Source organism: Cupressus sempervirens, chromosome 3 (assembly GCF_028749045.1).
Source record: "Cupressus sempervirens isolate cs-2001-9-10 chromosome 3, ASM2874904v1, whole genome shotgun sequence".
Taxonomy (NCBI): domain Eukaryota; kingdom Viridiplantae; phylum Streptophyta; class Pinopsida; order Cupressales; family Cupressaceae; genus Cupressus; species Cupressus sempervirens.
In genome coordinates this window covers 534,598,055-534,670,143 of record NC_143120.1, presented here as the reverse complement: position 1 = coordinate 534,670,143, position 72,089 = coordinate 534,598,055, and the positions used below count along the sequence as shown (strand labels likewise).

At 35.8% G+C, this 72,089-nt stretch overlaps 1 protein-coding gene across 1 annotated transcript; it reads right to left on the bottom strand.

The window, feature by feature from the left end:
• Positions 1-13,261: 13,261 nt before the first annotated feature.
• LOC149567522 (uncharacterized) lies at positions 13,262-49,838 on the bottom strand. Its single transcript, XM_089820743.1, has 5 exons — positions 49,765-49,838; positions 49,566-49,627; positions 48,385-48,560; positions 48,116-48,227; positions 13,262-13,647 (listed from the first exon to the last, which is right to left on the bottom strand). The coding sequence occupies exons 2-5, from the start codon at positions 49,609-49,611 to the stop codon at positions 13,466-13,468; spliced, it is 516 nt and encodes a 171-aa protein (XP_089676869.1). The 5' UTR covers positions 49,612-49,627; positions 49,765-49,838; the 3' UTR covers positions 13,262-13,465.
• Between the last annotated feature and the right edge of the window lie 22,251 nt (positions 49,839-72,089).

Sequence of the window (72,089 nt, the reverse complement as noted above, 5' to 3'; positions counted from 1 at the left end):
ATAGGTTTTCACCACTTGGCCATTTTTTTCAGAACTTTTATGATTTTTTGTATTTTTCAGATTTATTTATTTTTTGTGATTTGTTTGTGTGATTGCTAGGTTTTCATTCGGATGATCATTTTTTCAAAACATTTTCTACCTTTTTGGATTTTTTCAACATCATAGAATATGTACAAGTGATTGAGTAATAAGAGCCTTAAGCATAGAAATTTTTTAGATGGAGAATATTGATAGGCTCAAGGAGTTGTTTTGCCTTAGGTGTAGACAGTTGATATGCATCGAACCTAAATGCAGTAGTGACGATGTAGGGAACCAACCAATTAGGCTTGAACCTACCTTTTTGCTCCATATTTTGTTGATTCTACAGGATTTCTCTAAGAATGAGATCACCCACTTGCAATTTGCAAGGATGAACTTTCTTGTTGTAACTAGTAGAAATCCTCTTTTGGTAAGCTCGCATGTGATCAAAAGCAACCTTTCGGTGTTCATCTAGAGTCTCAAGCACGTGAATCTGCATATCCCTATGGTCCTCATTAGTGATCAATCCTTACAAAGAGATTCGTAAAGATGGAATCTCAACTTCTAATGGGAGGATAGCCTCAAAACCATAGACTAGTGCAAAGGTCGTAGCCCTAGTGGGAGTGTGTAAGGTGGTCCTATAGGCCCATAATGCTAGATTAATCTATTGGTGTTAATCACTTCCTGATTTGTGAATTGGCCTATACAAAATTTTCAGCAATATTTTATTTGAGGCCTTAGCTTGGTCATTCCCTTAGGGATAGTAGATGGAGGACCAGTGTTGCTTGATTTTAAACTTCCTGCAAAGTTTCCTAAGGTCCTTGTTCTTAAATTACCCCCTATTATCAATGACTATGGAGGAAGGAATGCCATAATGAAAGATAATTTGATTCAGTATAAACAAGGCAACATGTTTGCGCATAGTAGCAAAAAGCGATGCAACTTTGACCTATTTAGTGAAATATTCAATTGTTGTGATAATATACTTGTGTCTTCTAGATGAACTTGGGTGAATCTTTCCAACCAAGTGAAAGGCCCATTGCTGGAAAGTCCAGTGTGTAATAGAAGGGATCAGCTCATGCCTAAGAGCATGAATCAAGTTGTCATGTAGTTGGCACTTCTTATAGGATTTTTCATATGGGATGGCATCAACTTGCATAGTTGGCCAACGGTATCATGCCCTAAGTAATTTCTAAGCAAGTGAAAGGTCATTAGAATGTGACCCACACATATTATCGTGAACTTCAGCTAATGCCTTCTTAGACTCATCTATCTCTAAACACCTAAGAAGTGTTTTGTCTGAGCTCTTTCTATACAGGTCACTAGACACGAGGGTGTAATCAGAATCATTACAAATAATTTGATGTTGTTCATTGCATATAAGATTCTTGAGAATGATTTGGTCTTGTAGATAGAAGAAGATAATGGAGTAATGGCAGGAATCATGACCAAAAATGGTGCAAATGACTTGGTTCTCAAGTGAATTGTAGGCAGGGAGAATTGTAGGTGGGATGGTGTAGTTCTTCCATTAGGAACTCAAAGAAAGACTCATGCTCTTGTAATTACAAGATTAATGCCAAAGTTTCCATAGTATCTACAACCTTGTTTTCAACTCTAAGGATTTGCTAGAATGTGACAAAAGTAAAATATCAACTTATCATCTTTGGTTTGATGCTCATTGTCAACTTGATTGATGATAAGTTGGGAAACTCCATAAATGTATAGCTCTGTTATTCTCCATTCAAGGGCTAGCTTGATTCTAATAGTAAGATCTTCGTATTCAGCTATATTTTTGTTGCATGGGAATAGTAGCTTGTAAGATTTTGGAATAGTATAGCCATGAAGCGTAACAAACAGGATTCTAGCACCAACTCCATTTTGAGTATACAACCCATCAAAGAACATCTTCCAAGTCCTTTTTGTACATACATGATGGATGCACTGAGAAAACCAATTTGCATAGGAGTGTTATCCAAGATTGGGAATTCAACAAGTTGATCAATGATAGCTTGCACTTTGATAGCCTTATGTTCAACATCTTGAATGTAAAATTTTGAAAGAATGATCATCCACTTTGCTAATCTTCCTGTAAGCACAAACTTACTTAAGAGATATTTAAAAGGATCAATTTCAGCAACAAGTTTTGTGGTATGTGTGAGCGTGTAGTGGTAAATGTTTTGGGATGCAAACGTTGTGGCAAGGCAAGATTTCTCAATATTGTTGTGATTAATCTCATAGGCAACCAATGTGTGGTTGATGTAATATATAGCTCATTCTTTCCCATTCTCATCATGTTGTGCTAATAAAGCTCCTAGAAAATTTGCAATAGTTGAGATGTAAAGAATCAAAGGCTTCCCCTAAATTGAAGGCATGACGATAGGTGGCTTTGCTAGATATTCTTTGATTTGGGCCAAGCTCTTCTAACACTCCTCATTCCATATGCATGCAGACCCTTTATGCAGATTTTTATTGAATGATTGGGATCCATCAACTAATTGAGATATGAACCTCTTGATAGACTGAAGATGTCCTTGCAGACTCCTTAGTTAACTAATGTTTTTGGGAGGTGGAATTTCCATAATAGCTTGTACTTTTTTTTGGATTGACCTCTATGCCTTTAGCTAATATTATGTACCAAACAATTTTCCAAAAGTAACACTAAAAGCACACTTTTTTGGATTTAGCTCGAGCTAAAATTGTTCCATATGGTCTAATATCATACTTAGGTCAGCTAGATGGGTGTTTCAATGTTTAGACTTTGCAAGGGTATCATCAACATAATCCTCCATATTTTTATGCATCATGTCATGAAAGATTGTAGTCATAGCTCTCTGGTATGTAGCACCTATGCTTTTTAGCTCAAAGGGCATGACATTCCAACAGAATGTACCCCATGCACAAGTGAAAGTTGTTTTCTCTTGATCTTCAGGAGCTATCTTAATCTGTTTGCACCCTGAGAAGTTATCCATTAGGGAATACACTTCATAGCTCGCGATCATGTCTACTATCATATTGATGTTTGGTAGCGAAAAATCATCCTTTGGGCATGCCTTATTCAGATCCCTAAAATCTATACAAATGTGGATGGACTTGTCATGTTTAGAAATGAGCATTATATTAGATATCTATTCTACATAGTTGATAGCTCTAATGAATTTAGCACTTAGCAACTTCTGTAGCTCAGCTTTAACTAGCAAAATGATATGCAGGTGCATTTTTCTTAATTTTTTCTTGACAAGTTTTGCAACCAAGAGCAATGGAGAGGTGATGCATAACAGTTATGTATCCAAGCCAGGCATATTAGTAAAGGTACATGCAAAGTTGATCTTTTTTTCCTTAAAGATCTATGAGAGTTGTTCTCTTTCTTCTGCTAATAAAAACTGAGCCAAGTGTATAATCTTGGGAGATTCCTTAGTACCCAAGATAATAGATTGTGTTGGTTCTATCAAAACCGATGATCTATCCTTAAAATAGCTTGGAAAACTACCCAGTACCTCATCCTTGAGCTACTCAAAGAGGTTTTCACCCTTGGATATGCCTTCATTTTTACTCTTTTTTGGTTCAGACACCACCACAAAGTGGTTTTTGTCATCTGAAATCTTGTTTTTCATTTTTGTTTTCAATCTATGACTAAGGTAATTGATGTTTGTCTCGATCATATTAATTGTCAATTCATTGGTGAAGATACCACGGGTTTGATGGCATTTATGTAGCATGTGATCTCGTCATCATTTTGAAACAAGGGTAGCTTGAGTGTTTAGTTTTGAATAGACTAGTCTATGAGATCAGGGTACATAAGTGAGAGTGGAGTGGTGGTTTGGAGATTATTGATGCGAAAGGGATCATCTCTAGTGACAAGAGGGGAAAGCCCACAGGAAATGCTCCAAAGGAATCTAGATCAAGATAAGTCCTAAAGGAAACAAGGTAATCCACTAATGCAAGTTGTGAATCCAACTCATTGTTATGATGTGGAGCCTAATTAGACTCGAAGGTTTATTCGGCGTGGTTTCTCTCTAGATTATTTCTATGAGGATTTGGGGGTAGCAACCCCAAAATGGGATCAAGGGGCAGTGCCCCTGCGAGGTCCTGGGGCAATGCCCCAAGTGCACTCCCTATTGTAGTACAGTGTGCGGTCAAGGGGCAATGCCCCCATAGGGGTTTTTGGAAGTAGCACCCTCGAAGCCAAAAGTGACCTTATATTGTAAAAGGCGTTGACTATTTTTTTTTCTATTGGATGACTTATTCTAGCCCTAATTTTGAAAGTGGAAAAAGCTTGTATAAAAAAGCTTAGGCTAAGAATGTATGGTGATATTGTAGCTTATTGCGGCAGTATTGAGTTGTAAGGGATTGTGGATTGTAATCATTGAATAATAATAATATTGGACTTGTTGTTGGTGGACGTAGCCCAGGGATTGGGTTAACCACATTAAATCTTTGTGTCTTGTGTTCTTTTATGTGCAATCTATTTTTTTCTAATATTGGTTATATTTGCATGTAACTATTATTTCTATCTGAGGTTAATCTTAAAAAGTAGTATTAGAGCTAGACTTTTTTTTAAGCAGACTATCATCAATTTTTTAGCCAGACCGTCATCGTTTTTATTTTTTAGAGATCCTCTATAGGAAAGTCTCGTGGTTGAGTGGAAGTGATGGCAGATGAGGGTAAGCTAAAGGTTGTGAAGTTTAATGGGCAGAACTTTTAGTTATGGAAGATGCAAATGCAAAACTATCTTTATCAGAAAGATTTATGGAAGCCACTAGAAGGAAAAGCCAAAAAACAGGAAACTATGACAGATGAGGACTAAGATATTTTAGACACAAAGGCACTTGGAAGTATTCGATTATGCTTGGCACCATCAGTGACATTTAACATTACAAAAGAAAAGACAGTGGAAGAGTTGATGCAAACCCTAGTGAAACTATATGAAAAGTCCTTCACTTTAAACAAGGTATTTATCATGAAGCGTTTATTTAATATGAAGATGGCAAAAAATGGATCTGTTGCAAATCATTTAAATGAGTTTAATACTATTACTAGTCAGTTATCTTCTGTGAATGTCAATTTTGATGAAGAAATTAGAGCTCTCTTGATTCTATATTCTTTACTTTAAAGCTAGAATAGCTTGGTAATGGTTGTGAGTAATTATGTTTCTAGATCTAATACCCTAAAATTTGATGATGTGATTGATGTTAACTTGAGTGAGGAAACTCGTAGGAATACCTCAGGTGGATCTACATCAGGAAGTGTTTTGAACACACAAAGCACAGGTAGAATGATTGAGAGAGGAAATAATTTTGGAAATCATGGGAAATCAAGAAGAAAGTCAAATGGGAAGAGGTCTCAATCCAGAGGACCAAAAGATTGATGGTACCGTGGTAGATCGAGGCATAAGAAGAAAGATTGTCAGATTCAAAAGAATAATGAAGGACATAAACCATAAGGGAACGAGGAGGCAAATGTAGTAAGTAACAAATCCAAAGAGGATGCTTTGTTACTTTATTTAGAAAGTGTTAATGATTCATGGGTTTTAGATTATGGGGCTCCATTTCTTGTTACACCTCATAGAGGTTATCTTATTGATTATGTCCAAGGGGATTTTAGGCTTGTTTATTTGGGGGAACCATGTCATTTTGTTGGAAAGGGAAAAGTTAATATTAAGTTGCAAAATGAGAATCATTGGATACCACATTAGGTAAGACATGTTTTAAGATTGAGTAAGGATTTAATTTCAGCAGGGCAACTTGGTGATGAGGGTTGTGTAGTTACTTTTAATGATAAAAATTGGAAGGTTTCAAAAGATTCTCGTGTAGTAGTAGAAGGTGTGAAAGTAGGCACCTTATATCTTTGTACAAGCCATATTGTTCCTTCTATTTTGATTTTTTCAAAGAAAAATGAATGTTTAAGAACAATTGCTACAGTTGAGCAAGGAGAACAAACAAATGTTGTAGGTTCTAATATGGTGCTATGGCATCATAGGCTTGAGCACATGAGTGAGAAAGGTATGAAATTACTTCAGTCAAAAAAAAATTTACCAAGTTTGAAATGTGTGAATGTTTAAGAACAATTGCTACAGTTGAGCAAGGAGAACAAACAAATGTTGTAGGTTCTAATATGGTGCTATGACATCATAGGCTTGAGCACATGAGTGAGAAAGGTATGAAATTACTTCATTCAAAAAAAAATTTACCAAGTCTGAAATGTGTTAATATAGATTTCTGTGAAAGTTGAGTATGAAAAAAAAAAAGAGTGAGTTTTGTGAAGAGTGTGAAGGAAAAGAAAAATGATAAATTAGTGCTTGTGCATATAGATGTATGGAGGCCAACTCAGGTATCTTCTCTTCGTAGGTGGTATTATTATGTTACATTTATTGAAGATGCAACTAGAAAAGTAAGGATTTATTTTCTTAGACAGAAATCTGATGTATTTCAAACTTTTAAAAAATGGAAATGCTTAGTTGAAAACGAGACTGGTAAGCAATTAAAATGTCTCAGATATGATAATGGTGGTAAGTATTGCAGTCATGAATTTGAAGATTATTACTCCACTAATGATATTCATAGACAGAAAATTGTTCCAATGACTCCATAGGAAAATGGAATGACTGAAAGCATAAACAGCACAATAATGGAGCATGCCAAAAGCATGAGGTTGCATGTTGGGTTGCCCTTAAACATGTGGGCGGAGTTTGTTGATAATATTGTATATTTGATTAATAAAGATCCCTCTACTCCTTTGGGCTATGGTATTCTAGAGGAAGCATGGACTTGTAAGAAGGAGAGTTATTCTTTTCTCAAGACCTTTGGTTACGAAGCATTTGCACATATAGATTCTGAAAATAGAACCAAGTTAGAAGCCAAGTCAAAGAAATGTGTATTTGTTGGATATGACATTGATGAATTTGGTTATAGGCTTTGGAATTTTGAAATTTGTAAAATTATAAAAGCAGAGTGTCATATTCAATGAAAAGTGTTGTACAAAGATTTGTTGCAGCAACATGGGAAGAAAAAAAATGATTATGCAGTGTTGGATGATACTCCAAAAAATGATGTTCCAACAGTTCCTAATGATCTGCAACAACAAATATCACACACTCCAGTGAATGTTAGATGGTCAACAAGGCTAAACAAACCTCCAAAATGATTTTCTCCTTCTTTATATTCTATTTTACTTACTGATGTTGGTGAACCTGAATGTTATAATGAAGTTGTGCAGGTAGATACAAAAATTCAATGGGAGTTTGCAATGAAAGAAGAAATAGACTGTATGCTTAAAATAAGATATAGAATTTATGCAAGTTTCCTGCAGGTAAAAGGACTTTATAAAATAAATGGATTTACAAGTTGAAAAAAGAGGATGGAGATGAGAAAAGATTTAAAGTCGAGTTAGTTATAAAAGGATTTTCACAAAAAAATGATATTAATTTTGATGAGATATTTTCTCCTATTGTTCAAATGACTTATATTCGTATTGTTTTAAGTATTGTGACTACTGAAGATTTGCATTTGGAGCAACTTGATGTTAAAACAGTCATTCTTCATGGTGATTTGGATGAAGCAATATATATCGCACAACCACAAATATTTGAGGTCCAAGGTAAGGAGAATCTAGTGTGCAAATTGAAGAAAATTTTATATGGCTTGAAGCAAGCACCTCGGCAATGGTATTTAAAAGTTGATAGTTTTATGCATGAGCATGGATACAATAGGTGTCATTTAGATCATTGTTTTTATTTTAAGAGGTTAGATGATGATAGCTACATTATTTTGTGTTTATATGTTGACGATATGCTTGTAGTTGGGTCTAGCATGGATCACATTATGGGGTTAAAAGAATAGTTAGCCCATTCATTTGCTATGAAGGATTTGAGAGCAGCAAAGAAAGTTCTTGGTATAAAAATTTGGAGAGGAAAAATAAAAAATTGACATTATCTCAGGCTTATTATATTGCGAAGGTGTTGCAATGTTTCTCTATGGAGAATGTTGAAGTTGTTAGCACACCTTTACCTAGTCATTTCAAATTGACTAAGGAGATATGTCCAAAGAGACAAGAAGAGGAGGCTAACATGTCCAAGGTACCTTATGCTTCAATTGTAGGAAGCTTGATGTATGCTATAGTATGTATTAGGCCAGATATTGCACATGCAGTGGGAGTTGTTAGCAAGTATATGAGTCATCCCAGAATTGAGCATTGGAATGCAGTTAAATGAATTCTCAAATATTTGAAAGGAACATCCAATAAGTGTTTACATTTTGGGGCTCTACTACTGATTTATAGGCCTATATTGACTCAGATTTAGCAGGGGATATTGAAACCAAGCAAATTACTATAGGTTATGTATTTATTGTTGGTGGGGCAGCAATGAATTAAGTTTCTCGATTACAGAAGATTAATGCTTTATCCACTACAGAGGCGGAGTATGTTGTTGCTATAGAGGCAGTCAAGGAGATGATATGGCTCTAGTTCTTCCTAAAAGAATTGGGACACCCACAATGGGATAATTATTTGTTTACATATAGCTAGAGTGTCATTCATCTTGCAAAAAAATTTGCTCTACATTCAAAGACAAAACACATACAGTTGTGGTACCATTTCATTCGGTCAATTTTGGATTATGGATAGTTAGAGTTAGAGAAGATACATGCAGATGATAATGCAACAAATATGTTTACCAAGGCAGTAACAAGGGAGAAGCTAAACTCATCTTCAGCTTTGGTTGGTCTTCTAGACTAAACAGAATAAAAGAACAACAAAGTCCAGTGTGGTTTGATATTCCAATGGGAGCTACAAGTTATAGTAGTGTTATGATCAATCTCCAAGTGGGAGGTTATTGATGTGGAGTCTGATCAATCTCCAAGTGAGAGATTGTTGTGATGTGGAGCCTAATCAGACTCGAAGGTTTAATCGGCATAGTTTATCCCCAAGTTATTTCTACGAGAGTTTGGGGGCAACGCCCCTAAGGGGCAGTACCCCAATTAGACTCCCTTCCACAATATAGGGTGGGGTCAAGGGGCAATACCCCTGCGGGGGTTTTCAAAGGTAGCGCCTCTAAAGCTAAAAATGATCTTATATTGTAAAAGGCATCGGTTGTGTTTTTCTATTGGATGACTTATTCTAGCCCTAATTTTGTAGGTGGCAAAAGTTTTGTATAAAAAGGTTTAAGGTTAGGGATTTCATAATGTATGGTGATATTGTAGCTTCTTGCAACGATATTGAGCTGTAAGGGATTGCGGATTATAATCACTAGATAATAATAATATTTCATTTGTTGTTGGTGGACATAGCTTAGGGATTGGAGAGCCACATTAAATCTGTGTGCCTTGTGCTCTCTTTATGCAATCTATTATTTTCTAATATTGGTTATGTTTGCATATAACTGTTATTTATGTCTAAGGTTACTCCTAACACTCATCTGACTCTACACAAGACTCATCCACTATATTAGGTTGGGTAACACAGGCATGTACCATATCTACACCCAATTCACAAGAGGCATCAAAAAGGGATTCCCACTCAATCTTGAGAATCAATGCTTTAATCTCAAGCCACAAGTTGGGTGAGGTTTCTCCTAATTATTTTTGTATTAGCATTCTCCATATTGGATTTCATCGAATTCAAGTTTTCTAGAAGTAGCTTCAATTGTGTAATCATTGAATAATGTCTCTTTCCCCCAAAAAAGGGAAGTGAAGGGGACAAAATCAACTTCTAGAGTAGTGGTAGCTACAAATTGAGCCTCATCCTCTGAATCACTTGTAACAAGTGGAGGCTCTCTATCATAAATGGGAAGATTACCCTCGGCCCCAAAGCCTAAGCCAATTTTATTTCATTCTTACGACCTTTAGTGTAACTCATAGGTTTAATAAGAGCATGTTTGTTGCTACTCAAACATCTCTGACCTAGGTAACCCATCTTCTTGAGAAATTGATAACATTTTATGTATTTCTTAGTAGGTATTTGCATGGTGAGAAATATGGTGGGGGACTTGAGGCTAGTGGGTCTATTCTTGATGTCTACCCGATTTTTTTTGTGGGGGGGTGAGGGATATGGCTCAAGCTTCTACTCCTGGTTATAGTGTTATGGTTGTCCATTTTGATGATATTACATTACTTGTAGGGAGGATTTCAATGCCTAAGGATGGCATTATCCTCTATATTGATTCTTTGCTCTAGGATGGTGGTGATCCATTGTTTCACTTGATGGCTTAGCATGATGAAGCAACAAAGTTGGAGGAGAAATTGAAAATTGTTAAGAAAGAAATCTAAGAACCCACACCCCTTTTGCCATGACTCTTTAGTCCAAGAAAATTTTGATGGCTCTTGGTTTGGAGAACTTGGGCAAGAGATCCTTTGGTCTTTTGTTGGTTTTTGGCTTCTTGATGGTTATCTTCTTGTAGATATTGTTTAGGTTTGTGGGAGCATATTAGTTTATCTCATGTTGCTTAGGTGGGCTTTATTGACATTGCTTATGTAATCTTATTATATAGGATTTTGGGTCCCATTAAAATATGTTTTTACCTTAATCGAAAACATATAAATGTATGAATACCTTAACGTCACACTACAAAACAATATTCACACAAAGGGTTTGAAAAAATCTTTACCTCCACCCATACAGTGGACAAGCTTCTTCAAATCTTCCTTCTTCAAAACCACAAGATTTTCCCAATGATCTAAAATCCACTATGAAATCAAGCAACCACTCAAACAAGGAGGAGAATTGCAAGCAAGAGAATGTGAATTTCAAATTCTCTTTATTTTCCTTTCTACATTTGAAAATTCCATGTGACCCCTATTAAAAGATCCTCTCTCACAAACCAAATGAATCACGAGTAAACATTTAAATAAGATATTTTCATATTGAACATTTTAAACTCAAAAAATATTCCCAAGTTCAGAATTCAACATGACTAATATATTACTAACATTCTCAATTAATTGAAACAAAAATAACTATTTTCTTTAAAAATTTAAGATAAATAATTAATCAACTTTGACTAAAATATAGGTCTAAACAATCTTTTAATTTTTAAAATATATTTTAATTTCTACAATAGTTAATGCATTACAATTAGTTAATGCATGCGACAATCCCAAAATAACAATTAATAACTTTTACATGCAAGAGCCTACAACAACCAACAGTAACTTGTGAGTCTTTCGTATGGGAGGTCTTGAGTTTGAATTCGAGTCTACTTGAACTTAACACAATAATTACTAATTACAACAAATAATAATAATTAATCTAGACTTCATCTTTACTGATAAAATAATAATAGCTTTCACATTTACACATATGGGTAGATAGTAAACACTCAAAAAAACACCAATTAAAAATAACCATAAATATGAGATAAAATAAGCACATGATAAGAACCCACATTACTGGTTTATTCACAAAATATAAGGTCTAAAATCAACTTTTGATTCATATTTGGTTTGATAAAAATCGCGAGAAACACCCACAGCGCATTTTCTCAAACTGAACCATCTTCGATAGCTATCAGGGCTGAACATATGATTGCAGAATCAATAAAACATGAAGCGTACGTACCCAATAAAAGATAGCTAAACCGCCAATATGATATAAAATAGATGAAACAATAAACTCTTGACAATCATTCCAAGCTCGTGATCCAAAACATCAATCAAAAAATCGATAATCAACTGCACATATCGTGTTGAACTAGATAATTAAACACCAAATACCAACATAAAATTGAATCTCTATAAAAGAAAAATAGGTGAAATCATGAGGGATACGATCAATAGATGCTAGTATCTAGAGAAAGTAACAAACATAAATCCAGAAAGATAAACTGCATCAAAAATTAGAGCCAAAAGGAGAACATATGGATCAACGACGTAAAAAATGCACATGAAAAAGGGTGGTACAAAAAACAAAGGTAGATAAACTAGTGTAAAATCTCAGTATGCTCGTGGCTTCTTAAGGATTCTTGTTATGTGTTAAGACTATTCTGGACAAATATTGTTTGTAAGCTATGTGACCGTTTTCTGGGTCGGGTGCAGCAAGGATACCAATGATCCCTGTTGATATAAACACGTCAATAACTTTGTAATTGCAGTAACCGGAACTCTTTTATGAAGTAATTTTACTTAAGACTAAACTCAATATTCCAGTTGAATCATAAAAATGCCCCCCTCTGTTTTCATATGTTTCATTCATACAAATTAAAATACCATCTTAAACACATAGTAGATACATAGAAACATTCACAGAAAACCTCATAGTAGATACACAGAAACATTCACAGTAAACCTCATAGAAGGCGAAAGGCAAGCTTGATCTTTCATATGACTGTAGAGAATTATGAGATTCTCGATAATTACCAAAGATTAGCTTGATGTGTATGAGTAACCTTGTCTATAGGTGTCTTTAAATTTTCAAGTTAAGCCTTTAACGGAATGGATAATAATTAATAATATATCATTATATTTTTTTATTGATTAGATTGTATTATTAGTTATTTAATTGATTTGATTATACTATTAGGCTTTTGTAATCAAGGTTTATGCTATATTGTAGAAAAAACAACATATGACGAATAAATGAATTAATAAGTTATTTAATTGTCAATATTTACAAATTTAATACTGTAAAAAAAAATTTAAGAATCATGCACATGAAATATGAAATATTTTATTTACAATTTTTCAATTGGTAATTGAAGTATCGCCTACTTTTAATATTTAAATATGTGTCTGTAAATTTGTAAATTATAATATATCAATGCATAGAGACAAACACATATAGCGTCTATATACACGAACCTGGCCCCAAATCCAAGGGATAAAAATTACCGTGTGCACATACTCAAACCCTGTACCCATGCTCAAATCAGCAAATTAGCTTCTAATTGAAACTTAGTTCCTAAATGAATAAGATATGATATGATCTATATATTATGTTTACCTTTATTTGAAAAAATATTGACAAAAGTATGCCACGGGCTTTTAGCTGGAGTCTAGGTACTGCTAAAGAGGAGCAATGTGAAAGAGCCAGATCAACATGGCCTTGCATCTAGTATATAGGCACTTGCTAGCCCATAAATTCTAGTATCAGCTAGTTTTGAAAGTTCATGTTTTTTATGGCCAACATATCCTCAGTTTTTTTATTTTCTGTGAGCCCCATGCAGGAGGATTGTACTTTTATACTACCCGCACTTTTATTGCAGAATGCTTAGTACAACTAATTAATGAAAATCTAAAAGCTATTTGATGTTTTCCAATTAAAGAGCAAAAATAAACATCTATATTCCTACATAAAAAATATGAAGCCAATACAAGATGATGTTCCAAAAGCTATTTAGTATTTTCCAAATAGAAAAGGAAAATAAAAAAAAATAAAAAGAACTCTAAATCCTACATAAACAATTATAAATCTAATACAAGATCATGATGTACTGCCCTATCTCAACAATGCATACTGCTGTTTATTCATAGGCACTCCGCTTTTCACTTTCTTTCTCTTTCAAAAGGCCGAGAAATGCCAGAAAACCAAAAAAGAAGAAACCCCCAAACCATCCACCACCTCCTCCACCCCCTCCACCTCCACCATCATCACCAGGCCCACCTCCATTCCCTCCATCATCCAGTTCAGGTGTCTTCTCTTTTTCTACCAAATCAAAATACATGAATGTGTTAGTCCATCATATACATCAAGGAAACTTCAGAAGTAATTAATTACAGGAGCCTCAAACCAGTGATAAAGGAAGCCATTTCAGCATCAAACAATTCATGTTCCTTAACCTGACTACTTCAAGGTAATGTCATAAAAAGTTGGAAATACTAAAGTCACAACGAACTCATGATGGAGAAAAAGTAAAATGTAAAAAGTGAACAAATGCATCGATATCTTGATTAATTAAAAATATTATCACATTGAAAGAACCAGCATAATTCTTAGCATAAATTGCAGACCTTGTTTGGTATCTTCTTCTGACACAACATACATGAATATACATGGGATGCATATTAATATCCACCCACAAGATAGACACAAAAGATACGTTGAAAATTTTGTGCAGTATACATGATAATAATCTGACACTAACAAAATATATTACTAACAGAACATTTGACAACAAAATTTACTAAGATACCATCATTGCGTAACAACCAACACTGTGATTCCCTTAGGATGTAAATATAGTTGTACCTCAAACTTCTCAAGCCCTCCCATTGCACCAAAATGTACATGTATTTTGATGTAATTCTTTTTCCCCCTCCAAGAACTATAAGACAGCAACTAAAAGCTCCCAGGCAGTTATGAGTTGCAGGATGTCAATGATGCAAGCTTGAAATTATATAAACAATGTTAAGGCTCTATTCATAGCAACAGCTTGTGTTCTATCTCTAGTAACTTAGTCATTGAGATCTCATCTGGTGACATGGTCGTTGACTGCTCTGCCTAAAAATAAATGGCAGAGTTCCCAGCTGCTCCATGCTACCTTTTCTGTTGATTCGCTATGCTATATACTTACACGTTCAAATGGGGATGGCAGCTGAAAAGAGCCTTTTAAAATTTACTCAGTTCGACTCTCTATCATCAATTTCCGGAAATTTCATTAGTGATCTGAATGGCAACATTTGCCATGTATTAAATGGTTTGTTTTCAGTCAAACTGTGGAGCATGCAAAGGCCTTATCTTTTCAACCAACATCACTGTTCTTCATTACATTGCTGAATAAGTCTTAAATTCTATTTCCAGCAAGCAGCCAACTACAGATTACTCTCCCAAACAAAGGCAAGAACACTCATGGAAACACCAGACATTTAAAACAAATCATATAGTGAAGAAATATATTATGAACCTTACCACTGCATATGTCTAAAAAATAGATCCTAATTGTGAAGACAAAGAAAAGAGAGGTGTGAATGCCCCTAATAAAGTAACGATTTAGAAATAGACTGTGTATTAAATTGAACTTTTGCATCCAGGTGCTTTTGCAGACTTTTTGGGAGAATGAAAAGGATGTCTATTAGAAAAGGGTAATATAGAAATTCAAATTATCTGATGCAAGAAAAACAATCCTCCAAAAGCATTTTCAAGATAAATTCTTCAGGCTCATTAATGTAGATTCACATATTAAAAAGTCCCCTGACTTGTCCAAGGGGTTTAGCTTGGTTGAAGCAATGAGTTCTCATTGTGGACACCCTGGTTGACTGGTTCAAATCCCAAGAGGGACATCTTTGTGGAATTCTAGGTTGTGACTCATGGTCTTCTATTGGTTGTATCCGTCTGTTTGTAAGAAGTGGATTCTAAGTTGTGACTCTTAGTCATCCAATTGTTGTTTCTAGTGTGATTGCTCGAAAGGAGCTTGAATAAGTTGTAATTGTTGCTCTTAAGGAGCACCCGATATGTAAACAATCTTAATCTAAAAAAAGGTCCCCTGACTTGCAAGTGTCACCAAGTGAAAAACATCAGTTGTCGCAAAAAAGGCCAAAAATGGATCCATTTTCACATTTTTGTTTTCTAGCTCACTCAATGTATTGACAACATCCCTTGCAATTTCTAATGATGAGAAAGAATTTTTAATGACATTGAACTGACTCGAGATGTTTTTTGACATCAATTGAAAGGCATGACTATGAACTAACTTATTTTTTCCTTCAGAGTTTTGTTTTGGTTTTCCTTCCCTCACGATTTTATTGTTCAATTCTACTTTTATTTTATGTTTTGGCTGGCTTAGCTGCAAAGGCCAGCATTTGATTATCTTTAGTTTTTTATTTTATTCTTTTTATGATTGGCTTTGACCATTGAAATTCATTTTTAGTTTGAGACATGGTATCAACAAGCAGAGTTTATGGCAAGACTGTCAGCTCTACTTGAAAACATCAAATCCAAAGGGAGCAAGTTGAACTGATAATCTGTAATTATTGTGGACAGAATGTAAAAATCACCCTTCATTTTTTAATTTTTTTTGGACAATAGAAAATCACAACATAAAACAGACATGCTAAAGGCACTTTACTGTTATACAACTTCAATCACCCAGCTGAAGGATATCCTTGCAGACAAGATGGAATTTGTAATGTCCCCATCTTCCGGTTCTCTTGTACTGGAGCTATTACTAGTTTTTTAGTTCGGTGCTAGTAGGATCAAAGGACTATTTTGATGTCGAGTTTGTTCAAATAGGCATAATGGGCATAACACCCTTTTTTAAGCCTTTTCGGACACTCTCTCCTATACTTGCTACTTTTAGTAAGACAATGATGACCACCGTCAGAGCCAGTTATTATCAGCAATATAAGTGGAGTTTGTATCGATGTTTATGCGAAAATTTGCTAATTTGCTATAGTTTGGAGTTACTAAATTAAATAATGATAATTTTAATTTACTTTATAGGAGACTATGGAAAGACCAAAAATTTTTAAATAAAGTGTTAAGTTCAAAGTAATCTTTCTATTTAAAAGTGGTTTTATATAGTCCCACGGGCCACATGCATTGGAGAAGAGAGTCGAACTTCTTGGGAATGATATAATAGCAAATTTGTGGAGCTCATTTCTTATGTTAAGTTTGGAAATTGATATTGCTTCTGTATGGAGAGAATTGCTTGTTCATCTTTGGTTTGTGAGGACAAAAATACCCGTGCAGGCAACATTCTCCACATTGTTAAAAGATATAACTTTTTCATGTTTGGTTTGTGAGGACGAAAACTCTTGCAGGAGAATTATCCACGTTGTTGAGAGATACAATCTGGAAAATACTTCATGATTTCATTCAGTGATTATAGTTGGGCATGTTGGAGGTTATATATCAATCTTTTCAGATCTTATCAAATATCAGATTTGCAAAAAGCAATTTTAGAGAAGATTGTGGAGGGTGTATTTTCTATTTTGTTAATTGTATCTTCTCTCTTGCTAGCCATACAATCTTTGTGAGCGCCTAGGGTTTTGAGAAAGTTACATTTGTGTTCAGAGGTATTTTAGATCTGCATATCTCCAGCTTAGCTGTTAAGAGTAGATTGTGGGAGTTGACCACTCATTTTGGAGTGGTATTTTGGTGATTTCTGTGAGTAGCTCCAGCAAAACCATTGCTGCATTTTCTGGGTTTCTTGGATCTAGATATATAGCTTATTTTATGAACAGGGTGCTTTTATTTGTGAGAAAAAAATGTATTTCCAGATAAAAAATTATATATGAAGTTTTGAGCTGTGTTATTTCTATATATTAGTCGTTGTCTTAACTGAAAGAGTGCTGCACTATTATTACCATTGATTATATTGCAAAACAAATTAAAATCACATTCAAAAAGAATTTTAAAAACAAAGCATTAACAGAGGTGGTTATTGTACAATTAGTTGTAGACCCTTTTACAACCATTACCCAGCATATCGAAGTTGTATGGCCTCCCCTAGGCAGACTGTACGAGACCAACTTAAATCCCTTCTGAAGCTCAGCCAAACTTACCACAAACACTGGAATCATTCCTCAAAATCAAACCCAACAGATGCAATAAAAAACTTCGAGATCTTCAATTTTTTTAACCCCAAAACTACAACATTGGAAAAAATGGTGACAAATATGGAAAATCACTCCAATCAGCTATAACCATATTTGAGATTAAAAAAACAAAAAACGAACGAGGGTTTTAGTCCTGAATCAATTCTTGGAAGAATTTGCGGGATCAATCAAACAGAAACCTATGTGTAAATTTCTGAATAAATCAAATGAGCCCATGACCTTCTTTGAATGCTATGGAAGGAATATTATCCAGTTAGAAATTTACAATAATACATTTCCTGTTTGAAACATTAAAATGTCTCATGTATCAGTCTGGTAGCTACTTTAGGGGGATGTGACTTCATAAAAATATAATACTTAAGCTAAAATAATTTAGCATTAAGTTTAAACTTTTAACATTAGAACTTTGACAAAATATTTAAAGAATCCCCTCTGAATTGTAGAAAGCATTGGCAAGGCTCTAGAAACCTGAATTGATGATGCTATGATAGTACTAAGGAAGTGGTATGTTAATAAGCATTGACCCGAAGACTTGCTAAAAATGCATGCACCTTCCAAGAACTTTACACCCCCAGAAACGCTTCCAGCATTTCAATTGAGCTCAATGCCATAAACAGATGCCAAATAAAGCATTCTCCAAGCAATTTGGACTTATCCCAAGCAAACCTAGAAACTTACAAATAAATTCAGAGCTAGCCAAAACCTCACAAACAATATGACACAAAATGTCGCACAATATGTGAGCATTACAATTCTGCATCAACAATGAGACTACTAGAGAATGAAACTAGGAGGTCGCTAACTCCTAATGAAACTATTGTATAGCAATGCACCTACCAATAAAACCTCCCTTAGTCTTTTTGTAAAAGCATCGACCAAAATTTGCAAGATTTCAGTTAACTCCTTGGAAATTCACCCTTCATTATGATCGTTCCATGGCCACTGGGGTTAATTCAAGAAAATTAATGTTAATTTCTTCACTGTAAATTTCCTGCACTCTAACATTATGATTGTCAATATATGGTGATCTGCTATCTGAATCACATTTGCAAGCTGAATGTAAAATACACTGTTTGGTGTATGAATTCCCATCCAACACAGGACCTGGTTAGCTGAAATAGCCATTCCCTTAATCTGAAACCATAAATTAACCCTTTCAAGCGACTGAATGATCTGAAAATGTGTGAACTTCAGCTATTCAGGTCTGATTATTAGCAACTTACAGTCTGACTTTTAAAAAATCAGCACACAGAAAAACAAACAACTGCTACAAGACAGAGAACCCTCATCCAAAAAGAGCAATTTGATCATACCTTCCCTGAAAACACCTTTCCAAGAGTCACCAACTTTTTAGTCCTGAATATCTCCCTCCAATACACTTGTAAGTACACAAATGGACTCGTAATATGGCTGCATGAAAAGATAACAGCAGCATTACTTTTGCATTTTTGGTCCATAGCATCCCACGGCTTCGCCCATAATTATTGGTTTCCAGTAACCCTTGTTGATGAACCTTGACACAGATACCCGAAAAGTAACTCAAGCATGCTGATGCTGTGCTACTTTGATCATCATATGATAATTGTCTACAGGGCATTTAGCAATGCTAGGGCCCTCCACAGTAGTACTCCACTCCTTCCAGAGAACCAAAAAGTCAACCATAATGCCATCAACAATCATGTGTTGTCCGTTTAGGTAATCATTTGGTAACACCTCACAACTGAACATAAAACTTGGATCTCATATGTTATTATTGACATCACTTGTGAAATCAGAAGACATGTCCCATCATCCAGCCCAAAGAGTGGATTACAAAAAGATGATTTTGCATCCATCTGAAACAATGGGTTATCAACAAGCTAACAGTTATTTTCTTCCTCTCTCTCAAGAGAATCCTCCTGTTGATCTAAACCTATGTTTTTTTTCAATTCCTTTAAAACTATTCTAGATCAAGTTCTTCCTGGAAGTTATCAAGCTCTTCAATAACTTGTCTGATTTCCTCAACCTTTTTATATTCTTTTTCTCCCAGAATTGTTTGGCAACTAAAAGCTAAGTTTTTGCTTCTCAAAATGTCTTTTGGACACTTCCTAATGAGATCTTTGTGTCCTCTTTTGCAAAGTTGAAGCTATGATCTCTGGAACCCTGTCCGAAAGTGAACATAATCGGACTTCATTGTTTCCAAAACCTTTTTAATGTGGTTGCAGTTTTGCAAGAGTGGCTCATCCTTCCATGCCTTCTAGCCTCTTCTTACCTTGTACCTTCCAAATGATGTCTTCAATGAATCTGTGTGTTATAACTCCTGACAAAACTTGAACCACCTCCTCTTATATGACCAATAATGAATTCTTCAATTCTTGCATTTTTATAGGCCTTGTATCTAAATCAGCAAAGTCACTTGGCTCATCACACTAAGGGCTCATGAGTTTCTTCTTCCATCTCAAAATAGGCTTCAATGTCAAACTGTGCAAAATTAAACAAACTTGATGTAATGTTCCCAAGTTTTAGTTAGCCTTCACGTTCTCCAAAGTCCAAGTGGAGGATAAGAAAATTAAAGTCATTCAATTAAAATTAAAAGGTGACTTTGTATTAAAAGTTTCTAGGGTATGCATTAATTATTGGAAGGAGGAAGCTTCTAGCTCTTGCAATTAATTAATGTTTAATTCCTTCCAAAAGGATGAAGAAAAGGATAAATAGGGCTGAAATATTCATTGCTGATCATCGGATGATTATAACTTGCATTTGCTAAGAGTTTAGATGTGTGAATCACACTCCTTTTTTGGCAATAGAGGATGTTCTTTCTCTGTTGTAACATTCTAGACATCATTCCCTTAGGATTTGGCCTTTGGAATACATCTCTTTGTACTTGATTGCAGCATTTTTAGAATTAATATAATTTCAGCAGTTGGTTCAGCTTTTGGGTATTCCTAGGTGTCCATTACAGTGGTATCAGAGCTATAAGTCCTGCCATCCTGTGGAGATCTTCAACATTTATGTTTGAGCATGCGACAAGGGCTTTATAATTTTCGCAATACCAGAGCAAGACAAAGTAGGAGTTCGGACTTGCTTAACGAACAGGATAGTTCGTTTGTGCAGAGGGACATACAATCCAATCATACAGACACAGAGGAGACATTCTTTGAACAAGACAGCAGCATGGGTGATCAAGATGATAGAACTACCAGTTCCGACCAAGAAAATGTAATATTCAAGTTACTGGGTACATTAGAGGAGCAAAATAGGCGAACGGATATGATGTTGCAGCTAATGGCTAGACAGATGGGCATCAATATTAATTCAAGTGATGCCAACAATGGAAACAACAATAATAGGGGTAATGATAATGGAGGCCAAGAGAACATTAATGGTAATAATGGACATGACAACAATGGAAATGAGGCTGATAACTTTAGACATGTTGCACGGCAAACTCGAACAACTAGCTCGAGACCTCTTCTACCCACCTTTCCACCCAAAGAACCAATTCAACCGATTAATGAACCACAAATTGTAGAGTTACAGGATCAGTTTAGGAGGGATTGGGAGGCCAGTGGACCAGAGCTTCAGGCGGATATCTCTCTCAGAGATTACTTGGACTTGAGGATGAGACCCATGCCCAGATCAAGAGGACGAAGTCAAAACTCTGAGTTGAGAAAGAAAGTGGGGAAACTTTCTTTACCTTATTATGATGCTTCAAGGAAGATGACCGCACGAGCTTGGGTGCAGAAGATGGATACATACTTGCAGCTGAATCCTATGCCTGAAGAAGAGGCTATAAAGTATGCAGCTATTCACTTGGATGGACCAGCACATGAGTGTTGGCACCATGGCATGGTAACCTTGGGACATAATCAGATCACATCTTATGAGGAATTCACTGAGAAGCTCATAGAGAGATTTGATACTAGGGATCCTAAATTACAGTTTAAGGAGCTGGCACAACTCAAGCAATGGGGATCAGTTGAAACATATATCAATGAGTTTCAGAGGTTAGCTGTGTTGGTCACAGATATTTCAGAGAGGAGGTTAGTAGTATTGTTTATAGATGGACTCTCAGAACCCTTGCGAGGTTGGGTCAAGGGACATGACCCAGGTACGTTGCAGGAGGCTACTAAAACGGCTCGTGACTTAGCACCTTCTTCATTTAGGCGCAGATTTCAGCACAAGGATTCTTATATGAAAAAGGACAAGGAGAAGGACAAAAAACCTTTTCACAAGGATGCTCAGCCCAAAAGAGATAAGTTGGATAATGACACCTTGAATGATTTAAGAAAGAAAAAGTTATGTTTTCATTGTAGAGAGCTTTGGGATTTATCTCATAAGTGCCCTTTCAAGGCTAAGGCAAATCAAATGGAATATTTCTCAGCAAAAGAGTCACAGTCAGAGAGAGAGAATCAACACTCAAATTTAGATGAGGATAGCACTATAGAGGAGAGCAGCATTCCTGAGGATGAGAAGTCATTAGCACGACTAACGAGGGCTCAAAAGGCAATCACACTTAAGGTCAGAGGTACTATCCAAGGGCAGAAAGTGATCTCACTCATTGACATTGGGGCTAGACATAATTTTATAGATGCACAATTTGTAGCCAAGAGAGGTCTACAAACTGAGGAGCACGCCAGATTTAGAGTTATCGTAGCTAATGGTGAAAAACTATTATGCACTCAAAAGATATCTAATCTTCACATCAAGTTTGGAGATGGCTATGAGTTGGAAGATGAGTTCTATGTGGTGGACATGGGAGACTATGATATCATCCTTGGCATGGTATGGATGGCCTCGCTAGTAGAGTTCACACTTAACCTAGCAAAATTAGAGATGAAGTTTCAGCATGAGGGAAGAACTGTGGTACTTAGAGGACTTTCAGATGGGAGTTGCAAAGTAGTTTCTTTGAGGAGAATGCAAAAACTTTTTCGGCATAGTAACATAGAGTGGGCAGCAGAATGCTTCACTATGCCAACTTCACAAGAGCCACAGGTGAAGAGTCATCCACCAAAGATTCAGGAGATACTTGACAGGCACACTAAGGTATTTGGCAAGATTTCGCATGGGGTTCCTCCTAACAGAGGGATAGAACATGTTATTGAGTTTGAAGAGGGAGCCAAACCAATCATGATTACTCCCTATCGTCATCCTAAGAAACATAAGGATGAGATAGAGAAGGCAATTAAGGAGTTGTTGGAAATAGGGCATATCAAGCCTAGTAAGAGTCCCTTTGCTTCAGCAGTAGTGTTGGTAAAAAAGGATGGGACAATGCGCATGTGCATTGATTATAAGGCATTAACATGAAGACCATTAAGAACAAATATCCCATCCCACGAATAGATGAGCTAATTGATGAGTTACATGGTGCATGCTTTTTTACAAAGATTGATCTACAGTCAGGGTATCATCAGATCAGGATGAGGGAGGAGGACATTGAGAAGACAGCTTTTCGGTGTCACTATGGCCACTTCGAGTTTTTGGTTATGCCATTTGGGCTAACCAATGCCCTTGCTACATTCCAGAGTTGCATGAATCAAGTATTTAGGGAGCAGCTTAGGAGATTTGTTTTGATTTTCTTTGATGACATTTTAGTTTTTAGTAAGACTTGGGAAGAGCATTTACAACATCTTGAGATGGTGTTGTCTACTTTGAAAAAAGAATCATTGTATGCCAAGGAATCTAAGTGTGAGTTTGGGATGACTGAGCTACTATATCTTGGACATATTATCAATGCAGAGGGAGTTCGGGTAGATCCTAAAAAGATTAGGGCTATTGTTGATTAGCCTACTCCAACAAATCTTACACAGCTTAAGGGATTCCTTGGTCTCTGTGGATTTTACAAGAGATTTGTTAAAAGATTTTCACAGCTCGCTACACCCTTAACAGACCTTACCAAGAAAGGGGCCTTCACATGGACAGAGGCAGCTCAAAGAAGCTTTGATCATTTTAAGAAGGTGATGTCATCATGTCCAGTACTAGCTCTACCAGATTTCACAAAGCCATTTGAGCTTCATTGTGATGCATCAGGAGATGGGATCGGAGCAGTCTTGATGCAGGAGAAGCATCCCATTGTTTTTTAGAGCAGGAAGCTCTGTGGAGTGGAGAGAAGCTATTCCATATATGATTGGGAGATGTTGGCTATAATGCATGCATTGGCTAAGTTTAGGTCCTACCTAGTTGGGGGAAAGTTTGTTATCAAAACCGATCACAACAGCATCAAATACTTCATGAACCAACATGATTTGAATGATATACAACAGAAGTGGATCACGAAGTTGCAGGCTTATGACTTTGACATTGAGTTTGTCAAAGGTAAGAAGAATGTGGTAGCAGATGCCTTATCCAGGAAACCTCATATTTGTGCTCTAGCTGAGATTACAGGAGTTTGGAGAAATAAGATCGCAGAAGAATATGCAAGGGACGCTTGGGCTTCTGGAGTAATCGCAAGCACCATACATGATGATCGCTATGTGGTGATGGATGGGTTGATTAAGTTTCAGGACAGGATATATTTGATTCCTTCATCACAATTTAAGGAAGTAATACTGAAGGCATTTCATGATGCACCTACAGCTGCACATCCAGGGGTCTTTAAGACCTACAAGCAAATCCGTGAAAGGTTCACATGGAAAGGGCTCAAGGATGATGTTCAAAAGTATGTCAGGGAGTGTACAATTTGCCAGCAGAATAAGGGAGTGCACACATATCCTGCAAGGTTGTTACAACCTTTGCCCATTCCAAATAGGAAATGGGAAAGTATTTCCATGGACTTCATCACCGGGTTACCACGAGTACAAGGGAAAGATTGCATCTATGTGATAGTTGACCGACGAAGTTTGCTCACTTCTTTGCTATTCCATCCATTTATACAGCAGCACAGGTGGCTGATCTTTTCTTTAGAGAGATATTCAGATTACATGGGCTACCTACTTTCATTGTTAGTGATAGGGATAGTAAATTCATGAGCACTTTTTGGCAAGAGCTGTTTAGGTTGTGTAGTACTGAACTTACACCTAGCACTAGTTATCATCCATAGATAGATGGGCAGACAGAAATTGTGAATAAATGGGTGGACGGATATCTGAGGAACTATGTGACTACACAACAGAGGGCTTGGGTCAAATGGTTACATATAGGAGAGTACTGTTATAACACCACTTATCATATGTCCATTAAGATGACTCCATTCATGGCACTGTATGGTTATGAAGCACCTAGTTTCATGGATCTGGTTTTGGGAGATAGTAGAGTGCCCAAAGCAAAAAACTTCTTGCAGGATAGTCAGGATATTTTGAGGGTGCTCAAAGAGAATATACAGCAAGCCCAAAATCAACAAAAATTGTATGCTAACCAGCACTGGATAGAGCGTAGTTTTGAAGTTGGGGATATGGTTTACTTGAGGCTACAACCATATAGTTAGTCATCACTCAAGAAAAGTGGAGCAGAGAAGTTGAAGCCTAGGTTTTATGGCCCCTACAAAGTGATCCGCAAGGTGGATGAGGTTGCTTATGAGATAGAGCTTCCAGAGAATAGTCGGTTGCATAATGTGTTTCATGTGTCAAGGCTTAAGAAAGCCATCGGAAAAGGAGTTGTGCCTTCAGCAGAATTACCACCATTAGATGAGGAGGGAAAGCTTGTATTAATTCCTGAGGCTATTCTGGATACTAGGGAAAGGACTCTGCGAAGTAGGTTGATCAAAGAATATTTAGTCAAATGGAAATATCTGCCAGAGGAAGATGCTACTTGGGAGAGTGAGTAGGTGCTACAGCAAACAGGAAATTTCAAGGGGGGCGGACCTGTAATGTTCCCAAGTTTTAGTTAGCCTTCACGTTCTCCAAAGTCTAAGTGGAGGATAAGAAAATTAAAGTCATTCAATTAAAATTAAAAGGTGACTTTGTATTAAAAGTTTTTAGGGTATGCATTAATTATTGGAAGGAGGAAGCTTCTAGCTCTTGCAATTAATTAATGTTTAGTTCCTTCCAGAAGGATGAAGAAAGGGATAAATAGGGCTGGAGGTTTCATTGTTGATCATCGGATGATTATAACTTGCATCTGTTAAGAACTTGGATGTGTGAATCACACTCCTTTTTTGGCAATAGAGGACGTTCATTCTCTATTGTAACATTCTAGACATCATTCCCTTAGGGTTTGGCCTTTGGAATACACCTCTTTGTACTTGATTGCAACATTTTTAGAATTAATATAATTTCAGCAGTTGGTTCAGCCTTTGGGGTTCAGCCTTTGGGCATTCCTGAGTGTCCATTACACTTGAGCTAAAGCCAAAATCAGCTCTTTCAATAGGAACACGCTCTCGATTGATTTCATCATGGCACACATCTAGCATAGGCGATTTCCACCTAATATCTAAGTTTCACCATGAAGGAGATACATGTGCTCATTACTAATTATAGTTTTAAAAGCAACCAATACCACACTCACAAAATCAGCATTCTCATTTGGAACCATCCTTCTTTCAGCCTCCCCTTTTGTAACAAGTGCTTCATATGTACCTTCTTTAGTTACCTTTCAAATGGTGTCATTATGGGAGCCGAATCCTTCCAAGAGATCATTTTTAAGATCGGCAATGCAAATCTTTGATATAAGTTTTTATCTTCTTCAGAAGAAAAAGATGTAAAGTCCTTCCTCGATTTCAAACTCCTTTTATTTTATTCCTGCTCTACAGTCACAATTTCTTTCTCAACTTCAATAGGCCAATAAGGTTTCGGTTTTTTTCACATTGATTGACAACCCTTTTAACCAAAACTATGTGCAGGGTACAAATATTTTGTTCTTGCCTTAATCCAACCAACAAAGTAGGTAAGGTTAATTAGAAGCTTACATCACTCTCATTCACAATAAAAGCCATAACAATATGCATTAAAAACATAACTTTTTTGCATGAATCTCATTAGCGCTACGCATGAAATGTTGAAAGTTCCAGAGTTTGAAAACCCAAGAAGTACTTGCCACGACTTGCGAGAATCACAACTCTTAGGAGCTCACCGAACCAACTAGCCAAGGACTCATGAGTCATGTTCCAGAGAGTCCTTGCAAGTACTCACCAAAGTATACACCACAGCCTCATCAAGTCCCAAGCTTGGACTCCTCAGTCCAATGATCTTACTCTCAGCTCTGTCCAGGCATGTTAAACAACAAAAGTAAGGGGCTTTTTTTTCAGGCTCAAACTTGTCCATTTCATGTCTGGACAGTTTTAAAAACAAGGGAAGAAGAGAAGACAAAAAAAGAAAGATATTACACAGACAAGATTAAAGCTGTCAACTAATTTCTTCTTCTTTTTTCGCATAATTCTACTTTTTGCTGACTCCCTTGTCCAAGTCAAAATTTAGGGTTGCCGAGCCGAATCCAAGACCAACTTTTCAATTTCAAACCTTGCTTCTTACAAGTTCTTTCAAAATTCGTTAAGATCATAATGCAGTATCACAAAGTGAAGTTACTATTTTCTACCAGATTTGATTTTTAATAGAAAAAGCTTGTACATCTTAATTGCATTCCTTTCTTATCTAATTGTGCTCCTTTCTTGCCGTGTTAATTGCAGTTCAAATAAATTTCCCATTCTTTATCTTTGCCTCTTTTCTATCAACCAAGGCGACTACAGCTTTCTTGGAGACCAATTTGGAATTATTATCTAGTTTCATTTCAAATACAACTTCCAATTGTGTGTGTCATTATGTTAATACCTAACACAAAAACTACAATGATTTTTTGGATTGCTTAATAACATGTATAAAGAGAGCATTATTCTCACCTTACCACTTACCTTTTACAATTATTTAGCTGATTTTGTTGGTTGTCTAATTGTTACCTTTTACAATTTATTTAGCTGATTTTGTTGGTTGTCTAATTTGTTGATAGTTTTCCTTAGATGATTGACCCTAATCTAGCTTTTTCTCATGCTCATTATAGTATGCAATGTACCCTTTTTGAAACATTTGAAGTCAATTAGAATATCAAATTTATTTTCTTTAGTTTGAAATATATCAAAAGTTCAGCAGAGTAGCCGACACCAAGCAAATTAATATATGTTTCGAAAATAACTTATAATTCCCATCAATATACTCCAAGCAAATAAAATTATTTAGGTCAAGAATCATTTTGCGGATATATGAAGTTGCCATTGCCATGATTTGCCAAGACAGCCGTATAAGAGAAGGCAATGTATTTTAATTCAGCCATCTTCCTCGGGTGTGACAATACACCAGGTTGTTCTTTTCAGAGCTTGAAGGGCAAGTACGTCCACCCAGAAACTACAGGAGCTGCTCAGACTTTCCTGAGTGTGTAGGTGGCATGAAGTATTTACTGAATCTTCAACAACCATCAAACCTTGACAGGAACGAATAGAAAATGTTGCCGGATAAGGACGATTCATATTCCCCAGAAAACATTAGTTGGTATTATCTGTGTGCTGTGAAAAAGCTCTAATTTTAGACCAATGGCCAGGTGTATCTTTCCAGATTGTATGCTGTTTAAAAGACTTTTGTTAGCGAAAATGTTTAGAGTCGTGACTTAAGAATTTCTTCTTGACTGACTATCTATGATCGATCACTTTGAACATCTTGGGTGTGAATATCATGATTGTGATTTGAATCGCATTTATATTGTGAGGACCATGGTAATTATGGAAATATATTAACATCAGTTATATTGAAGGAATGTTAGGCATTCACGTGGGATGTTGTTACTGAGCAAAACAATATAAACTGCATGGATATTGGAAATGGTAATTCCTGTGAATTTTGGATCTGAGCGTCCATGAACGACTCCTTTCCCTTAGGTTTACTGTTGAGTGACTAAACATGGAATGGCATATGCACATCTTTGTTGAAGGTGCAATTCTACTGAACCAGTTTGGGCCAGTTTGGAAGAAGCATTCGGGCTGCCATCTTTCCTGTTCTAAATTGAAGATATCTGTGTTTATTCTCATTCTCATAGAAGAAGCGGGTATTTAAATATTTAAAGGGAATCAATTCATTTTTCTAAACCAGGTGTAAACATTCAGTGCATCTACGAGCAGATTCACACTCAGGTTGTGCACCTTGAAGGGGTTATAAATCCTGGTCAAACTGTGTGCAGTGTGGAATTCAGCTGGGAGATTACAAAGCAGTGACTACTGAAAAATTGTTACGTCTGAAAATTAAGGTATTTCTTCTGTTTCATGGTTAGTAAAGTTGCAGGAAATCTATTTGGGGAGCTTATGGAAATCAGAGTGTTTGTGGCGAGTTGGTCTTGTTAGAATAATATCTTGTTAAATATTATTTTAATGGCCAATATTGAAAATATTAGAATGTTTCTAATATTCTTTTATTCATTCGTTATTAGAATGTTTCTAATAACATCTCTATAAACTATTTATGAGCATCTTGCTCATTCATTAAATCATCCAATATTTTACCAAATCATTTGTCTAATATGGCATCAGAGCAGAATTATATAATTTTCTTTTGAAAAAAAACAGTTTCTAAGATTTTTTTTCCCTTAGAAATTTTTTCAAATGAATTCCTGTAAAGAATTTTGTGGGTCTCTTCTAGGGAAAATTTAATTTCCCTACCTGCGTTCGTTCTCATTTATCTTCTGCAACCCACAAAAGTTATTTTTCCTAGCATTGTTTTTTGGGCTTCGTCCGCCATGGCTTTGCAGTGTTGAAATCTGTTTTCTCAAAACCTGCCTAGGGTTTTTCGCATCATTATTGACAACCTTTCTGCAACTCTGTGGTGCCTTTCATATCGTTTTTTCATCAGCCACCATTTCCTCAACTGGTCGCATTTTTTTAACTACTTGGCAATTGATTTGAGTATATGTTTTCTCTTATTTTGAGCAGCTGTGCCAAGCCTTGTTACAAGATTCAAGAAGAGTTGGCAGATTAATGGATTTCCGGAGGATTGATTGATTAACAGAGGAACAAATGTGTTCCTTATAAAGAATTACAAGGACGTTTCTAAAAAAAACAACGTAGACTGAAGACGGAATTAGAAACAAAACTAGAGATAGGATCGGAAACATTCCTATCTAGACTGAAGAAAAAAGAGACGAGATAGGAAACATTCCTATCTAGACTGAAAGACGGACTACAGACAAGTAGTTGACTATTATAGAAAGTATAAGATATTATCTTAATACCCTCCCTTAATGGTCAACGTATGAATGTCGGAACATTCTGGGATAATTGAGACCCTCCCTGGATCTACAGAATACTGAAACCAAGAAGCTTTGCCAGAAGAGTGCTATGACTCAAAATAGGTTGCATTTACAAAACTTCGTTTTTGTGGAAAAAATGGTAAAACCCAGAATCTCACACAACCTTGCTTATTACAGACAACTTGAAATGATTTTTGAGGAGAAAATCAACGAACCCAGAATCTCACACAACCTTGCGTATTACAGACAACTTGAAATGATTTTTGAGGAGAAAATCAAAAAACCCATAAAAACAGAAACAGATTCAGAAGGCGAAAAATGCAGCTTCGCCTTGATTAGGACCCCGAGAAGTCGGACGCTGCATAACACCTAGAACAAGTTGATCGGTGTTTCGATATTCAAAGATTGCGATGATGCGCTACTTCCAGGTTCCATAATTGCGACCATTGAATTTGGAATTATGTTCGAGCAGAATATTTGTCAGAGATGCCATGGCACATTTTTCAATGGAAAACTGTGAAAATCTGTGAAGGCACATTCTTCGAGGCAAAAATACGAAAGACCCAGAAGAATCAGAGAATGACCCAGAAGAGAGCTCGAAAAACCCAGAAGAAATCTGCTGTCATTTTTTGGATCCGCTGGCTCGAAAATCGAGGCACAAAAATCAAGGCACCCAAAAAAAACGGACGACAACCCAGTTGAGCTCTCGAAAAACCCACCAAGAATCTGCAAACAAAATATTTTTTCAACCCCAAAAATTACGGTTTCGAAAAAAACGGCCCTGGCTGAAAAATGCTTGAAAAAACTTCAGATTTTTTGATAAAAATGGCAGATTTTTTTCAGGGAGAGCACAAATGATGAAGAATGCAAACAAAACGAACTAATTCTTGACCCTACAATCGCGATTTTGCTGTCAAATGAGCTGGAAAATATATGGACGCGAGTTGCTTCAAATGCGTGTGATTTGGACGCGATTTGCAGAAAAAAATTGCGAGCTTTCCCAAGGATACAAGCACGGATTTTGCAGACCAGGAGGCTGCAAAAAAGAGACGACTGTCGTGGTGTGCAGATAATTTCAAAAGAAATTATAAATTTTTCAAAAAATTCCTTATCATGGCTCTGATACCATGTTACAGGGTTCAAGAAGAGTTGGCAGATTAACGGATTTCCGGATGATTGATTGATTAACAGAGGAACAAATGTGTTCCTTATAAAGAATTACAAGGACGTTGTTTCTAAAAGAAACAATGTAGACTGAAGACGGAATTAGAAACAAAACTAGAGACAAGATAGGAAACATTCCTATTTGGACTGAAGAAAAAAGAGACAGGACAGGAAAAATTCCTATCTAGACTGAAAGACGGACTATAGACAAGTAGTTGACTATTATAGAAAGTATAAGATATTATCTTAATAAGCCTTTGCTGGTGTGAACTATCTTTCAATCCAAAAGAGACTCGTCATATCAAGAACTTGCCCTGAACTCACTGCTCTTGCATCAACTGTAGTCTGAAGTGTTAACATCATTCAACAGTCTAATCATTTCTTGGTAGCAAACATTGTGAAAACATCTTTGTCTGTAACCTGTCATACTCCACCAAATGTCAGTATATGCTTTTCAAGGTAACTCTGTTGGTGACAACGTATGAAGAGGTCTGATTTGTTACTCGGGTATTGTATTCTGTATTTTCAATTCAACAACTTCTGTTTTTTGATTAACAACTTCTGTTTTTTGAATATACAGACTACAGTCAAAAGCGCTAGAACACTCCACAATAGCCATTTACAGCAGACTTGCACAGTAAGAACCATCTAATCATTCTGTAACTAGTTACCAATATTCTGTAACCAGTTATCAACTGTGAGAAAACTCAACATCTTTGGAGAGGGAAGCTATTAAATTTGTGATTACTACAAAACAAAGTCATGGGCAAACTGTTCCACAAAATGCTTAACTAGTTGGATTGGCAAAAGTAGTGCAAAAATTTACACCAGAACAAGGAAGCCTATTGCAGTGTGCGTCAGATTTGGAATTCAGAATGAAGACAATGAAAGATCAGAAAAGCAATCTTTTCTCAAAGGAATTCAATGATACATTTAATGGTGAACAGCTATGGGATTTGCAGAAAGAAAAGTAAATAGGAAATTAGCTTTGTGTAATTGGATTGCAATTTGAATCCATGAAATTTCCTAATGGCATTCTCTGAAAGTTGAAGGAATTAGACTCGTATTTGTCCAAAGTAGACCAATCAGATTGGAGGCTTCTCAATTGGGATTTGCAGTCCTCAATGTTAGCTTTAGTCCAGCACATGTTATTGGAACATCCATGTAAAGATATCAGACTTGCAGTTGCTTCATATCTCAGCAAGGTTTCACGAATAACAACTCCTCCAGCACCCTATAATGATAATGTACTAAGGAAGGTTTTGCGGATGATTGTGAAGAATTTTCCTATTGGCATTCTCTCAAAGTTGAAGGAATTAGACTCATATTTGTCCAAAGTAGACCAATCAGATTGGAGGCTTCTCAATTGGGATTTGCGATTCTACAATGTTCACTTTACTCCAGCACAGGTTATTGGAACATCCATGTAAAGATATCAGAGTTGCAGTTGCTTCATGTCTCAGTGAGGTTCCATGAATAACAACTCCTCTAGCACCCTATAATAATGATCTCCTAAGGAAGGTTTTGCGGATGATTGTGAAGAATTTTCCTAGGTTACATGATGTCAAAGGCCCTACCTTTGTTAAGAGGGCTAATATTTAAAAATTATGTCAAAAGTCAGGTCATTTGCCATTTTGATTAATCTTGAATCTAACGATGTGATTCTTCAAACGTTTCAATGCTTCTTAACTGAAATCAGGAAGCATCGTCCAGACAATTTGAGAACTTGTATGCAAACTATTATGTCTTTGATCTTAGAGATGAAGATGGTAATATCTGCAAATGGTTGCAACCAGACTTGTTGGCCATTCGGAGCAGAGAGCATAATATCCCACCAATGGCTTATGAGTTCTCAAAAGGATTTATTGAGCAAAAGATTGAAAGGTTCAAGAAACCAATGACTGGAAATGAACTAATCTCAATGGGCTTATGCATTGCAAGGTCTCCCAAAAAAAAAGTAAGAACCAAGTAAGAAGGGAGAAGATTTGTTTCACATGTCAGGACACTTGGACACCTGGTCACAATTGTGGGGTTGGTAAGGAAGACAAGTCAGCCAAAGAGGTTTGGACCAGCAACAAAGGAGAGAAATTTCACAGGTTTGTTTCAACAAAATAACACAATTTTTTGCAAGGAAATGGATTCAACTGTTGTTATTAAAAGGGGATATACGAATCTCTATATTGGTGACTTGGAGGCTGTTGTTGACAAATATTTAGATGAGGATGGTCTTCCTCAATTAGAGAGGATGTTGGAGTCTGAAGATGTTTCCAACAAATTTTATGAATCTTCACATGATGAGAATTTGCTTGAAAATGATGACATAGTAGCGGCCTTGACTTTGCATGCAGGTCAGTCAAACAAGGATGTGGAGGCCTATGATCACACTGACAACCCCTCTGAAAGGTATGATGCATCATGTGCTCTTTATAGCAGTAGCTCACTTATGCATGAGAGTGTTTTGGAGGACCAATCAAAGAAGAGATTTTGAGATGATGGCGTTGAGACACATACTTTGAAGGATCAGTTGAAGATCACCAATGAAATGGCTGTCGCGGCTTCAGTACATCATGATGGCACTCACAGTATCATTGAAGATCTCTACGGAAGGCTCAAATGGAAAAGAGACAAAGGGGTATGGAAGATGATTATTATGTTGTTGACTTGCAGATAGTCAAAGCAACCTTTGAAGCTATAAAATCAGACTGTTTGTATTTACTTTCAGACAGGAATTATATCTAAAAGGTTTTTCAAGGATATATTGGTATATTGAAGGGAAAGAAGGATAAGATTAATAAGCTCATCATGAAGCTTAACAATGCAAATGAGATGTTGGAGAATACACAAATAGCTTTAAAAGAAGCGAAAAAATGGATTGTTACCACCAGTCATTTAAAGGAGCAGGAGGACAAAGGAAGGACTGAATTTATCAAGGAGGTGACTAATGAACTTGACAACATACACCAGACTTAAGATTCAGACACCTGTCCCAAAAGATCATGTCATAAAAGTCTGGACCAGCTAGAACCTTGGAATGAGTTTGGAGTAAAGTACAATCATTTGTTATTGACAATTCTTTGTTTGAGGTAGACGTTGATCGACCATTTAATAATCCACTCTTAAAGTTGGATGAGGAAGCTTTTTCTAATTCCAATGGTGAGAGTCAAACTGATTACAGGATTTGGGACCCAAGTGCAGTATCTGGTGATGAGTTTTTGTCACAGGATTGGAGCAGTGGATCAATTTCTACAGTTAGTACTACTGCCCACTTTTCGATCAGCTTACACAGGTTTAGATTTTGATTGACAGACAAGATGAATAGATTTTGCTATTCAACATTCGAGTATTTCTTGGTAGAGAATTGATGGTACAGATGGTTTGAGCATAGGAGATGGATTTTCCCTTACTCATGATTCCTATGAATTCAGTGGTATTTCAGATTAATTGTTGTTGTACTAATTCCTTTGCACTGTTGCTGTTGACCTCATCCTTTAAGCAATTTGATTTTTAAATCGACAATTCAGGATGGGCTGATATATTTATTGTTTGCCTATTATGGGTGTTATGCACTTCCAAGGGAGATCACTTGCAGTTGGAGGGTTGTTCAAAGTTGATAGCTCCTTGAGCTACTAATATCTCCTTATATTTGGCAGTTATGACAGCATGATAATTTAGGATCGTATCATTGGCAAGTTCAATGTTTCAATGGGATTTTGACAAGTGGCTTCACAATTCCGACCTGGTGTTATTTATGTCAGAATAGCGCAGAAAATTAGGAAGCAACATTCTTGAGGTTGATATGAGATCCAAGCATTTTCTTCAGCATGCAAATGCAGATTGCTTGAGGGCAAGTAATCACTGGGAAAGGAGGACTGTAATGTCCCCTTTTGGAACATCAGAAGTCAATTAAATGATTAAATGTTATGTTGTCGCATTATATCACATTGAATGACAACTTAGTTTAATTAATTAATAAAGTATTAAAATGACAATTACAGAGCCTAGTAAAAAATAAATAAAGTCATTAAGTTAAAGAGGGTAAACAAAGAGACAAAAAAAAGGACTATGAAGAGACACGTAGAAGGAAAATGAAGAGTCATGGGGATATGCTATAAAAGAACATTGAGAGGCTCATCTCAGATGTTTAGTTTATTCTTGGCTTATTATTCTCTCTTGGTGAGTTTGGGAGCTTTAGGCTTTCAGTTCTAAAACATTAAAATGGAAACCTTCAGGATTTCTTGGTGGATTGGACGGCAACCCAATTCATTTTCTTGGTGGATCCACGATGTCGTTCATAGCTAGGCAAATTTTTGATAGAGGTATGTCATATCTCTTTGAAAATAACATTTTAATGTTTTATCTTCATAATCAATTTAAAATCTTAATTCAGTCTTATACTTATATGATTTGCATATGATCTGTTGGATAAAGAGAAATCATTTGCATATAAATGTTGTATTAATTCTTGTGGAATGTTTGGTTAAAAAAAATCTGAAGAAAATACCCTAGGGAGCTATTACAAAGTAAGGCCTCCACTATGCCAAAAGCTTGGACTGATGGTGAATAGCATCCAATGGCATTAAGATTGGGATTTTGTTCCACCGAAGTGTCAATGCAAGCCAGTCCTCTCATGGACGTGGTTTCCAAACCATAGTTGAGTCCCAACCTTGAGTACACAACTAGGAGAATCTGCACCACGGCAATTTAAGCAAGGACACAGTCTACCATGCTCCACAAGCCTCGACCTTGAGACCTTGACTCTGATACCAAGCAAGCCCACTATGCCAAAAGCCCAGACTATTGGTGAATAGCACCCACTAGTTTTAAGATAGGGATTTTCATTCCAACTGAGAGCCAATTGGGATCAGCCCCTGCGTGGATATTGTTGGTTCCCAAAAACCGTAGATTGGAATCCTACGAGTCTTGCCAACTCGATGCTGGGATATCCAACTTGTAATGGCCAACTTGACAGGACTGATTGATGCGATCCAAATCACCTGCGCTTCTGGCTCTACAAGGCCAAGGCAGGTGCACCTAATCTTGGACAAAACACTTAAATCCAAGATCCTTATAGCAGAACAATTAGAATGTGAATGCGATGAAAGTCTTCCTAACGGCAAGAATTACAGAAAACTTTAAACTTGCGAATCATGAATTGAGAATAATAAATAAATATATGAATGTTTTTTAAATAAAAGTATAGATTAATGCAACAAATAATTTTTCAAAGGCAAGATATGATATAATTGCCAGCATATCGATTGCAAATTATGAAAACATAAAGACCAATGTCAAAGGGCGATAGAGTTAGTATTATAAGTTTAAAATGTACAACTTTATAAAATTCTATGCACATTAATTATAAACAATTTAGTAATCAAGATGTGACAAATCAAATAGTCTAGAATGTACTTCAACTCCTTTGGTTCGGAGACAAACCATACTTTAAAATGCTATAATTGATCCTGTCCACTTATCTATCATATAAAATATTTATAAAATTAAAATAATAATTATAAAGGATGATACTATATCATATTTTAACTCTAAAGCTTCATGCAAATAAAATAAAATAAATATTTCTTACTGATCATGCCGGAAATAAAATTGCACTGGAGACACTCCTTACAGATGATCCATCCACTATAATTTGATTCTAGAATCGCATAAGAATTTATTCAATAATCCACAATCCACTGGCTTAGTTCAAAAAATCATTTCTTTACCAATGAAAAAACAATATATCAAGTGTGCCATAAAATTTTGGAACTGTATATCTCTGACTTTGGTTTTAAATCTCATATTTACAGAAGAAAAGGTGTCGGTTGTCTCTTCAGAACATCACGACCCTTGATAACAAGAAACTAATCGCTCTTAACTCATTGATCAATGTTTTAGTTGGTGGCATATTACTTGCTACTACCAAATCAAGCAGTGTTGGTGGAAGATTATAGACCCAAATATATTTGATCCTTTATATTGACAGTATGCCTTTGGATCCTTTACAAAGCCACGCGATCATCCTCACGCACACAACATCTATACATTCATCGGGCCTCTTCATATTCTGTAAACTATTGAATCATCTCCATCCACGATTTCCTCGGATAGCCACGATAATACCCACCAACCTCTGATTCGCGTGCATATCCATATCTCCTAACATGAGGAAAGAAATAACAAATTGATGATTTGCGTGTCTCTCAACGGGAACCAAACAATCTTTTGAACCTAAACAATCCTTGTGCAGAACATTTCCAAACCACTCAAAGATTTTACACGAGCATCCACCTCCTACACAAAGACAAAATGTTATTAAATATTACTAGAAGATTTGATATCTTAACATTGATCTCACTACTTCCATGGCAAGTTTTTTTAATGTTACAGCTGCTCATGTTTGAAGAGACTTCACTTTGTGCAGATGGAGTCATCGCAAATTAAAGATATCTTTCGTAGTGTCACATATTTCTTTCAGAACATCTCTTAATTGAAAGGTCTGGCGGGCTCATGATGACTGGTTGTATTTCACGGGAAAGAAAGCGTGATACACATTTTTATTTATTTATTTTGTAAACTCAAAATGATACCCGCATATATAAATGTATGCTACAGCTGCATTGTGATTGCTATGTAACTCCCACACACCATACAGTTCAAGGCTTGAGCATTTTATGTAAGAAAGGAGTATCGGGAGTGCCTCTATTTAATCATCTGTTTATCGGATTACCACATCATCACTGGCCGATGCTTCATGTTCTCACAACAGCCCTGTCTTCAAGGATCTTTGCAACAACATGTTATGAATTGTCTCTAAACAGTTGATCTCTGACTTCGACCATGTTGACCAGTCCAAGGTTTGTGTCACCAATCGTCTTCAATATATATACTGTTGCCTCTCAAAAATACAGAGCTTTGTCATCCATGGCCTCCTTCAATCTCACTGCATGACTATGTCTTGAATAGCAAGGAGATATCCAGCCCATCGTATAGCAATATGATATTTCTTCCCAAAAATATGCACATGACAAGGCATGAACTAATGTTACTGGACCTTTGGATAACAGGTTGCTTTGAAATTCAACTTGAGTGACTAACTTTTTATGTCTTCCTTTTAAGATTCGTTTATAATTTTATATGTAACTGATACTTTACCCTGTTCTTCAGTTATTTCTTGCCTCAGCGTGAATCTTCATTTGCTGTGTGATTTCTTCAGCCTCTACACATATGCATATTGTCTTCATCTGATATTTGTATCAACTATTCGCTGTTCAATATACCTGTTGTCCCTTTTTCATATTACAAATGCTTCCGAATTTGTAATATCTGGTGCACCTCAGCATAATGGAATCATGGTACAGATATATATCAAATGAAATATTCATATTCTTACTGTGAACAAGAATAGATGAAGTAGATGTGGTATATAATGTCTTCAACTGTAGCTATTTTGAATCTGATATATGAGACTCCGATTGGTGTGCTGGTTGATCTCTACAACTGTAATTTAATGCTATTCCATGATGTTCCATACTTAACTTCTCAAAACAATATCACTGCCTTTTGGCTATTCATGATAATGCCGATCAATAGCATCCAGCTCTGTTTTGTTCTAAATTAATACAACAGTGGATATCGATGACCTCCTTATACATGACATGTGCTTTAATAGAACTTGATAATATGCTAACATGTTGTCTCTCCATTCACTAATCCACTTTTACTCTGACATTAATGCTGATAGTAACAGTAACTATTCCTCTCTAGCATTTCATAACATGACCATAGATGATGATGCTACCTTCATGCTATTTACTTAATCACAATATCACTCATGAATGTTTTCTCCGATTTGAAATATGACTATGCAATTCATGCACGTGCTTTCAATTCATGCACGTGCTTTCATCTCCTCCATCTTCTTCATGGAGGTCCTAATGAAGGTTTTAAAAAAAAAATTTATTTTCAGCTCCATCAGATACATAGCTGCTTGATCAAGTGTAGGTCCCAAACCTAGGCATATGCCCAACAGGAATCCGTACCACCCGCGCATTCAGGCTAGAGATGACATGGTACTCGTAGAGACATGTTTCATAGATTTTGAAGCTTGCTATACATGACTCTCGTTGTTATATGAGGATGCAATCATCCCCTGTATTTTCATCGTGTCCTCTTTTGCAAAGTACAGTTTCATCAACATGGCCTCCTATAGAAATCAGCAGTGTAATCCTGCATGCTTTAGTTGCTTCCTTCCCCAACATGTTGTAACTTAGTATCTGGTCAGTTTTGCACCCAATAAGATAGAAATTCGTTAAACTTGCTCTTTCAAAATAAGTTAGACAAATTTACAACTAAATTAAAGGATTAACCTCCATGTTAAAATTCGCAAAATAAATCTTTTGTAGCTCACTCACCAAACACAAACTAAATTTAAGCTCCATGAGTTTTAGTGTGACATGTAGTGTTTACAATTGTCTTGTAATAGATTCAATGTCTACCCATTCAATTTCTTTACCTTAAAAAGTCCCTTGTTTACCTTGAACAACTCCTTTCCTCCCCATCTATATACCAATTTCGAATCTTTTTTTTTTGTTTTCCCATCTATCTTTTACCTTAAAAAGGTCCTTGTTTACCTTGAATTGCTTCTCTTATCACCATCTATGCACCAATCTTCATTCTTTATTTTCATCTCAAAATAGCATATACCAAGTTGCCTAGATGCTTAATGCCTAGCATACAATACTTCTATCTAATAAGCCTTTTGGGAGTTTTTGTCATTAACTTTAAGTAAGTATCTGTAGGAGTTGATGAAATCCAACTCCGCAGTTGCCAAGATCACCTGCAGTGCAAAATAGCTTGCCGAAGAGAAACCTAAGGAACAAGAGCTTGAAGGAAACAAAGCAAGAGAAAATATTTCACAATAGGAAAATGAAATTGCTATGTGAATTGATGATTTTACAATGAGAGAGAGACCGCTTATAAAGGCCTCAAGGAAGCTTGTAGAACAAGCTGGAAAGAGGTAGAAGATAAGATTGACAACTAAGCACTCTTCTACAAAAAAGTGGAACATGCTAGAAGGGAACAAACTCCCGTGTTGTCAACAACTAACCACTACAACTATTAAATACTAAATATTAAATAAATGCATTAACCTAAGTAAGCTTAAGTAAATAGAATAAATAATTAATAATTAATTAATTATTTACTCTAACACCCCCCCTTAAGTGCAACTTAAGGAAATGCCTTAAGCTCCCAAAACTAAGATGAAATGTGGAATGGGTCCCGGCAACGAGGCTATGTTAGGTACCCATGTACAATGCAAAGAGAAAAAAACATGAAGTGAAGGAAGGAAGGCTTCAACCAATCCCCCCAAGGACAACTTCCATCGAAAAAGAGTCAAGAGACCCGCTCAAAACCATAATTACAACCAGCCCCCCCCCCCCATGAGAGATACTAAAGCCTCCCCAAAATAAAGGAGCCCCTAAAGGAGGGATCGAACCAATGCAGCTCCAATGTGGAAGAAACAAGGGTACATAACAAGGGAATCCCTGAATGAGAGGCAAAACTGGAAAGCTTAGTTGATGCCCAGAGGAGAATGTATGAGGAACCGGAAAGGGAATCCCCAAGGCAGGTGTGATGACACTGTCATGAATGTCCACTGTAGAATCCGCAACAGGTGCACCTGGAGGCTCGATGAATGGAGTCGGAGGATCAGGCAAAGTAGAAGAAGAAGAATCCTGCTGAAGAGAAAAGTCCTCAACTGGATGTGGCGTGGCAGTCAAAATAGGGATCTCAGGAACAATACAAAGGTTCAAGTATCCTGACTGCACCACATGATGCTCCTGCGAAAGAGAAGTAGTGTGCTCCAACAATGGAGATGGTGGACCAAAGTGTGAGAAGGTGTAGAGACGAGTGGAAGGATCAACTACCCCTGTAGCAATAAGACCTCCTGTTACACGATCCCGAATGAAGACTGAATCAGCAGTGAACTCAACTATCTTCCCTGATCCACTGCGTGTACTCTGAGAAATCGAAAGAAGGTTGGCAGACAAAGATGGAACATACAATACATCATTGAATATACCATCTTGGATGTGAACTGAACCTTTCCCGCAGACTAGTAGTGCAGTGTTATTCCCTATGAGAATATGAGGAATAGGAGAAGCCTCAAGAGTAGAGAAGACACCTTGAGAAGATGTCATATGGTGAGAAGCACCTGAATCAGGTATCCAAGGAACCTGTGAAGGAGATGTAATGGTAGCCTGTAATGCATGACCCTTTCAAAGATCCGATGTAGATGGCAAAGATGTGGAAGAAGACTGAGAGGCAGATCCCTATGAGGTAGAAGAGGATGGAGAAGAAATGGTGTTCTTCTGAAGAAGAACTTGCAAATCTGCAATTTGTTTCTCGTAGCCATCAAATCTCTTCTAAAAACAATGTGCCTCATCATGAGATCGTTTCCCACAGTAGGAACAGGTAGGAGTCTCAGTCTTCTTTTTCTCCTTCTTAAAAGATGATGAATCAGTAGAAGAGGGATTTGATATCTGCTTCGACTTCTGCTCCTGTGTAAGCAATGCCTATGACTGTGAACCTGAAAGTGAATCCATCTGAGTAATCTTGGACTGTTCACGAGTTAACCGATCACAAAATGTCTCAAAAGAAGGCATCCTATGTCTATCACCCAAGGCATCCATAGTGGAGTAGAAAGTGGAAGAAAAGATCTGATACTTTCCTCTCAACTTTGAGAGTATCAAAAAGATACACTCATCATCTGTCTTGGTTTTCCCACATCCCTGCAAAAGTGTACGTAAAGATTTGAACTTCATCAAGAAGTCCTCAATGGTAGGAAAGTTGTCAGGTGTCAAAGAAGTCAACTCTGCATCTAGCTGAAGTGCCCGGAACTCATTCACTTGGCCAAACAAAGTCTGAAATTTGAGCCAATAAGCTCTTGGAGTAGTCAAACCATCCAAGTGAAATAGTAGATTGTCTGAAATGTTCAGTGCAATCAATCCCATGGCCTCATCCATTTTGTTCCTATGCTGAAGAACCTCAAAAGCCCGTGTAATAACAGGTTGGTTTTCATCCAAACATGACCATAAGCCCCTTGACATGAGAAGCCGTGTCATTTGTGCCTTCCAGGTGTGATAGTTGTGTGGTGTGAGATGGGTCACAGATGGATCCGCCAATGAGAGAAAGAAAAAGACAGAAGTAGAAGGGTCTTATTCTGAAGTAAATTATAGAAAAGAAAATGCTCCCCCCCCCCCCCCCCCCAATGTATAAATTGGGCACTCTTTACTTAGTGCGATTACAATAGCCAATTCAGGGCCTATTTCTTAAAGTAATATTTCTGTCCACAGAACCTATAATCTAATTGCAGATCTAGAAAGTAGACAAAAAAATATACACTTTCAAAAAAAATAGAACCTGATTATGTGTCCAGATGAGCCCGTACAAAGCATTTAAAGTGGCAAAAATTAGAATTTGCGAGTTGCAAAAAAATTCAGAAACAGAGATGTCAAACCACCCGCACCAATGTGTAGATCACAAAATTCTACCCCAAAACAAAAAAAAATTGCTCAAAAAATTGAGTCTGTATGAGGGAGATATTGTTGTTTGAAAATCACCTCTGTAGTTATTTTTTCTAAATCGCCGCCATCGCACCTCCAAAAAATAAAGAAAAAGCCCAAAATATCTGATTTGTTGTGCTAAACCCTTTTTCTCCTTTTTCTCCAAATAATGAAAAAAATGCTCTTCCTCCTGATTGAAGAAAAAATCACAAACAAACTAGGGTTTGTGTCTCTGAATCACGGCTTCAAAAAAATCCTTCGAACAAGAAGCCACAGGGAGGCTTTGATATCATGTAGGAGTTGATGAAATCCAACTCCGCAATTGCCAAGATCACCTGCAATGCAAAATAGCTTGCCGAAGAGAAACCTAAGGAGCAAGAGCTTGAAGGAAACAAAGCAAGAGAAAATATTTCACAATAGGAAAATGAAATTGCTATGTGAATGGATGATTTTAAAATGAGAGAGAGACCGCTTATAAAGGCCTCAAGGAAGCTTGTAGAACAAGCTGGAAGGAGGTAGAAGATAAGATTGACAACTAAGCACTCTTCCACAAAAAAGTGGAACATGCTACAAGGGAACAAACTCCCGTGTTGTCAACAACTAACCACTACAACTATTAAATACTAAATATTAAATAAATGCATTAACCTAAGTAAGCTTAAGTAAATAGAATAAATAATTAATAATTAATTAATTATTTACTCTAACAGTATACATCCATGAATTTCTTCTTATAAGGCTTTCTTCAACTTCTTTCATCAGCTAAAGGACCAATTCCTCTTCCCTAAGATCTTTCGCATATATACAAACCCACACAGCAATTATCCACACCACCCGGAAGGAATTACACTTTTTGATAAATTTGTAATGTATCGAGATACCACACTTGTTGAAAACATAATTGATCCCATCTTAAATCATATTTTAAATTGACAGAGAACTGAACATATCAAGATATGAAATTAGTGTTTGTTAGGTGCGATAGTTGCAATTATATGAAACAAAATGAAGGCGACAAGAAAGAACCACAAACAAAATTTTAAAAAACATTAAGTTTAAAATTGTACCATGGAATAAATTGATGCAATGGAATAGGTCCAACAAGCAGCCTTAACACAAACACTCATACCCAGGCAAAACTCAAATATCAACAAAGTCTTATACAAATACACACATATGTATGTGTTTGCATGTGTGTTTGTATTCGATAAAAAAAATTGCATCCCCACTTTCTGCCACAAGGAAACACGATCAAAGTAAACTTCAGTCATAGATTACAATATGATTCAAGTACTTCACAAGTGTAGCCAAAAACATAGGCACACCTTGGGCAGATCTTTATTTTGCTCTGTTCTAAGCAACTTGGATACTAATTGATCCTTCAATCTCTCATTGCCCTCCTTTTATAATGAATCTTTGGTATAGAAGGTTCTTGGTTCGCTGGAATCCAAGACAGATCTAAATACAACCCTCCAAGCAACCAGCAAGGCCTTCCCAGTTATTATCCTTTGGTGCAAGGCTCTAAATCGTTGTGCATAACATATAGACCTCCTTTTCACTAATCTGGCATGACACCTAGGTCTAATGATCTTAAAATTTGAAATGGCCACATGAGCCTGCTTACAATTCTATGCAGATTCACTCAGTGAAACCACATGACAATATAAGCAAATGCAATAGCATATTGATGATTATAGACGCTGCATTAAATGCCGAATCGAGGAGCGTCTCAAGAAAATCCAACTACAGCATGCAAAAATGACTGGAAAGGAAACAACTGAACTTAAAAGCCAAACATAATGAAAATAAATACTCTTGGTTGATGCAAAAATTGTTCATGGGTCAAGAATGCTTGTGCATCATAAACCCCATGCAAGATACAATCGCTTAGCTTTCTCTCCTTACCTTGGCCATAAGTTAAAAATATCTACTAATGGCACTTGCACAGTAATCTTCATGCTATCAACACTCAATCCTCTCTGCACCAAACTAGTTATTGCTTCTAAAACAAATTGTGCTTACTCTCTTCCACACACATTTTAATTGGGCTTCAGTGACCTTTTTAGCGGCTAGTATTCACCAATTACCTAATTTTTTAAATTTGAGAGACCAAATTTTGCTAATAACTCAAGAATTAGGGCAACCTAAATAGCCACATTTTTACGCAATTTTGTTTTAGAAATATTTAAATTGCCAAATTATTGATTTTATTAAAATTTTGAGCTCAAAAGATTCATTACAATATTTGATATATGATTAGATTCAATTTGCCTAAATTTTATAAGTTATTATTAAAAAATTAAATTAGTTCAAGAAAAATATATCATAATTATTAGTTCCAATAGGGTTGTATAACCAAAATTTAGTTGCTAGTATTGATTTAAAATATAGTCTAGTGATCCTCATTAAATTCCATGAGTAAAAATGTTACCATTTGATTTGTAATGCTTATGGGAGCTAAAATTTCCTTTGGATTGTTCACAATAGAAATCAATAGCCTCAAAAGAATTTTGGGTCTTATTAGAATTTTTTAAAAATTGATATATTTAACTCACACAATACAATGAGGGCTATTATATTATATTTTAAATCAATGGTAGCAAATAAATAGTACGTCATCGAGTTCACACCTTGGACCATAGAAACAGATCCAAGTGTGAACAAGGTTCGGGTTCACCAAATGGCCTGTGTAGAGTCCTCACAAGGTCTGCATTTGGACCTCTGAAACATAACACCCAAGTTCACTGACTTGCATATGACCATTTAGGATCTTGCTAGAGCCACTTTGCTTGATGTGGATATGATGTGGACATGGCACTTGGTGGATCTAGTGCTAGCAAAAGTGGTTTGGGTGATACACGAGATCTACTAGCAGCTATGAAAAATGAAAATATTATAGACGATGATTTTTTTGATAAACCGTTTGATATTGATCAAAACTTTGATTATTGATGAACATTAAACTTTGAATCATGTTTCAACTTTCAAACTTTCAAGAACTGTAATTTTAATTTAGTAATTCAATGCAATGATTTTCATTACAATGATAGAATCGTGTTTCAATGTTTATCTTTGGCATTTGGCATTGATCATTGATCAATGATCAAACATCATACTATGAAATGATTTAGTTATACTATGAAATGAGTTAGTTTTTAAGTTTTGTATATTTCTCTTAGTTTTTCGTATATATAATGGCCCATAGTAACATGGGGACGCGTCCCCCCCCCCCCCCCCTTTTTGCCCCACGTCCTGAAGACTTCAATGCACCAGGGACTTAGGGACTCCCTCCCCCCATCCCCAGCGACGCCACCAAATTCCACCGCCTCCACCAAGGATGGAGGACATCCCAATGTTGACTATTTGCAGATTCGGCTATTTGTGTTTAATGTTTGATGTTCTGATTCAATGCAATGTTCAAGTATTTACTCTTACATCTTTATATCTTATATTGCAATACATATTTTCATAACTAGCATTTTAAGTACCATATCCATATATATAACCCCCCCTCCTGTCCCCCGCCACCGTCCCCAAATTAAGGCCCCTTTGTCCCCCCGTTTTGGAAACTTGTCCCCCTCGTTCCGCCGTCCCCCAAGGCGGTGTAATAATAATAATGCACATACACACACCCATACACAAACCCCTACTAACCATAATGAAAACAATTTCTCAAACCCACTAACCAATGTCTTGTACCTAAACCCACTCCCAAACCCAAATAGGTAACTTAGACATTATAGAGTTTTTCCCTAGGCCCATCAAAAGATTTCCACAATTAGCCCGATATTTTTGTATAACAATCTATAATATATATTTTTTAAATAAAAGTATTTTCCATGGTGATTAATGAAGAACTCGATACCATTATTTTCTACAAAAAATTATGATTGAAAAATAATCAACGGTAGGAATAAATTTATTTTCAAAAAACTGACAGATTTGTCACTAGAAATTGATTTTTTTCAAACAAAAAAAAGAAGTATTCGCCAAGATTATACCTTTTCTTGGAGGGGAGTTTCTTGAAGTTAATTCTGTTAAGCTTATGTTTTCAATAGAAATACTATGAGTGCTGCCCTTTCAAGTACCAAAAGGCTCTCGAACATTATCCAACATGAAATTTATTTATTTTTCCCCGCTACTCTTCCTAAATGCTTGAAGGTCCCAATGACAAAACCACCACCATAGATGAATAAATGGCATGCTAATGTATCTCACAGTTTTTCTTGAGAAAACTGATATTTTTCTCTCCTTTTTCCCTAGATAAATTTTGATTCACTGATAAAATTAACTTGCTTTTTTTGGATCTTTATGGATCAGACCCAACCAAGAAACAAATTCATAAAGCCTAGTGAAAGCAGTAATAAAGATCAGAGATCAGCCACCACTGTCAAGATTTTACATAATTAATTGATACTCTTTTCAAATTTGATAGCCTTACATCTACAAGAGCTTAGCTTTGTGTCCCTCATAGTTCTATAGCAAGTTGTCAAACAAACATAGCCAGAAACACAGATAAGTTGTTCTATAGCAATTAAAAAACAAATAGTAAACCCCTGATTGCATGCTAAACTAAGAACAATATTACAATTATTAGATGAATACCCATGTTGAAGCTCTTATTGATATTTAAAAAATAGATTTAGATGAATGAAAACGCTTACGGTTGAATACTAGAGTACATAAAAAGGAAAAAAATCTAGATGATAATGCAAAAGGATTTGTTTTCCTAATGCTTATCATTTGTTGCATCACTTTAAAGTTGTGCTCTACTATAGGAAATCATGGGGACCCTTGATAGGATGATCCACATTAAATTTTAACATAAGCTTTCCAGCATGTGCACAAACTCCAACTAAAAACAGTGTATGCCTGCAACAAGGATTTATGAGGCCACACACTGAGATCGCATCTCTCAGGTTCTTGGGACAGACCAGTTTTCCTAAAATGTCTTTTTCAATTCTACACAGAAACCCCTGCATGTATTTTTTATCACAAAGCTACATATACAGTTTTACATAGCATATTCCGGGACCCATTTTGGTGTTCGATGTAACAAAAATGCAAACTTCTGCGGATACTTTTGGCTGTCATACCCACAGAACACCTAAGCTTTCTGGTGCATCTTAGAGTTTCAGATTCAAGCAACTGAATAGAAACAACCCTGGCAAGGTCACATACTGATTCTGTGGCATTGTTTTGCAAAATTCTCCCAAACGGCCCCATGGACCAATGAAGGTAGTGCAAAACAGGTTTCTGTAGCCAAGTGGCATGTGATTGATTCAATGATTAATGTTTGCACAACATGCATGTTTGTAGTTACAATTTGCACAAGTTAGATTTTCATACCAAATGAGCCTTTTCTCTATTGCAATAAGATTTTCTGACATTCAATAGTGACTACGTAGAACTCATTTAAGTAATCTAATTGAGAATAGGGAGAAGAGAAACATCCAACATGAAATGGGCCATCAAGAGCATCCGTGAATGATCATCTCTGATCAGTCAGTAAGAACCTCTGGCAATGACATCAATACTTTCTTCAATTGTTTCTTTGTTCCTATCTAAGTGCTGATTTATGCAATAAATTATAACGGTCATTGACCAGAAGTGCAATCTGTTGATGGTTCAGCGTAAAATAATGGAAACACCAAACTTAGGCAGCAAAGTTGCTAGAGCTATAGTTATAATAGGCTACATAAAGCAAACCAAAAGTTTGAATTCCTTGCATATACTAGACAAAAGTTTTCTCACCCTGAGACGGTGCATTGGATATCTCTGATTGTTGGCGCTGAATTGTTTGTGTCGTTTGTGAGCCTGATTGTGAGCTTGATTGTGATTGCTGCTCTGCAGAACATCTAACATTCTGAAATGGAAAAGGCAGTTATAACTAACCAACATGTCCGGAACTTACAAAAAAAATTCAAATGGCATTAAGAATTTGGAATCAAAATTTGAGAGTCAAAGCCAAAAAGAAACAAGTGAATATACCAGCACAAGAGATAAATTAAAAAGCTACTAACCACAACCGAACAGGTCACTGGAGTGGATGATGCTGAACAGCATGCCTGACCAGCAGATCTATAATTCTTTAGCATAGCTTTCCATCTTCTTGATGAGTTTTGATTGAACGCTAGATTATTTTTTGATATTGAACTGCTAAGACTTGTGCAAACTCCTTGCTTAAAAACCGTTTTTTCTGCACAGAACAAGCAGCATAAGCATGTATCCAAATTTAAAAGAGAGCATATACTTAGTATATGACTGAAGATTGTTTTTTTGAAATTTTACTGCCAAAATTAAAGAAATATGTTGATTAACAAAAGTTTCTCTGCACAAAACAAGTATCATGAGCATGACCCCAATTTTAAAACGAAAGCGTGTATCAACAAGTTAATTTTGCATCAGGCCTTCCGTATACAAGCATCCCACAAGAGGATTGTTTTAATGAGATGTAAAAAATTATACCCTTCTAAACTTGAAACTGTTACCATTTAAGACTACACAGGCCCAATCTATGTTGCTAGATTAAAGATGACACCTAGTAAAATTTAATGATAGAGTTTTGGGCATATTCCAAATAACATTAGAATCAGCCTTAGTTCAAAACAAGAACAGAAAACGTGAAAGAATGGAGACGACATGATGGCCTGCCGAGAAAAAATTTGCAAAGCATTCTAAAAAAAATTAAAGGCGGCGCCCTCAACTTCATCCATCTTATTTTGAGCATGCCAATCATTGTGCTTATATCAATTCAGCCGTTTCTGTTATAATAATTTGATAAACGGAGAGAATGTAAAACGAATATGTTTTCCAGGCATATGTTGATATAGTTTACTGCTAAGCTTGGTCATCAAGTCAACTTACAAATACAAAATTTGAACACTGCGGAATTTCACAAAGGCAGTCTCATCCAATGAATTATTATATAATTAGAAAGCCACCTAAAAACATTATTTTTATCGCCATTCAAATCGAATACATACTATTCAAACCCTAATCTTTGCAAATCTTGATTGCAAGCAAATTTCAAAACCGAGAGATTGCCAGAAACAACCAGCTTCAACTTTTTCATTAAATAACAAACTATGTTATCCATTGTGTTAAGAATTTCCCCTCCTCCTTCCTATTGGAAATTCTTCATGGCTAATTGTTCGGACACATATAAACCTTAGAGGGGAAAAACAAGGTACGCAATTCATACTCTGCAATCCAGTTGCGAGAGGAGTCCCCGACATGAGAGCAGCCATTTTCGGCAACAAGAACCTGCATCAATGTTAACACCCAGTCTCAACTTTCTTTCCAAAATAAACTCCCTCCACCGATGTTTTCTCCCTTGCGGACCAATGCTTACAAAACTGAGAAAACCGGAAATAGAAAGGGAGCAGGGAGAATAGCGCTACCTGTCTCGTATAAACCCAGAATAGTTGCAGAATTACACGGCTGCGAACAAACCATAAGTCGGTTCAAGATAGGCGAGACAAAAATGGTGCCAAATAGGATTCTTATTAGATTGGTAAGTTTTTTTGTTGACAAACTGTGGGCTTCTAGAGACCATGTATTTTTTAACCCCTGGACTGTTATATCTTGATTTTTTTGTAACATACCTTGAAGAAGAAAATTATGTGTAATATCTAAAAAGTTTTTTAAAAAACTGTGTGAAATATTTCAAGAGTTGAAGAAGAAAATTGTGTGTAATATATTTCAAAAGTTGAAGAAGAAAATTGTGTGTAATATTTATCAAAAGTTAGGTATCAATTGTAGATAAAACTAGCACTTATAGTAAAAAGAAGTATAGTAGTTATGTTAATATAAAGTTAAAAGTTAAATATTAAAGAGGTATAAATGGGATGGAATAGAATTTAACAAATTTGTTGGTTAAGGTTTGGATTCAAAAATTTAGTTCACTAATAGATCAAAAATTTAAATGAAAGTTTGGATAGTACAAAAATATATTTTATATATACATAAAGTGTAGAGGCGTGAATTAAGATTAGAATGTTACATAGCATTATATTAACAACAAAAACATCTTAAACTTGTAGTCATAGCATTTTATTTTGTAATGTTGAAAATCTTATTTAAATTCTATAATAATTGTTTCTCGTAGTAAATTATATAATGCTTTTAGTGGAAATATATTTAGTTAAGAATGTTCTTGAGACCAAAGTTAATTTTCATAATTGACTTATAATTTAAATGAATACTTACAACTAATCAAACACGCATTGACATGTTAGCAAATGGTACTCTATATGTTGCATATAGGAGAGTTATTAAAAGATTGAAATTGCATCCCCCATTTATTCTTTACCATGACTACTAGAAACTATTAGTTGGGGCCTATGATGGGGATTTACTTTAGTTTGACCAGAATGAAGTCTTGATTTGTATTCCAATAACAATTAAATTTGTAAAAAAAAAGATCAAATTGATGTCTTAATCTTTTTGGTTTGCACTTGATCGGCTTGGGATTGCCCTAGTTCACCCAAGGTTTGGCCTATATGAACTAGTCTACGTGGGGGAGAACTCTCTCCAAAATTGTAGGCGAAGCAGATTTGAACCTAGACCTAATTCAAACTACACCAGTACTAGGGTTTGAGACAAGCGAACTAGACTTCCTAGGAATTTAATTAAATTCATGTATGCCATTATGGAAATATTTCAATCCCTCAAAGTAATCAATGTCAAACCCTTCCTTGGTACTCATAGCACCCATATGTTTCGTCATTGTGACAACTCAAATGGTGATAATTCAAAGGCCCAATATGTGAAATAACCCTTACGTTAATTCTTATAGGGAAAACATGCAAACCAACTCATTTCCAAGTCAATCAATTTCCTTTCAAGCAATATGTCCATCATTACCAAGAACTAGAGTAGACATGAAATAAGAGTTTTGCAAAATACATTCTACTTATATTGAACTAAATATATTAGGGGCTTACAATTTTTGTGCTGACAACAACAAACTTTTTGGTATGAGAAATTACATTTTGCCCTAGCATTTTCACATATAATAGCCTATTGGCTAAATATAATTGTTAGAAAGATAAATTTGAGACTTATCTAAATAATCTTTCATTATGTCTTCTTTATTTATCTTCTTATAATCCTCCTTTTTAGACTTCTATTATTTTATGTAATTTAACTTTGTTCAATACAAGAAACAAAAGGCTTAAGAAAAGTATTATAGCTAATATTTATGTGGAAAGGAGGTCCAATGGCTATATAGATAGTAAACATACATTAAATAATATATTTAAAGGTACAAGATATGAATGTAAAAATTACATTTATCAAAGATGCATATTAGTTGGTGTTATAGCTTTCATACACCAATAATTCTAAAATGGCGTATTGGATTGCGATGAATTTATTTTGTTGCCTCTATATACAAATTGACTACATGTAGGTATTGTTATAGCTTCTAGGTAGTAACAACAAATATTGTGAGACATATGATGCACACAAGGGCCAAAAAGAGTCATTTCAAAGTGTTGTTAAATACCCACTTATAGATGTGTCAATAGTCATGCACTACAACCACCTTAACAATCACCAAAACTTACGCACAAATCTTATAGTAGTCATTCAAAATTTATCAATACTTATGCACATATCCTCCAATTAAATGCAAAAAAATAAAACTACTACAGGTGCAAGTGGGTGGTATGTGAATCTTGGTACTGTTGGAAATATAAGAGGAGTAACTGAGAGGGGAGGGGTGAATTAGTTACTACTAAAATAAATTCTAAATCCCTTAGATGTCAATAAAAATAAAACTCTAAAAATTGAATATTGTTGATGCTTAGTAAACATACATAAAATGTTGTAACTCGATAATTATTGATTAAAAAAATCTTTTAACGTTATCTGTGATTACTCTTACTTTAACTTAGTTGCAAACACATAAAGAAAATAGCATGAACACATTTGACACCAAGATTTAACATAGAAACCCAATTTGGGAAAAACCACCAATTTCAATTAGTTATTGTTTTCACTCTTCTGAATTTAGCCCTGTTAAGAGCCAACCCTGTTAAAGATTACAAAACACATTGTTAGGTGTGACCCTGTTAAAGGATTTAATTAACCTAGTAGGAGTGGCCTTGTTAGAGGTCTTAAGACAATTCAATAGAATTGCCACCTTGATAGAGGGTTTACAAATAGATGTTAAGCCAACTCTGTTAAGAGATTTAGATCACTGCTACAATGGTTAGAGAGTAACAATGAGATTATCTGATTTGAATGCAATTGAATTGTTGATTACATATCTTTGTTCTAGCTTGTACTTGATCCTTCCTGATTGAATATAGCTTTTCTTCTCCACAAGGATATTCAAGTCTTATCTTTCAAATTTGCTTCCTCTCTTCATTATTCAATACATTCATCACATCTTCAGACTTGCACACTTTCAAATTCTCAACTTGACCTTATACTTATATATTTCATATTGTTGAGTCGGCTCATATACAACTAGAATAACTAATATTCATCATCACAGTTGGCTAGAACCAATAGATAAATCAATTAAGCTTAATATGCCAAAATAAGAAAATCCTTTGTTAGCCGACCCAGCTCGACAAACACTAACTTAGAAATGATTTCCTGTGTTAACCAACAGAAGCTCGGTTAACACTGCAAACTCACAAAGATCCTTTGGCAATAGAGTGAGCTCAGTCAACACTGGTACCATCCAACTTTTCTTCATTAACCGAGCGAGCTCAGTTAACATTCATCTTCTACAAACTTTCCTTCAACACCCAAGTGAACTCGATAGACAATGCCATCTAAACTAGGAGAACACAGGAATGCTTGATAGACACAGATAACTATTTTCATTGCCCAAGTGAGCTCCACATATACTGTTTGATAATGATATGACATTTTTGTAACATCAAAGACAATACACAATTAATCAATTTTATCCAATAATCTGCCTCTTTGGCATTGATGACAACACAAGATGTCATAACACAATTAAATTTTGTATTACTCATAAGAACTCCTTCTATCAATATGAGCTTGTCCTTTCACTGGATTCTCCCTTTGTCTGTAACAATCTTCTACCAAGTTCATTCATAGAACTTTCTCCCTCTTACAGCAAACTTCTCCTTCCTTCACAAAAAAAAATCTCAGAGATATGACAGTAAACTTCTCCCTCTTTGACAACACATGCCAAAGACAACAACTCTATTAATATCAATGTACCTTAAGTACTTATTCATTTATAATATGCCCTTGTCAATTCTACACCAACTGATTGATCTTCAACTTACTCGTGTTGATGCATCACTAAACTTTATTTAGTGAGCTTTAAATAGGGGACTGACCCCTAGCTTACCTCTTAGATACACAAATGCATCCTTAGGTAATGGCTTGGTGAATATGTCTACAATTTGTTCTCTTGTATTAACATATTCCAATCTAACTTCTTTATTTTGCACCAACTCTCTTAAGAAATTTTATTTTATAGCAATGTGCTTTGTTTTGGTATGCATCACTAGATCCTTTGATATATTGATTGCACTGGTGTTATCACAGTATATGACTATTGGATCCTTGATCTCTATCTGCATTCCTTCCATCAATTGTTTGAACCAAACTATGTTAGAACAATTAACTGTTGCTACCACATATTCGACCTCTATTGTGGATTGAAAGATACAATTTTGTTTCTTTCTTGTCCAAGATATTAGTCTTCTACCAAGAAAGAATGCTCCACCACTAGTGCTTTTGTTGTCATTAGTAAACACCTTCAAGTCCAAATTGTCTCCAAGACCATAAGCCACAGTCTTCAATACCTTTTAGATATCTCATGATTCTCTTGATTGCCATCATGTGATTTTCTCTAGGATTTGTTGAGAATCTTGCCACCATTCCAACTACTTGTGCAATATCAGGTCTTGTATGTACTACATACTGCAATTTTCCAATCATTGATCTGTATGTGGTCTAATCTACTTCTTTGGAATCATCATTCTTGGAAAGCTTATGTCCAGTAGACATAGAGGTTCCAACTGGTCTTGAATCTTCCATTCCAAACTTCTTCAGTATCTCCTTACTTGGATTTAGTGATGTAGATACCATTTTTGTTCTACTGTATCTGCAACCCAACAAAGAATTTTATCTCACCAAACATGGATATCTCAAATTCTTTATTCATTTCTTCTGAAAAAGCTTTGCACAAGTCACATTTCTTGTGAATAGAGTATCCTCAACAAATATTTCTACCAACACAATCTTCTTGTCTGGTCCTTCTTTGATATATAGACTACTGTTAACATTTGTTCTTTGAAAGCCAATCTATACCAAGTAATTATGAAGTCTTTTATACCAAGCTCTGGGAGCTTGCTTGAGACCATATAATGCCTTGTGTAACTTGCAAACCATGTTTCTTTTGCTAAGATCTACAAAACCTTTTGGTTGTTCTGTGTAGACTTCTTCATCAAGAATTCTATTCAAGAATGTAGATTTAACATCCATTTGGTATACTTCTCCATCTTCATTCAGCTTATTTTTTAATACCCACTTTATGCCAATTACATTTTTATCCTTGGGTCTAGGAACAAGAGTCCAAGTTTTGTTCTTTTCTATATGTTATATCTCTTCATTCATTGCTTTAACCCAACTTTTATTATCCAGAGCATCTTTATCATTTTTAGGTTCAAATTTAGCAAGTAAACATGTACCTTTTAATTTGCTTCTTGTCATTGTTCCATCAGATTTGTCTCCAATGATCTGATTAGGTGCATGATGCCTTCTAACATATGTTGCTAACACAGTTTCTTTGGGTTTTGAATGAATTCCATTGTCTTCATCATTAACTTCAATATCAAGCTCGGGTCCTTCTATCTATGACTCAGTTCCATCGAACTTGGTTTGAACTAGCTCGGTAGCCTTTGACTGTGACTCGGGTCCTTCAGACTATGACTCAATAACCGTTGGAGATTTGGGGGACTTTCAAATAGGTTTGGCAGGGTATCAAGTTCATAGTAGACAAATCTTTTATAATCCTCTGGCTCCTTGTTGCTTTCTTCTTCACTCTTTTCTGCAAACTTATCAATTCTAACATGTGCACTTTCTATTATTTTATGAGTAGACAAATTCAAACATTTGTATGCTTTACTTATGCAGGAGTATCCTATAAATATGTCTTCATCACCTTTTACATCAAATTTTCCTTTTCTAGATTCTTTCAAGATATAACATTTGCTAATAAATACTTTCAAGTAACTTACATTAGGTTTGTAGCCATACCATAGTTGATAAGGAGTTTTGTTTGAATCTTTCTTCAACTGTACTCTATTCAAGGTATGAATTGCAGTGTTGATAGCTTCCTTCTAGTATTTGATTGCAACATTCTTTCCAATCACCAGTGTTCTTGCACAATCCATAATGGATCTATTTTTTCTTTCAACTATACCATTCTACTATGGTGTACCAGGGGTTGATACTTGTCTTTTAATTCCTCTTTCAATGGATAAATTATTGAATTCATTGGAGATGAATTCACCACCTCTGTTTGATCTTAAACATTTCAACCTCTTTCCAGTTTCTTTTTCTACTCTTGCCAAATACAACTTGAACTTTTGAAAGGTTTCTGATTTTTCTTTTAGATACATTACAGTCATCATTCTAGAATAGTCATCAACAAAAAGAATGAAAAACTTTTCTCCATTGTAACTATATTCCAATAGGTCCATATAAGTCTGTATGAACAATTTCTAGGACTTCTTCTGACTTGTAGTTTTTGCTTTTCAAGCTAGTCTTTCCCATCTTACCAATTTGGCAATTCTTGCATAAACCCATATCAAGCTTCTTCAAACTAGGAATACCTCTTACTCTTTTATGTTTGTTTATCTTAACCAGATTATCAAAATTTACATGACATAGTCTTTTTGTGCCATAACCAACTTTCTTCTACTTGAGCAACAAAACATGAACATTCACTGAGATCAAGATAAAATAGATTACCTTTTGTTTGCTTGCCAGATCCAACCAGATTTCCTTTTCTATTTAGTAGTTTGGCTTGTCCATTCGTGAATTCTACCTTGAATCCAATGTTATTCAATTGTACCACACTTAGTAGATTATGTTTTAGTCCTTCAACCCAATAAGCATTGTCACATACAAGTTGTTTAGTCAATGAAATATATCCTTTTCCTTTTATGTTACAAGGCTCATTGTTTCCAAATCTCACACTACCTCCATTATAATATTTCATGTGCTCAAATTTTGATTTATCTCTAGTCATATGGTGTGAACAACCAATATCAATAATCCACGTATCATTTTTTCTGACATGAGAGATAAGTGTCATCTTATCTCCTTCATCATCAAATTCATCTTTTACAACAATATATAACATTTCAGCTTCACTGTTATCAAAATCTTTAGCTATAAAACAAGATTTCTTACCTTTGTCCTTGTAGTTCTTGTAGTTTTTGGAATCCTTCTTGAATTTGTGCTTATTGCTTTTCTTTTCATCTTTGATTTCTTCATTTGGGCACCTTGTAGCAATGTGACCAACTTCTTTTCAAGAAAAGTATATCAGAGGAAAATTACCTTTGTACTTTCCTCTGCCTTTGAAATACTTTCTTGCAAGTAGGGCTTCAACAACTTTAAGATCACTGTTTGAATTTTCTTTTGATTCATCTTCTTTACTTCATGATTAACTAGACTTTGATTTCTTAACCTTTTCTTTGAGTGAGAGTTTAGCTTTAAAAGCAAATCCAATAACCTTTAAACTAGGAACATAGTTATCAAAGTTATCTAACTCAAAAGTTGTCAATCTTCCAACTAGAGCATCCAAAGATATTTTATTATTTGGATCACATCTCATCTCTTGAATAACAAATACTCTAATTGCATTAATGGGAAGAAGAGTTCTAAATAACTTGCTTACAATTATTTTCTCTTCAATGTCTCCTCTAAAGGCTTTGATTGCACTTACACTTGCTTTGATTCTTTCCACATATTTTGCAATATTCTCATCTTCTCTCATTTTCATCTAATCAAAATGACCTCTAAGACTTTCAACCTTAGCTCTTCTTACATTGTCATCTCCTCCATATATGTCTTTTAGCTTGGTCCACATCTCATGAGCTATTTTGCAGTCTTTAACTTCATCAAATTTAGCATAACTAAGAGTAGATGCAATATCAATCATCATGATGTTATGATTCTTCTTTTCAGCAATATCTTCAACTGATAATGTTCTAGTGGGAGTCTTGTATTTAGTATCAAGATATTTGCACCTTGAATCACTAATAGTAGCCAAATGTAACCTCATAAGTCCTTGTCATGCTACAAAATTATCTCTATTCAGCTTGGGAATCCCTCTTCTATAAGACATCTTGATCTTTAGCTTAGGTCCTTGAAACCTTTTTTGCAAGCACCAAAAACTCTAATACCAATTGTTGGAAATATAAGAGGAGTAACTGAGAGTGGAAAGGTGAATCAGTTACTACTAAAATAAATCTCAAATCCCTTAGATGTCAGTATAAAATAAACTTTGAAAATTGAATACTGTTGATGCTAGGTAAACATACATAAACTATTGTAACTCGGTAATTACTTATTAAACAAATCTTTAATTGTTATCTGTGATTACTCTTACTTAACTTAGTTGCAAACACGTAAGAAAATAACATGAACACATTTGACACCAGGATTTAAGGTAAAAACCCAATTTGGGAAAAACCACCAATTGCAACTAGTTATTGTTTTCACTCTTCTGAAGTGAGCCCTGTTAGGAGCCAACCCTATTAAAGGTTACAAAACACACTGTTAGGTGTGACCCTGTTAAAGGATTTAATCATCCTATTAGGAGAGGCCTTGTTAGAGATCTTAAGACAATTCAATAGAATTGCCACCTTATTAGAGGATTTACAAATAACTGTTAAGACAACTATGTTAAGAGATTTAGATCACTGCTACAATGGTTAGAGAGTAACAATGAGATGACCTAATTTGAATGCAACTAAATTGATGATTACATATCTCTGTTCTAGTTTACTTGATCCTTCCTAATTGAATATAGCTTTTCTGCTCCACAAGGATATTCTTCTTATCCTTCAAATTTGCTTCCTCTCTTCATTATTCAATACATTCATCACATCTTCACACTTGCACACTTTCAAATTCTCAACTTGATCCTATACTTATATCTTTCATAATGTCGAGTTAGATCATATACAACTTAAAATAACTAATATTCATCATCAAAATTGGTTAGAACCAATAGATAAATCAATTAAGCTTATTATGCCAAAATAAGAAAATCCTACATTAGCCAACCCAACTTGGTAGACACTAACTTAGAAATAATTTCCTATGTTAACCAATAGAAGCTCGGTTAACACTGCAAACTCATAAAGATTCTTTGGCAACCAAGTGAGTTCAGTTAATACTAGTTCCATCCAATTGTTCTTCATTAACCAAGTGAGCTAGGTTAACACTCATCTTCTATAGATTTTCTTTCGATGCTCAAGTGAACTTGGTAGACACTATCATCTGAACTAGGCAAACATAAGAACGTTCGGTAAACATAGAAAACTGTCTTCTCTGCCCGAGTGAGCTCAGCATATATAGACTGATAATGATATGAAATTTGTGTAACATCAAAGGCAATACACAATTAATCAATTGTATCCAACAGGTACATGATATATATTTATCAATGGGTTTTCGACATCATCTTTTTGGTTTATTAAAAGTTAGTAATTAGTGGGCTGGGTGAGCAACAATTTAATAGTAATTGGAACAAGGATGATAATGTTGAAATTTTTTAGTTGTTGGTATTATTTTCATTGGTCTCAAAACACTTGTTCTAGTTGTATTTATCTACTAGTTGGTTATCAGTCGGTTGTGATTCAATGTTATGCAAATTAGATATATTCTATGTGACTTACGGTAATGACCTATATGGATGGATGTCCTTTTTCTAGTTATGATAATATATCTTTTTAGTACATTTATGATGTTCAATGAATGTAAAAGTATTAAACTTTGGATGGACATAATTGGTTGTTGTGTTTCAAAATTATTCTACGTATCACTATTACCTAGACATTCATACAATACATCAAAAAAATGGTATGACACTTATACTCAATCTTAGACAAGTCCTATACTGTCCTATTTATCTGTTGGTTTGTAATTTCTGTAGATACAAACATGGTCTTGGTTGTGGCATTCCCATCGGGCCCAAAAATATATATAATTTTTAATTACTACAATGTATAATGTATTTATCTTATGTGTGACCTATGGTAATGTACTATGAAGTTCTCATATGCATGACATATCTTTTAGGTCTATTGATATTGTGTTAAACTATGTTGCAATATCTTTTTTTGTGGTTAAAGTTGACATGTTTTGTTGCTAGGTTGACACACATATTTGTTTTATTAGATTTGTATATATATAGATCAACTATTTGCATCTAATGAAATGAGAGTGAGTATATTGAAAGTGGTACAATGAAAGCATGATTATGCATCATAGTTACTAATGTGAGTGAACACAACTAAGAAGGTTAAAGGGTAATTGTGAAGAAAGAATAGAATATTTAATATCATAAAGGGTAAATAAGTGTTAGCAAAAGATTTTTAACAAGATATATTGGTAATGGTTATTGTTATTGCTATACTGCTAGATAGAATGGTTCCATGAATATACAAATGAAACTTCATCATTCATGTTTTGTTTGTGAGACCTTTTTTGTAATAAATCTTTTTGTATTAGGGTAGTTAGCCCAATCGACCTACCTGTAGTGAGAAAATCAGTAGTGAGCCCTTGTAAATATCAACTTGATTGATGTCACCTTAATCATTGTTTATATCTATGAGATTATTCTTTTTATGGTTTTTCCCATCTTGTATATTCATTTCATATCTGGTGTTATGGTGTTTTATATTCTTTCTCTTTCAAGTTTATATAAATTTTAAAGTATTTGAATATTTTAAATTTGTATCAATTTAACATTGTTTGAAGAAGTGTTTTGGAACAATTGATTTACCCCTCTCCCCCCTCTCATTTATTTGGTGTGATCAACAATTGGTATGAGGTTCAATCCCTTGTAGACAAATATTTACTACTTGACGAAGATCTTGGTAGGTTGAATAGATGAAAGAAGAGTACTAGTAATGAATATCTATAGATAATGATGGATGGCATTGAGAGTGTTTAGTCAAAAATGAGTTGAAAGAAAATATTAAGGAATTCAATGTTTTAATTTCAAATATAAAGGAGAAGATCCATAAATTCAAAGTTATACAAAAGGAAGAAGCGAAGATTTAAAGGAATCAAAGGAGTATGTGGAAAATATAAAATGACAACTAAATAATTGTGAAAAAATTGAAGAATTTCTCAAGGAAAACATCAAGTAGAAAATGGAAGAATAGAAAAGGACTGAAGGATATCTAAAATAAATTATCAAATAGAAAAATGAAGGAATGGAACAAAAACTAAAGAGAATCTCAAAAGTATTGTTGAGAATAAGTCATACTAAATGAGAAGTTGAATTAAGAATAAAAGAAGTTGAGATCTAAAGCAAAGTTTTGTGAATGCAACACTACTGTCAATCAACTTTTGGCCTTACAAAAAATTCACAAGGATAATTAATGATTAGGTTTCACTAGTGAATGGTTGGATTAGAAGATCAATGATAAAACAAAGAATTTGATGTTAAAGCAAAGTTTGAGGTTACAATCAATGATAGGAATCTAAGAACATCTACAAGAAGGCCTTTGGTCGGGAAAAAATGCTCAAAGGTACTTATCATTTAATGGTCACTATCTTATATGCAATAATTTTGGTCATAAGGTTGTTGAATACAAGCTCAAGAAGGAAAAGAATGCTTAGTGTTTTTATTGCCACGAGTTTGGTCATATTGCAAACCAATGCAAAAGTCAAGTATCTAATTTGGTTGAGAGAAATGAGATGAACAATATCTTTCATGAAAATTCATATTTATGTCATAATTATGGTCACAAGGCTAGTTAATTTAAATCTAGGGTTCAACTAGTGAGATCAAGACAAAGGAATATCAATTGTTTCAAAGATGGTTAGACCTATCATTATGTTGCACTTGCAGATCTGTTAACGCTTCAGTAACATCTAAAAATGATAAGATTGGTATAGTTTTAGAAGAATCATAGAATAAAGTCATGGTATAGAATCTCATAATCTATAAATGATAACTTTATGGTATGTGAAATGGTTAAGGAAGGCATTTAGTTTAATTTGTGTGATCTACTATTAGAAAATTTACTTGAAAATCAAGAAGTTATTAGACGAAAGTCATGTCTTCCTATTTGGATCTCTATCTATGTACCTAGCATTTTTCTTTCTAAAGTAACTACCGAGTAGAGAGTTTACACTAAGAAAGTGTACTACTCTAAACCATTCTATCTAAGGTATTCCATAGATTGGAATGCTTGAATGTTGGCTTAGAGCTCCCTATCCATGGAGTGCAAAGATGTGTACATAAGCATATGAAGAGCTTTCAACTGAGCCTTAGAGACGCAACCCTTGCTAATAAACCATGTAATGGGAGATTCCTTAGACAAGAGCAAGAGTGAAAATGTCAGAAGAACTCTCAAACCTATAATGCAAGAAATGAGCTATGCTAGAATGAAATGCAAGAATGCAACTAGGTTAAGCAAAATGAGTGTTACAACCATTTTAATTAAACTAGGTTATCTAAGCTAACATAAAAGAAAGCTAAGCTATTGCAAATGGATCTAAACTACAATGAGAATTCAAGAATGAGACAAGAAGTAAGAAGTTCTCTATAAAGCTCCAAGAAAACCTATCAAGAAACTTGCAGTATAACAATAGCTCAAAATAGAATCCTTAGAGAGAGAGAGAGAGCTCTCTCTTTTAAAGGTATATGGATGGTTGAGATCAAGATCAAGAAATGGATTATCAAGGGTGGGGGTTGAATTTTGGCATGATCCATGTGCAAGATCAAGTCAACGAATGAGAGAGAGAGTTGACTTTTCATGTGAGACAAAGTCTTTTCTTTTAATTTGTAAATAGGAAAAAGACTTTATGTGTGCACATTGAGTGGGTTAAAGTGTGGGGTATTTTATTTAATTAAAAGGGAACATGTTATTTTAATCAAATATGAACTTAGGATATTGTAGTCAAATTATAGAATAAAATCAAATGAATTGATTTTTAGCATTTTGGCCTAGGAAAATGATTAAGCCAAAATGTTGAGAAGTGGGCTAATAGTCTAGATGACCATTTTTAGGTGATTATGTTTGCCCCTCTTTTTTACTAATGTGTGATCGATCTAGGAGTACATGATGTCAAAGAATAGAGGGGCCAAGTAGGCAGCAATAGATAAAGAAATCTAATTTTGAAGAATGAAAATGTCAAATTAGATAGCAAGTCCTGAATGTGCAGCCTAGTAGCGATAGTACTAAACACTAGGAGAAAGAGATGATATTGGAACTCAAGAAGAGTACTAACATCAAGCAAAGTATATAGATCAAGAATAAATGAAAAGATCAAGCATATGCTCCCGAGAAATAGATAGCTATATCAAGCAAGCAATGATAGAATATTTATGTCCCCTCAGGAATGAAATCGAAATGAGGTAAAGTGAATGCAGAAATGAGAGATATGAGAAAATTGAGATATAGAAAAGTCCATGATGACTGATAAGTGATTAAAACCAAAGAGTGGTCATATAGAAGTGATAGAATGCCCTAGTTTGACTAGAGTTGACCAAGAATGATAAAGCCAAAGAATTAGTTCAAACCAAGTAGAAAGATGATTTAGAAGTGAAAGATGTGAATTGAAGTAAGTACAAAGTGTAGGAATGATGAAGACATGGAGAAATGAAGATGCCCCAATGAAAATTCAAAGCTTAAATCTCAAAAAGCTTAGCTATCTGCATAGAAGAAGGTAGAATTTTAAAATGCAATGTTGACTATCAAGATGAACTTGGATTTCAATTTTGATCCCAAAAAATGGATCCAGGATGTCGAAATTAGCTAGGGATGTAATTTTTGCAAAATTACGAGGAGTTTGAAAAATGGGTCAAAATGCAATTGGAGGACTATATAAGGGGTCCAAGGGTCATTTTCAATTCATTTGTCTTTTGTGAACTTTGAGATATTTTGAGTGATTTGGAGAGAGAACGATGACTCTAGCAGGTATTCTAACCCACAAACATTGTTTTAAGTGCAGTCAATTGCACAACCAGCCTGCCGACTATGAGGCCCCAGTGAGTCTTCAAAAAAATTATGCTTTTCAAGTCATTTGATGCATTACACATTTTTAATGAGTTTTTGGCAAAATATTGTGTAATAATTTAGAGTATCGCACACCTATGTTGAGAAATATTGTGTGATACTTCTGTGAACAAAATAGTATCGCATGGCCTTTACCAAATATATCATATTGAGGATACCCAAATCTCACATGACGACATGTGAGCTATCGCACAACTAAAAAGTGTCGCATGACAGTTGTTAAAAATATCACATGATACTTTATCAACAAAATATATCACCTGTTATTAGAAAAAAAACCATACTGTTATGTTTTGAGAATTTTGCAATGTTTAGAAGCATATTTTGCATGTGTGATTGTTGTTTTCTGTCGTACTTAGTTGTTTATGATGTCACTTGATCTAATATGGTTGATACTAACATTTTGATGTTTGCTTGACATGATTATGTCGATTGTCTTCTCAACATTATTGATCTAATCCCCCAAGGTGGTGGGCTTGCATGTCGTCCATCATCTATGGAATAACTAGAAGGTCATTATTGAGAGCATGGAATTTAGTTGGATGTTGTGCATGCCCCATATTTGGGTGAACCATAGTTTGCTGACTACATTAGATAAGCAGTGGTATAGTGAGCATAACACATTCCATTTTCCCACTAGTGCATGTGTATTGCATCCTTCGTGTACCATGCCACAGAGACCCTATGAGTATGATCATTGTGAGATTTTTTCTTGTAAGTTTCTTATTTCCATATGAGGTGTGTTGATATGAGTTTTTTTATGTCAAAGGTTTACTATGATCAGACCTTGACAGAGGGGAGCTTGGCATTATTTAGCAACTTTTTGAGGATGTGACCATCCTCGATCGACACCTTAGTTGGGAGAGACTCATAGACGAGTATAGGGATCAATATCCCTTTCCCTATCTGGTTTTCTCACTGGTTGCCCAAGCTCTTGTCATTGACAAGGGCCAAAAGGGCTTCCCTCTAGGCTGGGGTAGGTTGCATATTTGATTGAATGACCCAAGAGGATGGAATGGGGACCCATTAGTCTAGCAAACATGTACCACGAGTTTCATGAGATTGTGTATCAAGATGGCAGGGCCTGGGTGTGTGGTGTAGTTTTGGCCCAAATCTAGGCATGGGAGCATATAGCAATTATACGGCCATGGGTGCAACCATGAGAGTGTAGCCACCCTTTCATATATAGATACACAGGGTTCATCCCCCAAACTCATAGTGGGGATGTGACATATTATAGCCATTTATTTGATGAGCTCACATCCTTTGTCTAGCAGTCATATTAATAGTGTGCCAGATGGGCAGATGCCTCAGAGCTTGAGTACATACATTATAGCAGGTCACTGGTCGAGAGGTACTCAAATACAATGGAGTATTTTGTTATCAGTTGCGTTTGGAGATAGTTTGGATAGAGGTAGGTTATTTCCATGGACACTACCACATATGCCCACTTTTACATAGAGGAGAAACAGGGATGGCTACCGATGTTAGACTACCAAACAATGGTGAGAGATACAATTGCCCTAATGTGAGAGCTTTGGGATTACCAGTCAGATCTAGTAGTTTTAGGGATTGATCCTGCTTATCTATAATAGATGCAGAGGCATCCCTTCCTTCAATTTACTAGACCAAATGCACTACCTGTGGCAATGGGTAGGGAGGAGATGGTGGAAGATGGGGGAAAAGATGGAGGTAGAGGTGGGAGATGGATGGAGGTAGGGAGCATTTCCTGAGGACTTGGGGTGAGATGAATGTGGGCCCAAGCCATGATAGAGGAGATCAAAGAGGAGAAAGAGGAGGAGGAGCACCCATTGAGGCATATGAGGTTGGAGAGGATCCACGAGATGCTCAGATACAAGCACTAAAGGCAGAGGTGTAGTGGTTGAGGATGACCATAGTGGTCAAAGACCAACAGTTGGTGGATGCTTGAGCAAAGGCTTATAGGTGAGAGCAGGCACTAAGGGAGGATTTAGTAGAGGTTAGGTGGGAGGTTGAGTGACAAACAACTAGGGCAGCTTACTATGATAGAGTCTATATTATTGCAGTTCATATGGATCAACAAATACCTATGTACTCAAAGAGAGCTAGCAAATCAAATCGGCCACCATTGAGGGCACTAATGACTCCTCCTCAGACACAACCTACTCATGAGGGGGGAGTTAGTCTTAGGTCTAGGACTAGGTCTAGGTTGATGTCCTTGTGACATTTTGTTGTATCATATGTATTTTGAGACAAGTACCAAGATTTTGGATCCCATATTGTGTTTGATTGATCTTGGATAGGGATGGAAGAGGACAAAGGAGACTTGTTGACTTTATCTTGGGTTAAAAAGTCTTAATCATTGCTTAAAGTTGTGCACATGTTTAGGAGGGGGATTAGACTTAGCTTAGAAAGGGGGTTAGGGGCAAATGGCTTAGCTTTGATGGGATGGGTTAGTTAGGTGGCTAAGTGAGGTTAGTATGGGTGAATGGGTTAGATTAGGGGTAAAGATAGGGTTTAAGGTGGTTTAGGTGGTTTGAATAATTTATTTAATAAATGGGGGATGTGAGATTAAATTAAATAGATTTGGACATTTATTTAATTTAATAGAGGAATAGGGTTTTAATCGATAAATTGATTTTGGGTTATCATTTGATTTTATCAATTGGACTGTAGTTAATTAAATTAATTAATTAACAAGGGGATGATGATCAATTAATTAAATAATAAATATTTTAATTAGTAATGTCCCAGGAGATGACTAAATAAGATTACCTAATGTTGTAATTAGATTTAGCTGTCTACATTTTGCCCCTCTTTGACATAGTGTTGGGACAACACTATTTCAAAGAAGTTTGAATATAAACAACATGTAGAAGACTTTTTAAAGCAACACAATTGCCCTAGTTTCAAGTAGAAGAGGAGAGAATGGACTGTGTTATGCCCCCTCAAGAAGGCGGTGGGAAAAAATGAGGTGCGACGACTTCTTGAAAAGTTGCAATAATCCAGGGGGAGTGGGAGGACATAGAAGGAGTGAAAGAGGGTGAAAATGAGAAGTAAATGGCAAAAGAAATAAGGATGGAGGAAAAGAAGGTCGCTAGAGAAGTCATAGAGGAAAATAGGGCACCCTAGGGGGCCTATAAGGAGCTTGAGAGGGGCTAGAAAGGGTTATTTGCTCTCATATGGACAATGAGATATTGTTGCTTGGAGCTCTGAAGTGGGAAATTCAATGGTTGCGCTTGGATGACTCGAGCATCGGGTGGACATGGTATGGCGAGTACGAGTGCGACAAACACTAGATTGATCAATAGGGTCTAAAAACTAGCCTTTAATTTTTATTTTGTTGTATTTTTAGCATTCTCGCAAGGTAGGAAACACAATCCCATGGACACAAGTTGGGCAAGATCACTATACAAATCGACGGGATCGCGATCTTGCAAAAATGGCTAGAGGGGAAGGGTAAAATAGGAATTGGAAACACCTTTTACAAAATTGTGAATTGGGCTAGGCAAGCTTTGCGAGATCGCGGGTGTGGTAGTGTGAAAGTGATCCTGCAAGCAAAAATGTGATCTAGGTGGTAGGAATGTGAGTTCACAAAAATAGGTGGAGTCAAGGTAGGAACGGGATAGGGTTTGATCGGTGGGGTAAGAGTCAAAGTGTGATCCCATGATAAATGGAGTTGATGGGATTGCCAAGTTTTTAGCGTGTATAGGAATGGGCCTACAAGAATTTAGGGTAGGGTTTTGGGGGGTCAAAAGGCTAAACAACAATCTCGCAATAACCTATGTCGGCAGGATCATGAGGTTCAAGCGGTCGTGAGAACATGATGGCAAGAATGCAAGTAAAAAGAAAAAAAGCGGAAAGTTGGAGAAGAAATAAGGGATTTGGTGGAGGGATGGGGTGTTGAGTTAAAAGATTAAATGAACGTATATATGAAAAGAAAAACTGACATGCTATTAGTTTGTGTGTAGTGGTCTCTAGACGCTCTAGTGTCATGGGAGTGTTAGGCAACAGTACTATGCATCAGAGAGTAGCTCACACCAGTCGGTTGGGTGAGGATTGATGGCATCAGCCTAGGGTACCTGGTGAGATTACCTCATACACTGACTTATATGGCGATGGTGACTACTTTATGTGAGCAGTGGCACAGTGAGACAGGCACGTTTCACCTACCCACAAGAGAGATAACAGTGACGTTGGAAGATGTGTATAGGATTTTTAGATTACCTATGTAAGGGATGCTAGTGATGGTGATGAGGGAGATGATAGGTGAGCCAACATTACAATGACTAGTGGGACCTAGAGTAGCATACCAGATCTAGAGTGGGCAGTTCCCATTAGATGATTATTGAGCTATCATTTTGCATGATGCTTAATGGTAGGAATCCTTTTGGACTCTTCTCTTGAAAAGCTAATCCCAGGATCAACTCCAAGGTTCTGGGTGATCTTGTAACCTACTAAAATCTGCTCAGTTGAAGATAAATGTGAATGTTCATGAGGAGGCCTGTGTTGGTTCTAAAATGATTTGAATAAGATATAGAATTTGCTTACACAAGAATGAAATATATTTTTGTATTTTTTTTGTTTTTATGATGAATGCAATCTAATAATGCAAATATATGAATTCCTAATTTAACCAAGGGGTTAGTAAAGAAAATAATGAAGATAAGGTGATAAGAAATTTAAGCAAATAACATGAAAATAAATCCTAATGGACATAAACCATGGTAACAACACGTCTACGAGTTAAGCTTTCAAAAAGATTGGTGGGTAACCAATGAAATTAGGAGCAATGCTTCCTTAATTCCACTGATGCAATCGATGATAGGAATTCAGTAACTGTAAGATGTTTCACTTTTTATCAAATTGCAAGGCCATAAAAAGTGTATTCATGCGAGACAAAAAGCTATGCAGGAATGATATGGTGATCTCTTCTCAAACTAAGTATGTCAGTAGAATTTGTAAAACCATAGAAAACACCAGAATTAAAAGTTTGCACAACTAGAAATAATGCAATAAAATTTTGGCTCAATCACATTCCATGAACATACAATCACAAAATATAACACACTTAGGCAAGAAGCACTACACTCCAAATGTGAGCACCAAAAGCATATATTATGGCAAAATAACGACAACTTGGAATACATATTACATTCCTATATTTATAAGAAATCTTCTCCTCAATTTGTGTTGAGAGTGAGAGATATCCTTATGTAATCATATGCTTCTAAATTAATAAAACAAATCTAATTATGTACAAAGTGACTATCTAACTAGTGCTAAGTAAGACTCCATCCATATTTATATCATTAATTGGATGCATGAGCCTTTACATATCATAAAACAAAGAAAGCATGAGAAAATATGAAAGAGAAAGCCTTTAGTTGATGTAGAAGTGTCTGGAAGTGCCAAAAATAGGAGCTCCTTCTTCACTAGGCATCTATAGGAGTTAAACTATTTTCAAAATGTGTTGTTGATGCATGGAAAGCTCTAAATTTAGAATTGGTAGTTAACTGTTAGCGCACCTCTAAATTCCTCAAAATCTTGTAGAACACTACTAAAAAAGTGCATCTGCACACTTGCGTACTTGGCGCACTTGCATTGCAGCGCACCTCAGAAGCAGGCTCCAAAAATTGAAAAATTTTATTATGTCAAAATCAAAATTTTGGCTTCTGGGTTTTGCTCCCCTTTATACCAAAGCTATGTCTGAGTATTTGCCCTTGAATTTATCAATGATCTTAGTAACTTGAGCCACATCTAGAAAATCTAATGCTTCATATTTATCTTTCACCTTCTGCCTATAGTTGCCGACTTCAATATGGGTCTCTGCAAAATCTCCTAATTTCACATCAAGTTTCAGTAAAGCCTTTTCTGTTCTAAATACTTGACTAATGTCATCATCATTGGTAGCTTCCTCAAAAGTTCTCCAAAATTTCTCCACTACTACCTCTATTAGTATTAACTTGTCTCGTGTATCATCCTCAAAAATATCTAAACAAGCATCCTTATAATGCTTCTAAGCTTCCAAAATTTGTTCTTGGGCTTGATCCTTGAGCCTATGAATCTCCGTGTGTAATGTCTCCATTACTTTATTCCCATATGTGATCTTTTTGATCCAACCATCAATCTTGCCTAACTCCTCAACTGTATATACACCCATCAGTATCTGATACCTTTGGCTTTTAATTACTTGTAATGCTTAAAATTTTTTCCCCAGGTATGTATCTCATCTATTAGACCAAAATCTTGATTCGAAATGGGTACTAACCTATCCACATTCTCCTGCATGATGTGTAATAGCTTTAGATTTCCTTGAATAATCTATACACCCTCTTCCTCAAAACTTTCTCGCCATTGCTGATAAGCTCTCATAAATGGGTCCAACTGTACTGCCCCCTTATCTCTTCTTTCAATTGTTACATTCAAAGTTTCCTCAAGGTTTGTAGGGTCCAAGGGACCAAAAACTTCACTTAGATATCCCTTTAGGATTTCATTTTGTTGTTGAAGTGTTATTAATTCGGCCTAATCTTGTTCTAAGATCCTGAATATTTCCTTCATTTGGGTTATAACCATTAACTTAGTAGTATCCAAGGTAGGCTTCCCAAGCATGACCTCCCTAATCTGATAATCTTATGGAGTCAATTATTCAATGTTTGAATGTAGAGGAGGGATAGTCATGTATGCAAATAAGTCTTGGCTCTGATCACTCATGATAAAGGCTAATGCCCATGCATCCTTTGGTGGTGAATTAGGCTTCCTTAGGACATCAATTAATTCCATTCTATCCTCATCTCAATGGTGAATCGCTGCCTTTTATTTTTTATTACTTATTCCCTTAGCCAACTTGAGATATGTTGTACTTGGGATTTGCCTTTAGAGGATGAAGGAGTTTTCTCAACTATACTTTTCCCCTTATCACTCCTTTATGGAGTCTTCTCCTTCTATAAGAGATCCACATTGAGAGCCTTTGTATCTGTAGAGTCCATAATCCTCACCTCAGTTTCTTTGGAAGTTTTCTGAGGCTATTCACTTATCTGCCCTTCTTCCGACACTTCCTTGGTGAATACTTGTTTTGGCTTTTTCTCTTGTTCCACTTGTACTTGTTCTTCATTATATGGAGGAAGGGGAGTAACTGAACCTTTATCCACACAAAATGTAACATGATTTGGTGATGGTGGAATTATTTCAAGTCCTTGTATCTGAGGTGGTAACTGACTCCAATCCTTCTACTGAGGTTGATTAGTTAGAGTTTCTACTATCTTGTCTCCCACCAATTTAGTACCCACTGGCATAAAATCAAAATCTAACATCTAAAATACATCAATGCCTTCCACATCCTGCTCATCTATCCATTGTTGCATTTCATCTTCTGATGTTGTAGTATGAATTGGTTGTTCAGGAATAGATGGAGGTGTGATGGTGGAGCTTCTTCTCCTTTCTAAATTTGTAGCTCTTGCGAGATGAGTCCTTTGGTTCAAAAGTAAATTATCCTCCTTATCCTCATCATCCTCTTCTTCTGCTTCTTCTGGGATAGGTTCAAGGACTGATGGGAAAGGAATCACTTTCTTGATTACCTTTTGTCTCCTTTTTATCGGAGTCTTAATCTTTCTTCTCTTCTTAGGTGTGGAGGGGGAGGCTTGTACCTGCTACTAAGGTATTTCTTGGATTTCCACTTCATCTCCTCCTGGTACTTGCTCAGTTGGTGGCACTTGAAGATTGCCTTGGGTCTTTGTAACTTCAGCATTTTTAGATCCTTGTATATTTTCTTCTTCCTATTGTGGAGGTGCCTAAATTTCTTCCTCTTATGGTTTGGCTTGTTGAGGAGAATTCCTCTTCCTTTTTCCCTTACCTTTACCCTTTTGAGCTCAATAATACCCAACTAGCCTATCAATTTAGTGCACCATTTCTGGTCTTACTGGTGTTTCAGCTGTGAATGTAAGTATTGTGATCTTTGCCCCTTGAACTTTAGTTGGGCATGCATGAGCATGGAAGATCACCATTTCAAGAATTGGATCAAGTGTGAAATGTCTCTTGATCCAATCATTTTCCAACTTGATGATGTGTCTTACCGTGTGATTAATGTCTAAGTTCTCTTCTTCGTCAATCTTGAAATTCATGATAGGCTTGTCACCAATCTTATCCCTATTGAACAATGGATGAAGAAGACCCTCTATATCTTGTTGCACAATCTTCAATGAAATCTTTATCTTCAAAGCCTTCTCTACCAGATACAAATTCATCCTAAAATAATGCCTTATGTAGACATCATAGTCATTTGTTGCATTCATCCAATGATCTTCAATGGCATCTTCATGGTTAAATGTTTTACCTGCTAAGTATTGTACTCTCTCGATCTTATCAAAATAAGGCCAAGGGGAATTATACACATCCAAGGGATACTAGTCACATTCATACTCAAAAGATGGAATATCTTGCCTCTGATCCACCCTGAAAGGTCCTATAGTCAT

Bases quoted from the DNA above. Each gene is read 5' to 3' on its own strand.
- LOC149567522 (XM_089820743.1), bottom strand. From the start codon at position 49,611: ATGGCTGCTCTCATGTCGGGGACTCCTCTCGCAACTGGATTGCAGA. The intron at 48,228-48,384 runs GTTAGTAGCTTT...TTTCCATTTCAG, and splicing joins CAGTGACCTGTTCGGTTGTG to AATGTTAGATGTTCTGCAGA. The intron at 13,648-48,115 runs GTGAGAAAACTT...TTGATTTGGTAG, and splicing joins ATCCAATGCACCGTCTCAGG to AAAAAGAGAAGACACCTGAA.